The 72089-nt window shown below is 37.7% G+C and overlaps 3 protein-coding genes across 9 annotated transcripts; 1 reads left to right on the top strand and 2 right to left on the bottom strand.

Moving 5' to 3' along the window:
- Positions 1-28027: 28027 nt before the first annotated feature.
- Positions 28028-37926, bottom strand: LOC107820843 (OVARIAN TUMOR DOMAIN-containing deubiquitinating enzyme 4). Of its 3 annotated transcripts, XM_016647192.2 has the most exons (7): positions 37770-37907; positions 37611-37649; positions 32926-33464; positions 32607-32728; positions 32094-32134; positions 31708-31806; positions 28028-28608 (listed from the first exon to the last, which is right to left on the bottom strand). In XM_016647192.2, the coding sequence occupies exons 3-7, from the start codon at positions 33446-33448 to the stop codon at positions 28437-28439; spliced, it is 957 nt and encodes a 318-aa protein (XP_016502678.2). In that variant the 5' UTR covers positions 33449-33464; positions 37611-37649; positions 37770-37907; the 3' UTR covers positions 28028-28436. The 3 variants fall into 3 exon arrangements, with proteins under 3 accessions (XP_016502678.2, XP_016502677.2, XP_016502679.2); XM_016647191.2 differs by lacking the exon at positions 37611-37649 and having other exon boundaries at positions 37770-37926; XM_016647193.2 differs by lacking the exons at positions 37611-37649; positions 37770-37907 and adding an exon at positions 33568-33648.
- An 8139-nt stretch (positions 37927-46065) lies between these two features.
- On the bottom strand, positions 46066-52182 carry LOC107820841 (uncharacterized). Of its 5 annotated transcripts, none has more exons than XM_016647184.2 (13): positions 52062-52182; positions 51865-51972; positions 51026-51172; positions 50738-50854; positions 49899-50006; positions 49743-49805; positions 49536-49662; positions 49041-49123; positions 48330-48546; positions 47483-47607; positions 46909-46983; positions 46672-46792; positions 46066-46424 (listed from the first exon to the last, which is right to left on the bottom strand). In XM_016647184.2, the coding sequence occupies exons 1-13, from the start codon at positions 52149-52151 to the stop codon at positions 46321-46323; spliced, it is 1485 nt and encodes a 494-aa protein (XP_016502670.1). In that variant the 5' UTR covers positions 52152-52182; the 3' UTR covers positions 46066-46320. The 5 variants fall into 5 exon arrangements, 3 of the variants coding, with proteins under 3 accessions (XP_016502670.1, XP_016502673.1, XP_016502674.1); XR_001656000.2 differs by having other exon boundaries at positions 46332-46424; positions 46672-46715; positions 46811-46983; XR_012710251.1 differs by having other exon boundaries at positions 46409-46424; positions 46672-46779.
- Positions 52183-53025: 843 nt separating this feature from the next.
- LOC107820840 (protein cornichon homolog 1) lies at positions 53026-60268 on the top strand. The gene is made up of 4 exons (XM_016647183.2): positions 53026-53270; positions 53853-54034; positions 55585-55707; positions 59844-60268. The coding sequence occupies exons 1-4, from the start codon at positions 53196-53198 to the stop codon at positions 59926-59928; spliced, it is 465 nt and encodes a 154-aa protein (XP_016502669.1). The 5' UTR covers positions 53026-53195; the 3' UTR covers positions 59929-60268.
- The last annotated feature ends 11821 nt before the right edge of the window (positions 60269-72089 follow it).

Here is a 72089-nt window from a genome sequence, read left to right as displayed (position 1 = left end):
ACAATAAACTAATTCTGACAACAAGACTTGTTTAAATAAATTACACTAAAAAACATTTTCACAAAATTTTGGCAAAGTTCGCTATTTGGGCACTGTTTTTTTTTTCAGAATTATCTCTCTACACTGCTATTTTCTTTTTCTATTTTTCCGATATTCCAGTATCTTCAAAAGCCAGTCAGCATGCAAGTCTGTAGCAAATAAATGCGTAAAACAAACAGGATGCAGCAGGATGGTCTTTTTCATTTCAGGTCGCTTGTCCTAGACGGACCCAACCCCTGTGTTGAGTCCTCTAAGTCAAGTGCACATGATGCAAATAAGCTAGGGATCCGGAATGAGGTTCTGTTATACTAGGTTTATCCTAGGTGTTTGTTCTAGACCTGGCTTACCCGAGCGGACAACTCGAGCCGAGGATGGGAACTGCGTACCGGTAACCAAAAGATCATCCGGTTTTGCAACTCCTCCGAATCCTCGTTCTATTTTGGGATATGACACTAACAGAAAGAAGTCACGACCAGCGTGCACTCCTCAAGAAAGAGAAGAGAGGGATTTCGTAGCAGTTTATATATACAGTTCAGATAATATCAAAGCGGTAAAAGCAACATTTTAGCACATTAGGACAAAACATGTAATGAAATCAGATAATAAATAAAGGCAAATATAACAATTCATCTAAGCTCAAATTTTGAACCCTGAACCACCTGGTCGTGGGTTCGGTCCCCACCAGAGTCGCCAGAGCTGTCATACCTCCTTTTTCACCTACACCCTGGTGAAGGGACGTAAAGGGAGTTTTTCAAATTAAAGGACAATTGAAACGGGATGTTATTTAAAGGATTCAGAGTCGCCACTTGAGAGATTTGTGGTGTCCCAAGTCACCGGTTGAATCCTGAATCGAGGAAAAGAATGACTCTGTTTAATAGTCTGCGCACCAGAAATCCGGATAAGGAATTTTGTTAACCCGAAAGAAGGTGTTAGGCATTCCCGAGTTCCGTGGTTCTAGCACGGTCGCTCTACTGTCATATTCGGTTTAATTATCTGATTTTTATACAATTATGAACCTATGTGCAGATTTTAACTGTTCACCGCTTTTGTTATTATTTATTCAAAGAATTGCAACGTCGTGAGAATGCATCTCGAATTGCGCCACATAAATGTACCCACAAATTTTGATACGTTCCAACTTCGTTGAGATTTGGATTTGGGTCACATAAATGTGCACCCAAGTTTAGGAAGATAACATTATTAAATACGCGCCTAAAGACTAACGCGTTGTTATTTTGATAAAAAGCCGTAAAGTTCGCTATGCGGCCTGTCTCGAAATCTAAGCATTTGAAATAACTGTCCGTTGAGGGCCCCGCAGTTTGTGCATTTTATTTGGCGAGTCTTGTCTCCTTTTTATTAAAAAAAAATAAGCCTAAAGCAACTATAATTTGCTATTTTTATTGTCTCTAAAGTAAAAAGAAGTCCTAATTAATTAATATTATAAAAGCGGGCTTCGAGTTCAAGTTCGAGTCCAAACCGAAGGACGGACCTTTTAACTTGAACCCGCTACCTAACTCAAAGCCCCAAACTTATATTGTGTTAATTATATACTGAGACTTTTAAATCAGGCCCAAATTAAATGGGCCAACTAATTCTACTTGTGAACGAACAACAACAGCTGGGCCTTGAGGCAAGCCCAAAACCGAATGGGGCGGTCTAAGATGCGTAGGAGAGATCGAGGGATCGAGCCCCTGACGTCAAGCAGTTACTTATTCATTTGCATGTCATTAGGTAAGCATCCTGATTTTATAGTGAAAGCAGCACGTCGTTCTACTTGGAACAACTTGAACAAAATAACCACAACACTCTTTATATGCCAATTTTAACATGCCATGATGTAGTAAATAAACAGTCCTATTAACGAAGTAAAAACTGAAATTACTACTACTGAAATTACCAAAATGGACTACTTCCAAAAAAAATATAAGACTCAAGAATTAATCTAACTATCCTATTAACCTAACATAAAACTAAATACATCCACTACTTGAGATCATATGCTTATATACATTCAAGACATATCGAGTGATAATCTAGGTAATAAAGAAACAATTTCAGTTTATTTATACAGTCATGTCAAATATAACTGACAGCTGAACTTCCATTTCATCTCAACTTCAACTTCAAATGCGGGCTTACATCGACACAGGTTTTTAGAATGTGTACCTGGAAATGGAATACAATGGAGAAGAAGTAGGATATCAACAACAGTCATACAAACAGCAGTTGCAACAGCCGTGCAACAACAAATAACCAGTAGTTATAAACAACTCTAAGTATAGAGCAGAAGTAAAAAAGAAGAAAGGTTCTAGCTATTTCAGATCCTAAGTGAGGCAATGAAAACAGTAGCTATTCTTTTCAACTCCCAAGCTCTCAAAAATTAATCCCCTTCTTCAGTCCTAATTTATAGCCATCCAGACCTTCCCTCTCTCTCAAACTTAACTGCCCGACCACCTTCCCCACTAAAAATCTGTCTCTTTTTTTTTCCACTTAAGACCCACTAAGGAAAGCTTTTCCTTATTTTCAGCCCTCATTCCCTCTTGTTCCCCATTACCTTATTAATTTAAGGACATTTAATACCCACTAACAAGTCACTAACATTAAAATATTAGCCTAACTGTTCCATTCCCAAATCACCCCTGAAACCCCTTAATATTACTGCCCCTAATACAATTATTCATCTGTATTAAAACCTTTTAACTCTAAAATCTGTTCAAACTAACAATGATTTAAAACTAAATCTAACTAACAGCTATAACCAATCCCCCTGACAACTAAATGACTAAGGTTGAGTTCCAATTGAAACTAATGAACTGAATTTAAATCACAACACAGAACTCAACAGAATCATTAAAACTGAAACTGAAAATTGAATCAAAATGAACATGAATGCAGGTTCATTGTCAGCCTATTGACAATGCCCTGAAGCTAAGTGTCCACAGATCAAGCACACACAACGACCATTCGACGAACTTATTGGTCTATAAACAAGAACAAATTAATCGACGAAAACTAATTAACCGATTGCCTACAACAATTGATAACAATCAATCTGAAAATAGATAATCAGGCAATTTCAAGTGGCATTGACAAGAACAGGGGTTTATAATAAAAAAACTAATCGACGAACTTATTCGAATCGATTACACAGCCTATAATTATACACAACAAAGAACAGAAACAAATTCGACCAAATAAAAAGGTCTGAGGGAGAAGAACAGAACAATCGACAGAAACTAAAAAATTAATATAACAATACTAAACAAATGAACAGACATTTAAAACATCAAAAATAGAATAAAAGAAAAAAAGGAAAAATACATTAAATGGAACAGAGAACAGACAGACTTGAATCGACTCGAACTTGAACTTTTGAGGTCAAACGGACCTTAATCGAGTGTTCTCAACTAAGAACACTTCGACTAAGGTCAGTTAAACACCCAAAACCTCTTAAACTTCGGATAGAAACCAGTTTTGGTTTTTCTAGGGTTCTTACGTTTCGATTTGGGGTTCGAGTGTTTCTAGCCAGAATCGAACCAAACCAATGGGGGTTTGGTCATGAGGGAAGTCAAGGGGTGCCAGGGTTTGAGTTCAGGGCGGATTGGGGTAGGTCCAGGTTTTGCTCGAATCTTCAAATGAAGATTCGAGAAGTTTGAAGATGATTCGAAACAAACGGGTACTGGATTTGGATTGGGGGTGGTTAGGAGGTTCAGGGGTGTTATTTTGGTGGCCGGCGGTGTCGTTGCCGCCGGGTTTCAGGTGAAGGAATGCCATGGCGGCTAGGGTTTGGAGGGAGGGGCTTCGTCTCTGAGAGACGATGATGAACATAGGTTTGGACTGGGGGGCTGGGTATGAGATTTCATTTATATAGTGGGGGGTGGTTTGATATTGGCCGTTCGATCAAGAGAGATCGAGGGTCCAGATCAGTTCACTTAACTCAAACGGTGTCATTTGGAGTAGTACTGGGGCGGTCCGGGTATTGGAGTGACGGGTCGGGGGTCGGGTTTGGTCAAAGCTTTGGACCGTTTGATCAGCTGAGATCAGCGGTCCAGATTGAAACGCCTGAGACGTCGTCGTTTGGTTGAGGCTGGAGACGGGTTGGATTGGGGCGGGTATTGGGCTGACTTGGGGTGACATTGGGCCTGGATTTTCCCTTTTAAAACTGGCCCAATCCGAAAATTTTTACCCCTCCTATCTTGTTTCCTCTTTTCCCTTTTACTTTCTTTTTAATTCCTAAAACCAAAATTCCTAAATTAATTTATAAAATCAAGCTTATTTAAAAAGAAATTAATTAATCCTTAACAATAATTAACACACAAAATCAAATATTGATTAAAATAAAATCACTCAATTAAACAATGAAATGACAAATCTACCAAAATTCATATTTTTGTGATTTTAATTCTTTAAAATAGGACATGGTTTAATTAATTCCAAAATGCATAATTAAATCCTAAATACACATGCAACACATATTTTTTTTTGTTTAAGGTAGAAACAAACATGCGCAGACAAAAAAAAATACAAATAAATTACTAACAACACAAAACCATTTTATTTTGAATTTTTGGGAGTAGTTCTCATAGGGCAAAAATCACGTGCTCACAGCTGCCCCTCTTTGTCCGAAAACACAAAGAGTTTTCGTGCAAAGATAAAGTGAGCGGATATGAGCGATTTTTGCCCGTTGGAATACTCCGTGTGAAGCAAGTTTTGAAAGATTTAACCGAACCTTTGCTTCAAAGGTTTCTTACATATCCCTGGCTAAAAGGGAATCAGGTTAATGTAGTTCGGGAAGTTTTGGTAGCTGTTACTACCCTGGGACTGCAGTGTTATTGTTACTGCTATTGCATGCTGTTACCACTACTTTTCGACCTCCTTATTACACCATTGCTAGAAAGAAAACAAAAGTTAGACTAAACTAATGATTACAGAATCTTATCTATCTTCGACTTGCTCTTGTAGTCTTCTTTCTGATTTCTGAAGTGGGATTCATGCTGGGGGTATTTTTGTTGTGACCCTCCACATTACTGACTTCAGACTTGATCTTGGAATGTATTCCTCTGTTCTGCAGGCGGGCTCCTGACTTTATCAACTTCAAATATAACAACCTCCGTTCTAACAGGCGGGCTCGTGACTCCTTCAACTTAAAATTTAACAACCTCTATTCTACAGGCGGGTTCCTGACTCCAACAACAACTTGAAAATAATTCAGCCTTCATGCTCCAGGCGGGCTCCTGACTTCATCAGCAACTTTGAAAATAAATCAGCCTCCATTCTCCAGGCGGGCTCCTGACTCCAAAAACAACTTAGAGATAATTTAGCCTCCATTCTTCAGGTGGGCTTCTAACTTCATCAACAACTTTAAAAATAAATCAGCCTCCATTCTCCAGGCGGGATCCTGACTCCAACAACAACTTAAAAATAATTCAGTCTCCATTCTCCAGGCGGGCTCCTGACTTCATCAGCAACTTTAAAAATAAATCAGCCTCCATTCTCCAGGCGGGCTCCTGACTCCAACAACAACTTTGAAAATAAATCAGCCTCCATTCTCCAGGCAGGCTCCTGACTCCAACAACAACTTAGAGATAATTCAGCCTCCATTCTCCAGGCGGGCTCCTAACTTCATCAGCAACTTTAAAAATAAATCAGCCTCCATTCTCCAGGCGGGCTCCTGACTCCAACAACAACTTAAAAATAATTCAGTCTCCATTCTCCAGGCGGGCTCCTAACTTTATCAGCAACTTTAAAAATAAATCAGCCTCCATTCTCCAGGAGGGCTCCTGACTCCAACAACAACTTTGAAAATAAATCAGCCTCCATTCTCCAGGCGGGCTCCTGGCTCCAACAACAACTTAGAGATAATTCAGCCTCCATTCTCCAGGCGGGCTCCTTACTTCAACAACTTCTTAAAATGTAGCACCTCCATTCTCCAGGCGGGCTCCTGACTTCAACAACTCCTTAAAAATACAACACCTCCATTCTCCAGGCGGGCTCCTGACTTCAACAACTCCTTAAAAATACAACACCTCCATTCTCTAGGCGGGCTCCTGACTTCGACAACTTCTTAAAAATACAACACCTCCATTCTCCAGGCGGGCTCTTGACTCCTTTAACTTGAATCATCTTCTTTCAACTACTTCCCTCAAAACTGGTGTCTTATTCCTCCGAAAACTGCTGGCGACAACACCGGTGTTTTATTCACAACTATGTTATTTTCCTTCTTCACAGACTACTTCCTTAAAAGTTGGTGCCTTCCTTCCACTTGGAACTACTTTCCTCAAGCTGGTGTTTTCACTTCTCTGAAACCTGCCGGGGATAACACTGTTGGGGAATTATCTTCCTTCTTTAAGACTAGTTATTTTCCTCCCTTTAACAATGGTAGGGATGATACTGATTCAAAGACCACTACCCTTAAAACTTGGGTTATCTAGCTTCTTCCAAGATTGCTTTATTTAAAACTTGTATTCGTTCTCCCGTAAATTGCGGGGAATTCCACTTCCTTCAAAACTTGTGTTATATTCCATCTTCCCCAAGTGGGTATCTGATTTCAAGAAAATTTTCGTAATGATAGAAAATTTTCTGCCGCATTTTGATAATCTTCTTTGTGGCCATGTCTTCCCGCTGTCAATAGCATTTCCTTTCCCTGCTTCAAATCAAAGAAAAAATTGTTAGTTTAAAACATGGTGAGTGGTCGTGCCACTCCTGTTGGGGATGGTTTTTCCCTTTTTCCTTTCCCTGCTTTGCATTTTATTACAAAGCTTGTTGGGGATGACATTATTTACTGGGGATGATATTCCTGCTGGGGATGGTTTTTCTTTTGTCTTCCTTCCCCGCTCTGTGTTGTCCGACCATCGCGGAACTTGGTTGATAATCTATCGGAGTTGTTCCTGTATCTCGCAAATCTGCTAGGGATCCTCTTGGAGTTTGATCCACAATTTTTCAACTGTTTTTTTTTTCCTGTTTTTCTCCAACTTCCCCTGGAAATTTGGTCCTCTTGGAATCTAGACCCATTCATCATTTGATCTTGCGACAAACTTCTTTTTGCTTTGTCGCCTTATCTTTGGCCTGTCCTATTCGCATTTTGCTTTGCACCATTTTGGCAACTGGTAGTAAGCTCTGAAAATCCTTTTCAAAAACAAACTGCTGGGGAGGTAAAGTCTTTAAACCAAGAAATGAAAAAGTGATGATTTCAAAAATAGAAAGAGAAGAAGTCTTTCTAAACAAATGCTGGAGAAAAAGAAAGAAAAGAACTTATCTAAATGAATACAACCGATCCCAACGATCATGTCGTGCATTCCAGATTATTCAACCCAGTTTATTTGTATCAATTAATCTTTCGGACGGCCTCATCTTGCTGGGGATAAACAAGCACTCAACTCTTTGCCAAATGGGGACCCTTTCCGCCAATCTTGCCTCGTCGCCTCATAGTTCCCTTCGAGGGGTTTTCACTAATAAGACTCTCTCATTTCTCTCAACTCCCGTCGTCTTATGGTGCCTGTGAAGGTTTTCACCGATAAGACTCTCTCATTTTATTTCTCTCAACTTCCGTCGCCTTATGGTGCTTGTGAAGGTTTTCACCGATAAGACTCTCTCATTTTATTTTATTTTTCAGCTGGGGATCGGAGTGTTACCGATATGACTCTCTCTGTCGGGGATTCTTTTGGCTATCAATTCATTTCCAACTTATGATCTTCTTCTCTGCTGGGGATCAGAGTGTTATTCCCGACTTCCGTTTGCCTGACTTGGCACTTCTCGGATACTGATCGGGAGGTCTTTTTGGACATTAATATGGGTTTTTGTGTATGGCTAAAAGGAAAAGGGGTATCAAAAGTTCAAAATAATTTTGATGGGTAAAATAGTACAACTCTTGGAATCAAACTTTCTTTCCAAAATTACAAACATAAACTTCTGCCCCAGCTTTTTTGCTTAGGGATTTTTTTTGTTACACTATGACCGAGCCGTGAGGCGCCTACGTATCCTTTTTTGAGGAATCAGGTCGAACGTAGTTCCCAATGCCTTTGTTTTTCTTGTGACTTTCTTTTGTCTTTATTTATAATTATTTTTCTCTTCTCTTTCTTTCATTTTCATTACTAATTCCAAAAGAGGGGTATGAAAGAAATAAATAAGGCTCAAAAGGGGAAGCAAAGGTTAAAGTGTTTGGATAGAATAAAGAATTACCCCCGTCATTACATTCTCCGATAAATGCCAAGTACAAACAACAACAATTACAATCAAAAGAAATCATACATAATATCTCTTAACTACGTCTGAATTGATAGTCGTGTCGACGCATTTCCCTTCGATATCTATTAAACATAAAGCGCCATTGGACAACACTTTGGTTACAATGAATGGCCCTTGCCAATTCGGGGTGAACTTGCCCTTTGCCTCAGCCCGATGTGGGAGGGTTCGTTTCAACACCTGCTGCCCCACTTCAAATTTTCTGGGGCGCACCTTCTTGTTGTAGGCTTTTGCCATTCTGCTTTGATACAGTTGGCCATGGCATACTGCTGCCAATCTTTTTTCATCAATCAAGCTCAACTGCTCCAATCGGGCTTTGAGCCATTCATCGTCATCAATCCCAACCTCAGCGACAATCCGAAGAGACGGGATTTCAACTTCTGCCGATATCACTGCTTCAGTTCCGTATACCAACAAATAAGGAGTTGCACCTACTAAAGTGCGAACAGTAGTGCGATATCCCAACAATGCAAATGGTAGCTTTTCATGCCATTGTCTCGAACCTTCTACCATCTTCCGAAGTATCTTCTTTATGTTTTTGTTGGCTGCCTCAACCGCTCCATTCGCCTTGGGACGATATGGGGTGGAATTGTGGTGTGTAATCTTAAACTGCTGACATACCTCTTTCATCAAATTGTTGTTAAGATTAGCACCATTATCTGTGATGATCACCTTTGGGATTCCAAATCTACAGATGATATGGGAGTGAACAAAATCTATCACTGCCTTCTTGGTTACTGACTTGAAAGTTTTAGCTTCAACCCACTTAGTGAAATAATCGATGGTCACCAGAATGAACCTATGACCGTTGGTAGCTGCCGGCTCAATAGGTCCAATGACATCCATGCCCCAGGCAACAAATGGCCATGGTGCTGACATTGTATGCAATTCTGATGGTAGAGAATGAATCAGATATCCGTGTATCTGGCACTGATGACATTTGCGCACAAAACTGATACAATCTCGCTCCATGGTGAGCCAATAATAACCTGATCGGAGAATCTTCTTCGCCAACACATATCCGCTCATGTGTGGCCCACAAACTCCAGCATGTACCTCTGTCATAACTGTCGTGGCTTGACTAGCATCTATACATCTCAGCAATCCCAAATCTGGGGTTCTTTTGTACAACACTCCTCCACTGAGGAAAAATCCATTTGCCAATCGCCGAATGGATCTCTTTTGATCTTCGGTGGCCTGCTCCGAGTATATCCCCATCCTGAGGTATTCCTTGACATCATAAAACCATGGTTCGCCATCCATTTCTTCCTCTACCATGTTGCAATAAGCATGCTGATCACGAACCTGAATATGCAATGGGTCAACATGAATTTTGTCTGGGTGGTGCAACATCGATGCTAAAGTGGCCAAAGTATCGACAACCTCATTATGAACTCTTGGGATGTGTCTGAACTCCACTGATCGAAATTGTTTACTCAGATCAAGCAAGCATTGTCGATATGGTATGAGCTTCAAATCCCTTGTTTACCATTCACCCTGAATCTGATGCACTAGGAGGTCCGAGTCTCCCAAGACCAAGACTTCCTGGACATCCATGTCTGCAGTTAACCGTAAGCCCAAAATGCATGCCTCATATTCAGCCATGTTATTGGTACAATAGAAACGTAGTTGTGCCGTAATAGGATAATAATGTCCTGTTTCAGAAATAAGTACCACTCCTATTCCAACTCCTTTCGTGTTTGCGGCTCCATCAAAGAAGAGCTTCCAACCTGGTTCCTTAGATAATTCCAACTCATCTACACGCATTACTTCTTTATCAGGAAAATACGTCCTTAAGGGCTCGTATTCTTCATCAATAGGATTCTCGGCCAAGTGATCAGCCAATGCATGGGCCTTCATGGCCGTCCTCGTCACATAGATGATGTCGAATTCTGTGAGTAATATCTGTCATTTTGCCTATCTCCCTGTGGGCATAGGCTTCTGGAAAATATACTTCAGTGGATCCAAGCGTGAAGTGAGATAAGTAGTATATGATGACAGATAATGCTTCAATTTCTGGGCCACCCAAGTTAGGGCGCAACATGTCTTCTCGAGTTGAGTGTACTTAACCTCATAGCCTGTAAACTTCTTGCTGAGATAATAGATGGCTTGCTCCTTCCTTCCTGTAATGTCGTGTTGCCCTAATACGCAGCCAAACGAATTCTCCAGGACTGTTAGATAAAGAATTAATGGTTTTCCCGGATCAGGTGGAACAACACAGATGGATTTGATAAGTATCCCTTGATTTGGTCAAATGCTTCCTGACATTCTGCCGTCCATTCTACTGCAGCATCTTTCTTCAATAGCCGAAAAATGGGTTCACAAGTTGCTGTGAGTTGAGAAATAAACCTGTTGATATAATTCAACCTCCCCAACAGACTCATTAGTTCTGTCTTGTTCTTCGGTGGTGGTAAATCTTGGATGGATTTGATCTTTGATGAGTCCAACTCAATGCCTCGCGTACTGACGATGCATCCCAACAACTTTCCAGATGGAACACCAAATGCACATTTGGTTGGGTTGAGCTTAATATCGTACCTTCGAAGTCTTCGGAAAAAATTCCTTAGGTCTGCTACGTGGTCTTCCTGATGCTTGGATTTTATGATCACATCGTCCATGTATACCTCAATCTCTTTGTGTATCATGTCATGAAACACAGTAGTCATTACTCTCATGTACGTTGCCCCAGCATTCTTCAAACTAAATGGCATTACCCGGTAGCAATAAGTCACTCACCGCGTAATGAAAGTCGTCTTTTTCGCGTCTTCTTCATCCATCAGAATCTGATGATACCCAACATAGCAGTCCACAAAGGACCCGATCTCACGTCCGGCACAATTATCGATCAAGAAATGGATGTTGGGTAATGAAAAGTTATCCTTTGGGCTTGCCCTATTCAAATTGCGGTAATCGACACACACCCTAATCTTCCCATCTTTCTTCGGCACGGGCACCACATTAGCCAACCAATTAGGATATCGAGTGACCCGAATAACCTTCGCTTGCAGCTGCTTGGTTACTTCCTCTTTAATCTTCACACTCATGTCTGTTTTGAACTTCCTCAATTTCTTCTTGACGGGAGGGCATGCCGGGTCAGTGGGCAATTTATGAACCACTAAATCGGTGCTTAACCCCGGCATTCATCGTACGACCATGCAAAAACATCTTTGAACTCAATAAGTTCTTTTATTAGTTCTTCCCTGATATTTGGTGCAATGTGGATGCTTATTTTAGTTTCCCGGATATCATCTGCATCCCCTAAATTGATGGCTTCTGTGTCATTTAAGTTGGGTTTGGGTTTTTCTTCGAAGTGAATTAACTTCTTACTAATTTCTTCGAAGGTTTCATCCTCATCATCATATTCTGATTCGTAACCACAATCTACTTCTTGAACTATCATTTCGGGATCAGATTGATTTTTAAGACTAGGCTGAGGATTCCTTATGCACGCCATGTCATTAAGACCAGTATAAAGAGAACTGTATAGAAAAAGAAAAGAAGAAAACAAAATTAAAAAAAATAAAATAAGGAATGAAGAAGAAACTTTTCATTTTATTAAATTACGGGATAACAAGGTTTCACACTTTGATGAACACAATAAAAATAAAAATAAAATCTGGATTACAACCCTAGAATAATCCAAAAACAAGAAAGAAAAATCAGAGCCCACTACCAAGACTCCCTCCGAATAGGAACAAGAGTAACTGTCCAGTTGTTGACATTGGCCCTAGGCCCCACAAACTGTATGTCTGCCTTACTGGAACCTTCTCCAGCTTCTATCATGTTGGAATCAGCGAACAACCTTTCAAAGCCCTCATTCAAATCTCCATCTGGCCCGATCAGTGGTCCGAGAACTTTCGGGACCGATAACGTTCTGAAACCTGCTCTGACAAATGATCTGGATAGGCGCGGGATTGGCTTGGGAAGGACCCAAACTCTTTTCTTCAACTTGCGGGCCCGCTTTACATCCGCTGCGGTAGGCTTGAATCCTAGCCCAAAAGTATCCAGGTTCTTGGGCAAGGAAACTGGCTGGACAATACCCTGCAGATCAACCCCCAAACCTTTTCCTGGTACAAACCCGCTATTTAACATTTCCGAGGCTATCATGAAGGTCGCAGCTGCGATTCTGGGAAGTGGAAGGCCCCCGCCCTCAGGAATTTTGTCTACTGAGACTGCGTCAAAAACCTGATAAACCTATGGGCCCTTGTCATCGTCGGTTTCTATGAAGGGCACAATGGCATCACTAACGGCGCATGTACCGTCATCCTCGTGTACCACAATCTCTTGTCTATCCCACTCAAATTTGACCATCTGATGCAGTATAGAAGGCACTGCTTTGGCTGCGTGGATCCAAGGTCGCCCCAACAGAAGATTATACGACACCGCTACGTCTATCACTTGAAATTCCATGGTGAACTCGACCGGACCAATTGTCAATTCCAGTATGATATCACCCACTGTGTCAGTACCACCCCCATCAAAACCTTGGATGCAGACGTTGTTCTTGTGAATCCTATCATCATCAACTTTCAGTTTGTTCAGAGTGGCCAAAGGACAAATATTGGCACTAGACCCATTATCAATCAGTACTCGAGTGACCACCGAGTCTTCGTATTTCGCAGTCAAATAGAGTGCTTTGTTGTGTTCTGTACCTTCTATTGGCAACTCATCGTCAGAAAATGTCACTCGGTTTACCTCGAAGATTTTGTGCGCTATTTTCTCCAAATGGTTCACTAAGAGCTTGTCCGGAACATGGGCTTCGTTCAGAATCTTCATTAATACCCGACAATGATCGCTTGAATGGATCAATAAGGATAGCAACGAAATCTGGGCCGGGGTCTTCCTCAACTGCTCTAGAATGGAGTAGTCATGTGCCTTCATCTTCTTCAAAAACTCCTCTGCTTCTTCCTCCGTCACTGGCTTCTTTATTGTTATAGGATTGGCCCTTCTCAATTCTGCGGGAACAAAACACCCTCCCGAACGAGTTAACCCCTGGGCCTCGCATACTTCTTCCACAACCTCTTTCCCCTTGTGCATCACTGTCACTTGACTGTAGCTCCAGGGCACAGTGTTCTCACTTGTTATCGGCAACTGCATTACTGGCATGATAACAAGTGGTTATACGCGGGCCCCCTTCACAACCAACACTGGTGTGCTTGGTACTCCTGGTTGCACTAACTTGACCGGCTCTGGCTTCTTCCCCATTACCACAACTGGCTTGTCATCTACCCTTCCCAACTGTACCACTGCCTTTCCACTGGTTGGTTTTTCATTTGGACTGGCACGAATCATCATTACCATTTTTGAGGGTTTCTTGGGCTCCCCTCCTTCGTGCATTAGTTCGATCATGTGAGCCTCATGGTGCACCGGCAACGGGTTCTCATTGATGTTGGGTGCCTCTGGTACCTGAACCTCGATCATATTTGTGTCAATAAGATCTTGTACGACAATCTTCAACTTCCAACACTTATCAGTATCATGCATGGGAGCCCCCGAACAATATTCACAGCTTACCGAGTGGTCCAGATTTTTTGGAAGGGGATTTGGCAATTTGGGCTCAACAGGACTCAATAGGCCTAATTGCCTCAATTTGTGGAACAGAGTAGTATAGGTTTCTCCCAGCAGAGTGAATGTTCTCTGCCTGTGCACCCTTTCATTCCTGAAAGCCTGATTTCCGCGAAAGCCTGGCCCTGAAGGATTACTGTAGGACCTTGGTGGTGGATATGCGCTTTGCGGAGGTGGGTATGTGTTTTGTGGAGGTGGATATGTATTTTGGGGAAACGGCGCACGCCATTGTGGGTGATCCGGAGGCTGGGTGTAAGTTTGTGCATGATGGACGGAGAAATATGGCTCTTATGGTGGATAATAGGGTTGTGGGGGGTCGTATGGAGTATGTGGGTAATTTGGGTGATGCGGTCTGGGTTGGTAGTGAGGGGAAGGACCTCTGGATCTGGACCAAGTACCTGCTTCGACTGTTGCGACCTCCTCTCTCTTCTTTTTCCCGAGCGCACCTCCCGTGCCGCTTTGGATAGCCTGAGTTGTGGCCTTGATTGCCGAATAGCTCATTATCTTGTTGGACCTGAGTCCCTCTTCAACCAAACTGCCCATTTTTACTACTTTGTTGAAAGATTTACCAACTGATGTCACCAGGTGACCAAAGTAAATTGGCTCCAAAGTTTGTAAGAAGTAGTCCACCATTTCACCTTCTCTCATTGGTGGATCGACTCTTGCTGCTTGTTCTCTCCAACGGAATCCGAATTCCCTGAAGCTCTCTCCAGGCTTTTTCTCAAGTTTCAACAGTGTGAGATGGTCAGGGATGATCTCAAGGTTATACTGGAAGTGACCTGCAAATGCTTGTGCTAGATCGTCCCAGGTATACCACCTGCTAGGATCCTGCCTCGTGTACCATTCCAGTGCGGACCCGCTTAAACTTTGACCAAAATAAGCTATCAACAGCTCATCCTTTCCACCTGCCCCTCTCATCTTACTACAGAAACCTCGTAGATGTGCCATGGGATCACCATGTCCCTCATATAGATCAAACTTTGGCATCTTAAAACCTGCCGGCAATTGAACATCGGGGAAGGGACACAGATCTTTGTAGGCCACACTAACTTGGCTGCCCAATCCATGCATATTCCTGAAGGATTTCTCCAGGCTTTTCACTTTACGAAGCACTTCGTCCTGCTCCGGATTCTTAGCCGGCCTATCAGTTTCTGCCGGGAGCTGAAGGTGAGGGGTGTAAGTGTATGGCTCGGGTGCTTTGAAGGTGAGTTCGGGAGGATAGTATTGGTTGTCTTGAACCTGAAACACCAGTTCATCGGATAATTTTTGCAATGGGGCGGGTGGAGGTGCCACGAAGACAGGAACAGTTGGTGGAGGAGGGTTTTGTTTGGGTGGTGGAGATTGGGGATTATAGGAAGTTTCCTCCTGATAGTATTGGGCAATAGGGAAGCTCGTTGATGGACCAATGGGAGGGTGTTCCGGAGTCCAAGCCGGTGAGAGAGTAGGAGTAGGGGGAGGTATTGGTGATGTTTGTCCCCTAGCCCAGGCTAGGTGCATCCCAGCTATCTCTTGTTTCAACCTGTCTACTTCCTCCTTCATAATTTGCATCTCCGTTTTTTCCTCCTCAACACTTTTGTCCGAACCAGACATACTTTTCGGAATGGGCCTTTTAGATCTTTTGTGGTAATGGTAATCTGCCAGAACGTTCTAACGAGCTAACTGTTTCAAAATCTCTGGAACAACAACAAACTTGTTAGCATTAGAGTTTAACATATATTGCAATTCTACGTTGGGATGCAATGTTCCTAAGCAGTTTAACCATTTCTATCATGTCTTTGTTCTGACTGCATGCATCATTCCGACTTCTTTTAAGTACCTCCAAACTTTCCTTTTTAGTGGTGGTCGAATCTTATGTGGATTGCCTACGTATCATGTCCCCACATGAATCAGACCGAGCGTAGTTCTGCCACATAAATGCGAAAGCAAATTTTGGGAATTTTCCATTTTCTTTACTGAAACATTATAATACAAACTAAACATTTTTTGGAAAGGAGAACAAACCCAAAGTAAAACCAATTACGGACTAAAAAAACTACTGACACATTTTGATGCAAAAGAGAACATACAGACAGACAACAGACTCTAAAAACAAAAACATTGACTCGAACTATAATTACATTAAAGCTCCAAAGGTTGGTGCCCGCGAGGCATCGTTCGGCCTTGCCGCGGGCTTAGGTGCGAGATACCTTTCAAGTTGCTCCAGTTCGTATATTATCCGCTTGACAAAAATCATTACTGCTGACAAGAAGGTAGTGCAGGTCATGTCTTCACACAGTCGGCATCTCCTAATGATGGCATGGGCAATAGTCCCAATCTTGTTTCTGGTTCGACCTTTTTCTATGAGCAGGCGCCTTATTTGATCACTACGGCCCCCCAAAACCTGAGAATCCTGGAGATGCTGCCTCTGCAACTGCCGTATTTCATCTTCCATTCGAGCCAGTAAATTGTAACAGTGTCCACTTTTGATTTCATAAGCTTCAGCTTGCTTAGCTGCCTTGTCCTCAAGGGTGGTCATTTTTCCTTTTAGTTTGGCGATGGTTTTTTCGTATTCCTTCTTCACCTGTTGTAAGTACTGTGTGCACTCTTTTGTTCTTTTTGCCCATTGCGTCCGGAGCTATGCTATGGCACCCTCGGATTTCTTCAGGTCATCCCGATGCTCAATGATTTCCTTCTTTAGTCCGTTAATCAATCTTTCATCCGATCGACTCTTTTGCTGGTTGTCAGCATCTATCCTCATTTGTCGGATCTGAGACTTGAGAGCCTCATTTTCTTGGGCTAATTTGTTCTTCTCTCCTTCATCGGCAGCAACTTGCACCCTGTTCTCAAATTTCAGATCCTTAATTTGTTGTTTCAGCTTGCCTACTTCGGCCTGGTATTCGCTCTCTTTGGCCAACCAGTCCCACGGTTCTTGTGACGCCTCGACGAACTCTTGAATGTGAGGTTTTTTGGTTGGCCGTTCTAGCTCGTCTCTTACAATGTCTCTCTTCTTGTACCAGGCGATATAAGCAGGTGAGACTTCGCCTCTGGATAGGTCGTACACTCGAGTGTTTACCGTTAAGTATTGGCATTCATTCCATATAGAACGAGCGGTTTCTTCATGAAATTGGCCATTGGTGCTAACCTCGATTGCATAAACACTGAGATCTTCGTCTGGGTGTACCACCTGACACCTCCCTAACTGTCTCATCACCCGGCAAGGTGCATAAGACTGAATGCCTCGGAGTCCCATTAAGAGGAAGTAAGGACCCGTGGCGGGCATGTACACAATTTCTTTAACAGGAAGCCGACCCAATGTCCACCCTATTTATGCTGCGGTGATGGCGCGAAGGCAAGATACCCAGTCTTCAGACCCTTCTGGCAATTTGAGCCCTGAAACCCTCGTGTTATATCCTTCAATGCAACCTTCATTTGTAGATCTATAGCTCATATAGTGAGGATGATGACACAAGTGCTCGATCATCCACATTTGCAATAACAAATTGCATCCTTCAAAAAAATCTGCCTCGGCTTTACAGGCTGTGAGAGCTCGGTATATCTCGGACACTATCATAGGGGCAAGCGTGCTTTTGTTGTTGGTAATTAGGACCTTGACGACTCTAGTCACCTTCAAATCAATATTTTTATCTTTCCGAGGAAACACCACAATGCCCAAGAATGCTACCATGAAGGAGAACCGCTTATGTTCATCCCACTTTGTCCGATTCCCTCTGCTGCAAACACCACTTTCCGGATCGTCGAACCCTCCTATATGCCCATACCTCTGGTATATGAACTGCAGAGTAGAAAAACCTCTATCCAACTCAGAGTACGGGACTCCCTTGCTTATCTTCAGTAGATCCATGAACTTGTGTGAATTGACGGCTCTTGGAGCAATCAGATATTTGTGCCTTAGCCCCTCAGTAATGTCCATATAACCTGCTATCTCTTCTAAAGTTGGGGTGAGTTCAAAATCTGAGAAGTGGAATACATTGTGGGTCGGGTCCCAAAATGTAACCAAAGCCTTTATGATATCACATTTGGGTCTGACGTTCAACAAACTTGTGAGACCTCCCAGATGTAGTTTGATCTTATCTCGCTCTGACTTTTCCAAATCCTCCCACCACAAGCGCAACTCCAAAGGGATCTTGCTCCTAACTGTTACCGGCAAACTTGGACCCGGGCTCTTTCTGTATGTTTGATTGGGGTGATTAACACTCATTCAACTCAAAGAAAGAATAAACTAAAATTGACACACATTTAAATAAAACTCCGGTCTTGTCAATAAGGCCTTTCAGCACTTCGATGAAGATTTAAAGGCTGTGTTTTATCAACCGGACAAAACCTTGAAAATGACCAAAAGTGGCTATTTTCGCAAAAACAGCCTTCCGGCGTCTTTTTAGGGACATTCGGCTATTTTTACAAGAATGGAATCACCCGACTTATTTATGACGAAAGATTAAAAATTTTGACATTTTTTTTTGGCTATATTTGCAAAAAAGGGAAGTTGGACCCGATGAGGGCTGCCTACGTATCTCACATCCTGTGAGAATCAAACCGGCGTAGTTAGGGCAACGACAATAAACTAATTCTAACAACAAGACTTGTTTAAATAAATTACACTAAAAAACATTTTCACAAAATTTTGGCAGAGTTCGCTATTTGGGCACTGTTTTTTTTTTCAGAATTATCTCTCTACACTGCTATTTTCTTTTTCTCTTTTTTCGATATTCCAGTATTTTCAGAAGCCGATCAGCATGCAAGTCTGCAGCAAATAAATGCGTAAAACAAACAGGATGCAGCAGGATGGTCTTTTTCATTTTAGGTCGCTTGTCCTAGACAGACCCAACCCCTGTGTTGAGTCCCCTAAGTCAAGCGCACATGATGCAAATAAGCGTTCCTACTAGGGATCCGGCATGAGGTTCTATTATACTAGGTTTATCTTGGGTGTTTGTTCTAGACCTGGCTTACTCAAGCGGACAACTCGAGCCGAGGATGGGAACTGCGTACCGGTAACCAAAAGATCATCCGGTTTTACAACTCCTCCGAATCCTCGTTCTATTTTGGGATATGACACTAACAGAAAGAAGTCACGACCAGCGTGCACTCCTCAAGAGAGAGAAGAGAGGGATTTCGTAGTAGTTTATATGTACAGTTCAGATAATATCAAAGCGGTAAAAGCAAAATTTTAGCACATTAAGACGAAACATGTAATAAAATCAGATAATAATAAATAAAGCCAAATATAATAATTCATCTAAGCTCAAATTCTGAACCCTGAACCACCTGGTCGTGGGTTCGGTCCCCAGCAGAGTCGCCAGAGCTGTCACACCTCCTTTTTCACCTACACCCCGGTGAAGGGACGTAAAGGGAGTTTTTTCAATTAAAGGACAATCGAAACGGGATTTTATTTAAAGGATTCAAAGTCGCCACTTGGGAGATTTATGGTGTCCCAAGTCACCGGTTGAATCCTGAATCGAGGAAAAGAATGACTCTATTCAACAGTCTGCGCACCAGAAATCCGGATAAGGAATTTTGTTAACCCGGGAGAAGGTGTTAGGCATTCCCGAGTTCCGTGGTTCTAGCACGGTCGCTTTACTGTCATATTCGGCTTAATTATCTGATTTTTATACAATTATGAACCTATGTGCAAATTTTAACTGTTCACCGCTTTTGTTATTATTTATTCAAAGAATTGCAACGTCGTGAGAATGCATCTCGAATTGCGCCACATAAATGTATCCGCAATTTTCGATACGTTCCAACTTCTTTGAGATTTATTTGGGTCACATAAATGTGCACCCGAGTTTAGGAAGATAACATTATTAAATACGCGCCTAAAGACTAACGCGTTGTTATTTTGAGAAAAAGCCGTAAAGTTCGCTATGCGGCCTGTCTCGAAATCTAAGCATTTGAAATAACTGTCCGTTGAGGACCCCGCAGTTTGTGCGCTTTATTTGGCGAGGCTCGTCTCCTTTTTTATTAAAAAAAATAAGCCTAAAGCAACTATAATTTGCTATTTTTATTGTCTCTAAAGTAAAAAAAAGTCCTAATTAATTAATATTATAAATGCGGGCTTCGAGTTCAAGTTCGAGTCCAAACCGAAGGACGGACCTTTTAATTTGAACTCGCTACCTAACTCAAAGCCCCAAACTTATATTGTGTTAATTATATACTGAGACTTTTAAATCAGGCCCAAATTAAATGGGCCAACTAATTCTACTTGTGAACGAACAACAACATATGGGCCTTCAGGCAAGCCCAAAACCGAATGGGGCGATCTAAGCTGCGTAGGAGAGATCGAGGGATCGAGCCCCTGACGTCAAGCATTTACTTATTCATTTGCATGTCATTAGGTAAGCATCCTGATTTTATAGTGAAAGCAGCACGTCGTTCTACTTGGAACAACTTGAACAAAATAACCACAACACTCTTTATGGGCCAATTTTAACATGCCATGATGTAGTAAATAAACAGTCATACTAACGAAGTAAAAACTGAAATTACTACTACTGAAATTACCAAAATGGACTATTTCCAAAAAAAATATAAGACTCACGAATTAATCTAACTATCCTATTAACCTAACATAAAACTAAATACATCCACTACTCGAGATCATATGCTTATATACATTCAAGACATATCGAGTGATAATCTAGGTAATAAAGAAACAATTTCAGTTTATTTATACAGTCATGTCAAATATAACTGACAGCTGAATTTCCATTTCATCTCAACTTCAACTTCAAATGCGGGCTTACATCGACACAGGTTTTTAGAATGTGAACCTGGAAATGGAATACAATGGAGAAGAAGTAGGAGATCAGCAGCAGTAATACAAACAGCAGTTGCAACAGCCGTGCAACAACAAATAACCAGTAGTTATAAACAACTCTAAGTATAGAGCAGAAGTAAAAAAGAAGAAAGGTTCTAGCTATTTCAGATCCTAAGTGAGGCAATGAAAACAGTAGCTATTCTTTTCAACTCCCAAGCTCTCAAAAATTAATCCCCCTCTTCAGTCCTCATTTCTGCCCTCTTATACAGACCTGCCCTCTCTTTCAAACTTACTGCCCGACCCCCTTCCCCACTAAAAATCTGCCTTTTTTTCCACTTAAGACCCACTAAGGAAAGCTTTTCCTTATTTTCAGCCCCTCATTCCCTCTTGTTCCCCATTACCTTATTAATTTAAGGACATTTAATACCCACTAACAAGTCACTAACATTAAAATATTAGCCTAACTGTTCCATTCCCAAATCACCCCTGAAACCCCTTAATATTACTGCCCCTATTACAATTATATCTGTATTAAAACCTTTTAACTCTAAAATCTGTTCAAACTAATAATGATTTAAAACTAAATCTGACTAACAGCTATAACCAATCCTCCTGACAACTAAATGACTAAGGTTGAGTTCCAATTGAAAATAATGAACTGAATTTAAATCACAACACAAAACTCAACAGAATCATTAAAACTGAAATTGAAAATTGAATCAAAATGAACATGAATGCAGGTTCATTGTCAGCCTATTGACAATGCCCTGAAGCTAAGTGTCCACAGATCAAGCACACACAACGACCATTTGACGAACTTATTGGTCTATAAACAAGAATGAATTAATCGACGAAAACTAATTAACCGATTGCCTACAACAATTGATAACAATCAATCTGAAAATAGATAATCAGGCAATTTCAAGCGACATTGACAAGAACAGGGGTTTATAATAAAACAACTAATCGACGAACTTATTCTAATCGATTACACAGCCTATAATTATACACAACAAAGAACAGAAACAAATTCGACCAAATAAAAAGGTCTGAGGGAGAAGAACAGAACAATCGACAGAAACTGAAAAATTAATATAACAATACTAAACAAATGAACAGACATTTAAAACATCAAAAATAGAATAAAAGAAAAAAAGGAAAAATACCTTAAATGGAACAGAGAACAGACGGACTTGAATCGACTCGAACTTGAACTTTTGAGGTCAAACGGACCTTAATCGAGTGTTCTCAACTGAGAACACTTCGACTAAGGTCAGTAAACACCCAAAACCTCTTAAACTTCGGACAGAAACCAGTTTTGGTTCTTCTAGGGTTCTTACGTTTCGATTTGGGGTTCGAGTGTTTCTAGCCAGATTCGAACCAAACCAACGAGGGTTTGGTCATGAGGGAAGTCAAGGGGTGCCAGGGTGTGAGTTCAGGGCGGATTGGGGTAGGTCCAGGTTTTGCTCGAATCTTCAAATGAAGATTCGAGAAGTTTGAGGATGATTCGAAGCAAACGGGTACTAGATTTGGATTGGGGGTGGTTAGGAGGTTCAGGGGTGTTATTTTGGTGGCCGGCGGCGTCGTTGCCGCCAGGTTTCAGATGAAGGAATGCCATGGCGGCTAGGGTTTGGGGGGAAGGGCTTCGTCTTTGAGAGACGATGATGAACAGGGGTTTGGACTGGGGGGCTGGGTATGAGGTTTCATTTATATAGTGGGGGATGGTTTGATCTTGGCGTTCAATCAAGAGAGATCGAGGGTCCAGATCAGTTCACTTAACTCAAACAGTGTCGTTTGGAGTAGTACTGGGGCGGTCCGGGTATTGGAGTGACGGGTCGGGGGTCGGGTTTGGTCAAAGCTTTGGGACCGTTTGATCAGCTGAGATCAACGGTCCAGATTGAAACGCCTGAGACGACGTCGTTTGGTTGAGGCTGGAGACGGGTTGGATTGGGTCGGGTATTGGGCTGACTTGGGGTGACATTGGGCCTGGATTTTTCCTTTTAAAACTGGCCCAATCCGAAAATTTTTACCCCTCCTATCTTGTTTCCTCTTTTCCCTTTTACTTTCTTTTTAATTCCTAAAACCAGAATTCCTAAATTAATTTATAAAATCAAGCTTATTTAAAAATAAATTAATTAATCCTTAACAATAATTAACACACAAAATCAAATATTGATTAAAATAAAATCACGCAATTAAACAATGAAATGACAAAGCTACCAAAATTCATATTTTTGTGATTTTCATTCTTTAAAATAGGACATGGTTTAATTAATTCCAAAATGCGTAATTAAATCCTAAATGCACATGCAACACATATTTTTTTTTTGTTTAAGGTAGAAATAAACATGCGCAGACAAAAAAAAATACAAATAAATCACTAACAACACAAAACTATTTTATTTTGAATTTTTGGGAGTAGTTCTCATAGGACAAAAATCACGTGCTCACAATAGATATCCTTTCTGATTTTTTGTATATCCCATATGCACTGCAACTCTTGTTCTAGACAGCATTTTGTTGGTTTCTTGCACATGTTTAGCATATAATAGGCATCGTATGATCCTCAGGTGTTGAATAGATAGTTTTCTTCTGTAAAATTTCTCAAATAGAGACATGTGTTGTAGTATTGAGCCAGGCATTCTATTTATTATATGAACAGCTGCAAGTACACACATTCCACAGAATCTATTTGGTATGGAGCCTTGAAATATGGTGGCTCTAGTAATTTCCAAAATGTGTCCATGCTTTCTTTCTGCAACCACATTCTGTTGTGGGGTATAAACACATGTTTTTGGATGAATGATTCCAAGTTTGCTGAAAAATTCACTACAGACAGAATTGACAAACTCTGTACCATTATCTATTCTGATGACTTTAATTGTTCTATCAAATTGTGTTTTAATAAGCTGAACAAACTGCTGAATGAGAACACACACATCAGAATTTAAGGCAAACAGATAGAGACAAGTCATTCTTGAATGATCATATACTATAGTCAAGAAATATCTATATCCATCAAAGGTAAAAAAAAACTTGTCCCATACATCCATATGAATTAATCCAAAACAGTTGGTAGTTCTAATATTGCTGGTAGGAAATGGAAGCCTAGTTTGTTTTGCACATGGACAGACTTTGTAGTTAGCTAACCTATCAGTTGTAACTTCTTGAGAAACAGGTAGGATTTTCTTCATTACAGAAACAGAAACATGTCCTAGTCGACAATGCCATAGTTGTATATCAACTTCTTTATTGTTGACTCTACGGTCTGTATCTTGAACTGTTAAACCTGTACTTTTATTGTTTCCTTTGTATCAGTCACAAACAGATATAATCCATCTTTTTCTCTACTAATTCCCTTCACTTTCCCACTCAAGAGATCTTGAAAACACAAAATTCAGGAAAGAAAGCAACCATCCAGTTTAGTTCTTTAGTCAGTTTTGACACAAATAAAAGATTGTACTTATACTGTGGTAGATGAAATACATTGGTAATAGTATCCTTGTTAAATAGATTACTTGTTCCCACATGTGTAACTAAAGACACATCACCATTAGGTAGAAATATTTTTGTAGGTATTTCAGACTTGATCACAGTATCATTATTTAAATAGATCAAATTTGACACCATATGGTTGATTGCACCTGTATCAACAATCCATTCCGGAAGACTCTTGGTAGCAATACAATCATTATGCTTACTTGTTGTATTAGCTGAGTAGGTTGAAGTTGCTTCTTCTTTGTTAATCATTTGAAGGTGTTGATTGTATTGTTCTTTGGTGAACAAAGTAGGAACAGTATTGGCATTCTGCCTATTGAAAGAGTCTGACTTGTGCTACACATCAGAGTAGTCCAATCTTGGTTTGGTTGGTTGAAAGTTGACTTGTGTAAATTCATTGTAACCATCACTCTAATTGGTCTGAGAAGTGCAACTATCTATTTGCATATTATAAGCAGCTGGTCGCCCAAACTTCCTTTTCTTGAAGTTAGGAGGGTATCCTACCACTTTATAGCAGGTTTCTTTAGTATGTCCCTTGAGTTTGCACACTTCACATTCTAAGTTGTAGTTCTTCTTGAACTTGTAGTTCTGATTACTACCACCATTTCTGGTTAACATAGCAGCCTCATAGTTTCCTAGCATAACTGCATGATTAGCACCTAGAATACCAGTCACATTCTTGACTGATTTTTGGCCTTCATCACTTAGAACCATAGAGTAGGCTTGGTTTACAGAAGGCATAGGACTCATGAGTAGAATTTGGTTTCTAGCTTGGGTATATGAATCACTAAGCCCCATTAAAAACTGAAACAACTTCAGCTTCTGCAAATGCAGTTTAATCTTTTGATTTTTCATAGTTGCAACTCGGCGCAAGAACTAATGCCTCAAACTCTTCTAATAAATCCTTCAGTTTTGAAAAATAACTAGACACAGAAGCAGTTCCTTGAGTTAAAGTAGCAATTTCTTTATGAACATTGAAGGTTCTTGAACCATCAATTTTTTTAAATCATTCATATAACTCTTCCCAAACAGTTTGTGCATTAGTAGCATACATAATGTCTCCTAGAAGTCCTTTTGCTACTGAACTCATTATCCAAGAAAAAACTATGGCATTAACCCTTTCCCAGTGGTACCCCATAGCTTCAAGGAAATACTCTTTTTTATAAGAACCATCAATAAGTCCTAGCTTGTTTCTTTCTAATAGAGAAAGCCTCATTGATCGAAATCAGATAGAGTAGTTTTCGATACATGTAAGTTGAAATGTGATAATCTGAATATTACTAACATCTGATGGATAAAGAAATAGAGGATGATTGTAGTCGATTCCAAGAGAAACTTGACTGCTTCCTCTACCAGACGCAACAACATTTGTAACACCTTCTTGATCTCCATTGATACTCATCTCTATTTCTTTGATTTGAATGAACTTTGTTTTTTAGAAATTTTATGCGGAATTGAATCGATCTTCAAACTCTATGGCTTGACTACTCTGGTACCATGAACTAATTTAGATTCATAATGTAAACTCTTAGAAGAATAGATATACAGAATGAAGGTCGAGATAGAAGGCATAAATGAAGAAGAAGAGAAGAGAGAATCAGATAATCTTGAGAGAAGAGATAGTGTGTATTATTTTCATTCTTTCTTACTTACAAATGTGCTGATCATCAACATATATGCATGAGCAATTACCCCTGTAGAAAGACCTTCTTCTAACTCTCTAACTATCATAGGATATGTAAGATAACTAACTTCCTAATTTTTTATACAAGTTCTTTTATGTACAGTTCAGTCCCTAACTTCCATATAGCGCAGCTTCAGTCTTCAATAAAAGAGTTTTATTGTTGCTATTCAAGACTAATGACATTTGCACAATTTCAAGGAATTACTTTTGGCAATAGCAATCTGAAGCAAGAAGGTGCTCTTACAGACTCAAACTGCTGAGAGAAAGAATCATATCTCGACAAAGAAGTTGCTTAGTTTTTTAGTTGTTAGGTTGAGTCTCTATTCTGAATTGTAACATATTTGCTTTTAAAGAAGTGCAATCACAGGTTAGCATAAACTTTCGAGGTTTTTTTTTTCACTTTCTAGACTAGAGTTAGTTTAGAAAGGAGTACTAGAGTTAGTTACAATTGAGTTAATTGTAGGGGCGGGTAACTAGAGTTAGTTCCCTTGGTTATATAGTTGGAACCTAAAACTACTCTTTAAAATTAGTGAAGTTTTGAGGCAAATCCTACGAGGGTATGTCATGTTTTTTACTCCCTTGAGCAAAAGAAAATTTCACATAAAATTGTTGTGGTCTAAATTCCGCACTAGATGTTTGTGTCTGGTCCATCTTCTTAAACCGAGGGTCTATTGGAAATAGTCTCTCTATTCCCCAGAGTAAGGGTAAGGTCTGCGTACACACTATCAAAGTCTTCGTACACACTATCCTCCCCAGACTCCACTTGTAGAATTTCACTGGGTGATGGTTGTTATTGTTGTTGTTATTTGTGTCTGAATTTGGCAGGTCAAAGAACTAGTTTTTGTATTCGCGAAAATCAGTTAAGACACAATGCACCTTTTTGTGTTACGGTGCAACCTTAGAATAACACAATTAACATGTTTGCATAATTGTTGTTTTCAAAAGATTTTGTTAGTTCCCAAAAGAGTTTCTCTAATAAAAGTCTTTCACTCTTTACTAGTATTGGCCAATCTATTGGGTCATCTATCCGCTATTGCACTTCTTAGTTCTCGCTCCTTTTGTTTGGGAAATGCATCCACAACCCTTATTAAATTATCTCATATATAAGTGTAATAATTAGTTCAATCCGTCCAAATTTGAGTTACTTTTGTTGGAAATAAATTTAAATCATGGATTAGGCAGACAACACAGATTTTCTATTAGGTCTAAAGTTGTATGTCATTTGCTTACTGCTAAGTGCTTACATATTCACTACTTCAGAGCTGTTATCAACATTGTAAGCTGAGCATTAAAAAGTTTGAGTCAATTCACTGACAGAAAAATTTCAGGATAAGATGTAAACCAATATATGGTGCATAATGAAAGGAAAAAACCTCTGTATCTGATTTCATTCTTTAAACTCGGAGCGAATTCGAATTGAATTTTAAATACTGAATAATTAAACCGAAATAATAGTAACTAATACTATAAAACTATCTAAAGTGTTGACTTGAAACTCCAAACTATATGGAAAATTTGATGAATAGTGTGCAAAATGGAAGAAATAGACAAAGAGTATATGACATTGGAAATGCTAGTTGAGGGAATGGTGGATGAAATGATGACAAGTTTTGAAAGATACTTCTAAAGTGGATGACATCCCCAAGCAAAAAGGACATAAGCAAAGTAAAAGTGCACTTTTTATCCACCATTGTGGTCCATACTTATTAGAATTACTATTTCCTTTTCTCATCATATGGATTTTTAGGACCATTTCTCTTTTTCCATTCCACAATGATGTAAAAAGAGGAATGCCTTTCATAATTGAATCGCAAAGGAGACATTGTTTGGTAAAAGAATAAAATGCATGAAATTTAGAAGGTAAAATAAAATGGTGGGAATGGGAAATTCCACTCTGTATATTTGTCCAAAAGTAGTTTGTTAACCTCTTTCCTGAGCCGGGGCCCGATAATCTATTAGAAACAATCTCTTTATTCTCACAAAGCATGGGTAAAATCTACGTACACACTACCCTCCCCAAACCCCACGGTGTGGGATAATACTGAGTATGTTATTGTTGTTTTTTAAATGGAAAAAAATAAGGCAAAAAAAAAAAAAAAATACAATGACATTAAACGCCAATAAATATTTTTGAGTAGAATTTCCATTTTCAGCTTGCATTCTTATTCCTTTCTGTAGTACTCATTAAATTAGAACTTGAGCTCCAACTTGAGAAAAATGAGGAGGAACATACAAATAGCCCAATATTTGAAAGTTAATAACCAATACTTTTATTGGATCGAACAAGCAAATGAAATTCTGCTTTTCGGGGAGCTCAGTCTGAACTGTCTCGTAAGTCGTAAACACAAGGTAAAACCATATTTAGCAACATCAAGAGCTCAAATTACTGCTATCCAAAGAAAAAGAAAAGGGCACAATATCTTGCAATCATTATCAAACAAGTACGTAATTTAGAACTCAACTTAACAGATCAGGGAAGAGGATAGATAGTAAAGATACATGTTTCATCAGGGGCAGAACCAAGAATCTCCTTGAGAGCACATATTCAGAAGCCATCTCCTTGACTATTCGACGTTACTTGTTAGATTCTAAACAGCAACACCTGTGCATTGTCTCTTCTCCTCTATGATAAACCTTTTATAATCAAAATGCAGTTTAAAGTTTTGATCTTGGACCTTTCTTCCCAGGAATGTGCAATGCATCATAATGACCGAACCCGTGATACAGAACCTTAATAGGATTGTCCTTGCCATATTCTTCCCCGTATTCAGCAATAGAAATCAGGCCACATGCGTCTTGGTCATACATGTAAACAGTAATTGGCATCCTGCAGATGTCAAGAGTACAATCTTGTAAGTAGTGCATAATGAACCTGTTTCACTCTTTTATAATCCACACCATTTAGCCACAAAAATTAGTAAATCCAAGAAGACGACATTTATTCCGCTAAAAGAGAAATACTTATCCGGAGTAATATGAAAACACTAACGAGATTGAGAACATTAACAAATAGACAGAAATACTAATACTCGAGCTCTTTTTGTGTTTGTCCAGCTCAGCAAAATTCCTACAGTTTCCACGCTTCATTTCATATATTGTCTTAGTTAGTGCTCCTCTAGTTCCTACTTTCAGCTCATTTCTCAGTCACTAGTTTAAATGCATCCAACAACAGCAGCTCAATGAACTTTTAACTATGCTCTAACACTTCTTCTAGTTAGAGAGCAACAAAAAGTACATTTCCAAATAGAAATTTAATACACTGACCTCTCAAGTATCTCTTACTTGTATGAACTTGTTATGGTCATTTGGTTGCACGTGAATGTTTCTTGTTGAACGAGTTTTTTGGAAACAAGAGGAGTTGGAAAATAGTGCTTATGCTATCAAGTGATACATCACCTAAATTCAAATATGAACTCTTGTAGTACAAATCTGGACATGACTCCTGAAGCAAATTTGTAGTCCTTGAAGCTTGGTTTCCAACATTTCAAATGGTTTTTCATTTGGAGAAAAAGTAATGACCATTTTACTGAAGTCACAGAGGATACCAGCAGCCAGCGCCGTGCACTGAAGATGGATCACTAACTAGTGGACTGTACACGGGAGTAATCTTGGGAGAGTTTGAACGTCCCCCCCCCCCCCCCCCTCAAGTGCCTCGCACTGGACTCAGCAAACAAGCCAGTGCAGCAACCACAGAGAGTGAAACATTGGAGAATTTCTTAATAATTTCACGCAGTTTTGTGCCACAACTAGGGGTGGCAAATGGGCGGGTTGGGCTGAATTTGGGCGGGTCAAGATGGGTTAGGTCAATAAATGGGTCATTGCCCAACCCAGCCCAAAGTGTATTTGGGCTAAGATGGGCTGGGTCAAGATGGGCTAAACAGTGGGTCATAACCCAACCCGCCCAACTTGACCCATGTTTTAGAACCATGCTCATCTTGCATAAAAAAAGCCTTTTACCTTAAAATGTGTAAGTCGAAAAAAAAATTGGGGGTGGGGATGGGGGTGGGGGTGGAGCGGGTGGGTGATGCAGAAAAACAAAAAAACAGAAAATAGAAAATTTAAAATTAAAAAAACGTAATTTTTTTTTTGAAACTTTTTTTTTTGTATTTGGACTGCTTAATGGGTCAGAATGGGCTATACAATATAATGGGTTAACTTGGGCTCAACCCAAATTGACCCATGAGCTAAAATGTTTGTAACCCAACCCATTAATCTTTGGACGGGTTGGACGGGTTAGATGGGTTTGAGCTCAAATTGCCACCCCTAGCCACAACTGTATAAACCTCGGTCCTAATCCATGCATACACATAGTAGAACGTGGTTTAGCAACTAAAAGGGGGTAGGAAAAGGATTTGAAGGGATTCATCTCCAAACAAGAATTTTCAAAGCCAAACGTAAGATGGAACCTAAGCCTAGATTTTAACAAGAACTCAACATGAGTATTGAATTTTTTTTTTATAAGTACCATGAGTATTGAATTGTAGTTACACAGGCTGACTTAAAGGTTGAGTTAAGGTTACAATGATTGGATTTTCACACTTTGTAAAGAAGTTATGGATTAGTTGACCTATAAATTTGATGATAACTGGAATTATGATAAGATTGCAAAACTCTTGCTACGGATAGAACTCTGACAACTAGTATGAGGAAATTGATTTAGTTTAGTTGGGTAATGTGAACGGGCAACATATATAACTAAATATGGTTAGAATGATGCTATTTCACAAAAGCTTTACACTAGATCTATATTACATGATTATAGATGAAAACTTAAAGATTACTGAATTAATTAGAGATAAGTCCAGCAGAGACTTGGAACTGAGGTAAGTAATAGCTCTACCTATAATTAGTTTCTTTGAAATTTCATGAATTTCATTAAGTTGATAACGTTTTATTAAAATATGGTTAAATTAAATGATTTGATAAAGATAGTATGTGTAGACAAGCCTACAATACTATATGCATATCATCTGTTTTGATAGAATGCTTCTTGCAAAGTACTGAATGTTCAAGACGGTCTTAAAATGTGTATTAGTGCATAAGTAACTCGCATCATATGAGCATGTATTGAACTTATTCTTGTAAAGCTTTAAAACATGTTTGACTTATACTTACATGTATTTACACAAATGCTACTTCAAGTAGGTGCGCATAACCTAAAAGAAATTGCTTTAAGAAAGCCAGAAAGGCTTCGGGCGAAAACCAAAGAGATAGAGAAGTGTATAAGTTCGGATTGCATTATCTTTTAGGTTTAGTGGATACAATAGCCCTTCCTCATCAGGTTAGCAAAGCATGTACTCCCATAGTTATAAAAGAAGCAGAAGGAAATACTTTGAGATAAAGAGAATCTCGAGAAAAGAAAAGTACTATTTCGATATGACTCAAGTTTGTGATCATACTCTGATGTAAAAGTTATACGTTTGAGCAGAATCTACAAAATGATACTTTAACATATACGATACACAATTTATTGAGCAAGTATGAACATTGTTCAGAGTTCCTTATTATGTATTTGATAGAATACACTATTTTAAATGCATCGTTTGTCCCTAGTGGTTGTAAGGTTACTATTTACAGAGTCGGTGGATACACCCCTTCCATTTACGTCTTCACATATCCAGATGCAGAGTTGAGTCAGAAGGGCTGAGTACCACTGTTGGCACTTGAGCTACTTGAGCTACTTGGTGCTCCACATATTGTTTATCTATTATGTCATGCTGATTTCCTTTTGTTTAGAACTTCATATTTGTTGGTTCAATATTAGAGTTTGCTCCATGTAATCCATGACAGGTTCTGAATTGAGTAGTGTATTAGATTTACAAATGCTAAGATTGAAGCATCTACTATAAAATATACAAACACATTGCAGACATGAAAGCTCACAGATACAAGAGCACACTACAAAAGCAGCAGAAATCTAACTCACTGGAGAACATGAGAAGCCATCAAGAGTTCTGGTTCACCTCCCCACACATGAGACTTCCTTATCCGGGCAACATATGTGTCAAAATCACCTTCGATGAACCTGGATGGATATCAAACCATCAATCATATGTCTACAACCCAAAAATTAGAGCAATGAGGCTCTTCACCGCACCTGCCCAGCTATTCTCCCTACTAAAAAAAATAACAAAAGGAATAAAAGATGAAGTGCATGTTGACGAAAGTATCTGAAAACCAGAAACAACTACATATCATTCTCCCCTCATTCTTCAGAGTAGAATTCCATGATTTTTACTGTTTAATAGCAACTTACCTACATCAGAATTCGTCAGAACTAAGAACTTAAACTTGCATATGCTTTAGACTTACCATTCTGTCTCTTCTCGTCTCTTTATAAATTCATCTGCCACCTAATAGATAAAATGAACTAGAGTAAGCAGAAATTGCAGCAATTTTTGCTTCCAAACAATATGAATTTGTAAATGCCCCCCTTATTTTGTTCTCTCTCCTAAGCTAATTTTCATTTTTCTGCTTTTGTATACTTTTCATTTCCTGTTTGCAGGGGTTGGGTTACCAGTGCTCTAAAAGCAAATCTTAACTGACAACCAAGATCTCACAGAAGGTATGACATCAGAAGAACAGAAAAACATTAGACACTCCAAATAGCCAGGAATTAAGACGCGTTTGCAGAAACAACAGTTGAACAAGATTACAGTGATCACTTCAACCCTTTCGAACTTTATCACTTTAAATTTTCAGTCTTTAATAGTCTGCAAAGTGTCAGCACATTGTCTAAAGTGTTATCATTTCACGCTTCAGCCAATAAACAGGGAGCTGCAAGTTTGTTAAGAACACATCATAGAAGAAACTAGGCAAACATACACTGGCCCGCAATTCATCCGCCAATTGCCTCTGTAGGTTCTCATCAGGAGGGGGCTTCCCTGACCTTAAACAAGCACCATGAGCAACAGAACGAAATAAACATCTTCCATCTCCAGGTATACCTGCATGAAATGAAGCAGTCTTTTCCATCAAAATAACTTCAATACTACTACGAGTTAATTTTGCCATTTTAGGCAAGGGCCTTGAATTCCAATATTACTGCATGTACAATGCTTCCACATAATCAACAAGTGTCCTGGTAGTATATCAACCAAACTTGGAAAGAACAGAAAATAAAAGTCTAGAATGCACCACTCACCAATTACGGAGTAGTCAGTATAGACCTTCTTTCCATGTGAATAGCCAGTGGTTGAGGAAGCACAGTTATTTCCCCTATTTTCTGCTGATGATTCCGCATGTACCGGTTCTGAGGCTGAGTAGCAGACCAACAAGCCAATAAATAAGCCAGCAGATGTATGATGTCTCTGTCCAGAAATATGCCCAAGTTTTCGTTTGTTTTTTGGAATCTTTGACTGAGTGGGCACGGAAAGCCTCATATTCACATTTTGGGACCGAAGAGAAATATCACAGCACGCCTTCCAGGTATATCTGGGATTAACTGCAGTTTTAAGTGTTAACGAGTGGCAACTGCTCTTCAGCTTGGAGATACTAGACCCAACACATCTTTTATGGGATCCCTCAAAGTTAATTGAAGATGAGAAACAATTTGACTTGGCCGTAGAAATAGTAGAGTAATGGAGTTTTGTAGGCTTGGTTGAGATACAAAAACGCAAAGAGTTGGCTGGTGCTTGCAAAACTATATTACAGAAGCGACTTGTCATTTGTCTTCTCGCATATCTGCTCAGGAAACACAAGTTTATCATATAAGTACTGATGTAAGAACTGACCATTGTTCTAGAACAGCAGCAAGAAAGCAAAGGACTATAAAACCTAAACTCACAATTGTTTTATATAAAGTCAACCAGGATAATGTGTCACTTGGATTTACTGGTATCAATTGGCTCTAGTGCAGCTGCATATTCTTCAAGCAATTGAAACCAGATTTATATACCCATATATTAGTTAATTAAGCTTAATGTCTTATTTGTCTAAATCTCCACATATTTCTTAGAGATGAATAAGATGATAGGCAAAGTAAGAAGCAAAGACTGCAACAGTTTGGATGCCATAAAGTGAAAGCCTACAGACTGCTCAGAAGACAAATATCAACATGGAACTTTGCTCATACAAACACCAGTACCGTACAGTTTATTCCAGTATGAAAGCTCTTCCAAGACATTATATTTTCTTATATATGAACAGAGACATTTCACTTAGAAGCGTAAAATATATTCCATATAGCCTTTTTGACAAACATATGTTGCAGTTTTCTCGATCAAGTGATTCAAGTGGTTATTATGCATTATTGGGATATTCAATGTCATTTTTAGGACGAAAAGGATGCCTGAGGAGTGGAGATGGAGTACGATGATCCCATTATATAAGAACAATGGTGATATCCAAAATTGCAATAACTATCAAGGAATCAAGCTACTGAGTCATCCTATGAAAGTATGGGAGAGGGTGGTGGAGCGGAGGGTGAGGAAGATTGTGAACAGAGACATTTCACTTAGAAGCGTAAAATATATTCCATATAGCCTTTTTGACAAACATATGTTGCAGTTTTCTCGATCAAGTGATTCAAGTGGTTATTATGCATTATTGGGATATTCAATGTCATTTTTAGGACGAAAAGGATGCCTGAGGAGTGGAGATGGAGTACGATGATCCCATTATATAAGAACAATGGTGATATCCAAAATTGCAATAACTATCAAGGAATCAAGCTACTGAGTCATCCTATGAAAGTATGGGAGAGGGTGGTGGAGCGGAGGGTGAGGAAGATTGTGTCTATCTCAAAGAACCAATTCGGATTTATGCCGGGGCGCTCAACTACAGAAGCCACTCACCTTGTTAGGAGGTTGATGGAGCAGTATAGGGAGAGAAAGAGGTATTTGCATATGGTGTTCAACTTAGAGAAGGCTTACGATAAAGTGCCGAGAGGGGTGTTGTGGAGATGTTTGGAGGTTAGCGGCGTTTCTGTTGCATGCATTAGGGCTATTCAAGACATGTACGATGAAGCTAAGACTCGGCCCTCGGGAGAACAGTGGGAGGGGACTCCGAACACTTCCCGGTTGTGATGGGGTTGCATTAGGGGTCAGCCCTTAGCCCATTTCCGTTTGCCCTGGCAATCGATGCGCTGACGCAACGCATTCAAGGGGAGGTACCATGGTGCATGTTAATTGCAGATGATATTGTACTGATTGATGAGACGCGATGCGGTGTTAACAAGAGGTTAGAGGTTTGGAGGCAGATCCTGGAGTCTAATGGTTTCAAGTTGAGCAGGACCAAAATAGAATACTTGGAGTGCAAGCTCAGTAGCGCGACTCAGGTAGTGGACGAAGACGTGCGGCTTGATTCACAGGTCATTCCTAGGAGAGAAAGTTTTAAGTACATTGGGTCTGTTATACAAGGGAATGGAGAGATCGACGAGGATGTCATACATTGTATTGGGGCGAGATGGATGAAATGAAGGCTTGCTTCCAATATTCTGTGTGATAAAGAATGTGCCATCAAAACTTAAAGGTAAGTTCTATAGAGCAGTGGTAAGACCGACTATACTATATGGGGCGGAGTGCTTGCCAGTCAAGAACTCCCATGTTCAGAAGATGAAGGTGGCGAAAATGAGGATGTAGAGATGGATGTGTGGGCATACCAGGTTGGATAGAATTAGAAATGAAGTTATCCGGGATAAGGTTGGCGTGGCCCCTGCGGAGGATAAGATGCAGGAGGCGAGACTTAGATGGTTCGGGCATTAAAAGAGGAGAGTCTCTGATGCTCCGGTGAGGAGGTGTGAGAGGCTGCCATTGGAGGGCCAACGGAGAGGTAGAGGCAGGCCAAAGAAGTATTGGGGTGTGGTGATTAGGCAAGATATGGCGTTGCTCCAGCTGACTGAGAGGACATGACCATAGATAGGACGGTGTGGAGGTTGAGAATAAAGGTAGAGGGTTAGGTAGCCGAGTGTTGTCTTTGTTTGTCACGGTAGTTTAGTTACATCTCTTAGTGTCCTTCGGGTACTACTTTTTATCCCTAAATTGCTGATATTACTTATTGCTGCCTTGTTTCGATTTTCTATTTGCATTACTTAGTGTTAGTTTTCTATTTTCGCTTTGGTTGTCAGATTAGTTTGCTTGTTATTACCCCGTCCCTTTTTCCGCCCTGAGCCGAGGGTCTTCCGGAAACAGCCTCTCTACCTTTTTAAAGGTAGGGTAAAGTCTGCGTACACTCTACCCTCCCCATACCCCACTTGTGGGACTACACTCGGTTTTTTGTTGTTGTTGTTGGTTAGTCTTTTCTTGTAGGCGCCTTACATGCAAAAAATGCACCATGTATCAGGAAAAAAAAAAAGACTTATCAACTGAAGAGCAAGGAGCATATCAATATGCCACATGAATTTCGGAACGCAACAACCAATATCAACCATATAAATCTTGTTATCCCCTATAAACTGACAGAATTGAGTCAATAATGCACAATATCTCATACAGTACTTTTTATTATAAAAGAAATAATCATCATTGCCTTCGTATGGTACTTCATTCTTTCTCGAAAGGGAAAAGTTAGTGAAGTGGTTCAAAATCATATGGTACTTCATTCAAAATGAGCAAGCTGTCTCTTAAGCCAAATATTAACACTCATTTTGAAGTAACGGAAACCAACAGAAAGGAGGATCCAAAGTATCAGCCTTATTGGGTAGAATGCCTTCCGTTGTGGGTTATCAACCCACCCTAAGTACCGAAATGGGTTCTTTACAAGAAAAAATTACTTCTACCAAAAAAGGGTCCATAACCTCTATTCAAGCAGTTATGTAGATTTTTGAAAAATCATGCAAATGATCCTTCAAGCATTGATCAAAATGATAACCACGTCGTAACTATCTAGTGATAGCAGCTATCACATTTCCATTTCAAGTTCATGTTTGATAACACAAACAATTATGGAAATTATGAAAGTGCCAAAACCATTTCATGGGACGATCCTTAAAGCACCAACAATGCCAGAGAAAAGCACATACTCTAGGAAATAAAGGATGTGGAAACAAATGATAGGTGTAACTGACTGGCTGCCCAAAACCTCGATACTAATGCAGGAGCTAAATCGACATTTCATGAACTATATATGGTCTCAACATGACATTTTCCAATGTGAATCCTTCTATCTCCTTATCAATGGTTAATTAGTAGAAACATCAAAGATCTCACAAAATAACTCCTTATATCCTATACGTATGACACATTTGATTGGCACGGAGTTCTTAAGATATTAGTTTAACTTTTGTATTATATAGGTTTGGAAGAAAGTATTAAGAAGTTCTTTAAGAGTTAGTTTGTTCAAGAAAATTTCACATTAAGGTTAAATGTGAAAATACTTAAACTTTGTGAAAGTTGTCATTTATCAACAAAAAGAGACTTGTGAATTTGTATAGTTTTATAGTATTAATATTTTGCCAAACATTCTAGGATGCTTAAAATGGAAATTATTTGGAGATAAAGAGACATCAATACACAAGTAACTATAAGATAAAAAAAAGGATTTAAATTATATATATTGACATTATAATGATTTTCTTACACCATCATTATAATTTAACTTGATATAACATGTTATTTATTTATTTTAGGTAACCATTAATGTTAATAAATAGAGTTAGCTGTAATTACCTTTTTAGTGACCTCATTATGTAAATATTTTTTACAACGCCCGTGGATAGAACTTAAAACAGAAGGATAAATAGCTATGGTAAACTAAGTATATTAAAGAATGCTGATTTTGAAAAGAATAAAAATAAGAACAGTATAAATCCAAACTAAAACCATCCACAGAAAATGAAGGATGAACATACAGTAAATGACTATAAAACAAGGATTAGGGCTAGAAACCTACAGAAGAGCGATGTCAAATATATATCAATTGAATGGTCGCCTGAACGCAAAAATCAAGATAGACAAGAAAATTCAGAATTTAGAAAGTCTACATAGAAGCAAATTGAAGCAAAGTAAAATTGAAAGCAAAGAATGTAAGAGTAGTGAAGAAAAGAATAACCTTTGAATTCTGATAAATGTTGAAGAAGAATAAAATACAAATGGTAAATTGTCCCCGAGCAACCAGTTTAAGCACCACTTTTAGGTGCCAACCGTTTGCGTCAGAAGCTTCTACTAAATTCGTGTTAGCTGGAAGAACGTTGCTTTATCCAACGGAAATCTAAGTGGAATGTACTTAAAAAAAAAAAAAAAAAAAAAAGTTGAACGACACAATTATCCACTAAAACAAAAAAATTATCCTTGACAATTTATTTACTTTTCTATCCATCAAATTAATTACTTTTCTTACCCATAATAGCTTTTGTGGCTATTTTCTTCTTTTTTCTCTTTTTTTTTTTTTACTGCTTCTTTTCTTTCTTTTTCCTTTCCTTTTTTCTCGTCTTCTTTTTTTTTTCTACTTTTCTGTTCATTTATTTTTTTCCCAAATTATATTATTGTTATTATTATTTTGACCATAATTTAATTCACACTCAACTTTGGCTCCTTCCTTATTTTTTTATTTTCTTGTTTTCCTTTTATTTTGTTTATTTATTGTTCCTTTTCTAATTTCATTTAACTTCTTTTTTTCTGTTATTTTATTTTTCTCTTCATAGTCTAATTTTATTGACTTTTTTTGCTCTTTTGTATTATTCTTCTTTTTTTGTTACATTCTTCCTTTTTTTATTATTTTGTAATCCAATTATTAGAACAACTTATAAAGAATTGAAAAAAACATGAAATCTCTGCTGAGAAGTTGAAAAAGAACTCAATGAGAATTTCAAAGAGGACCAAATTGTAATAGTATACTGTTATATTATATAGTATACCGTAACAATATACCATTGGAATAAAATGTATACCAAATGATATATAGTATATCATTCTGGTATGCCAGTATAAATTCTTCTTCTCCAGTTCAACTCAGATTTAACCCAAAAGCAGTCTAAACATGATTTAGTGATAATAAGTAGCGAAAATACAACCCGACACAGCCCTAATCGGGGTGTCACAAGTCACGAGCATCTACTAGGGTATAAATACAACTGAAAATCTGAAGTGTACAAATACAGACTAATGAAATGAAGAGAGAGAAAAGCAGTGTTGCGAACGCCGACAGCTACCTTGCTAAACTCCGATGACTCTGCCTCCGATCAACCAAAACCCACTACCGGGTGTATAAATACTTGAATCTGCACACAAGGTGTAGGGAGTAAAGTGAGTACTCCAACTCAGTGAGTAATAATCATAACTAAAGCCTGAATGGTAAGAAATCACGTAAAGCATATCAAGATGTTGTATAGAAGCAGTTCAGAAACCAGTAAGAAAGCAGTGAAGCTGTAAAAATCTTTTAAAACATCTTAGCTCAGTTTAAACTTCTTTGAAAATGATTTTTTCAACAGTTACACAAATGAATGCAAAACAGTTAGTGCAGATAAGCACAGAAATCCGCCCCTCGGCCACAAATACCATAGTTTATATGGTAAATGACAGGTAAATATGAAAGATAAACACATAAAGGTTCGCCCCTCGGGCACGATGTTAACAACTCCGCCCTTCGGGCCATATCTCAGAACAATACCAGCCCCTCGGGCAATCACATAGAACGGTACCAGCCCCTCGGGCAACCACATAGAACAATACCAGCCATTCGGGCTATCACATAGAACAATATCAGCCCCTCGGGCTATATCTCACATCACAATGGGTACCCGCGCTCACTGGAGGTGTACAGACTTCGGGGAGGGCCCTTACGGCCCAAGTGCAATATCAAGCCACCTCGTGGCATCATAAACAGGCTCTCGGCCTCATATCAATATAGCCACCTCGTGGCGCACAATCTCAGGCCCTCGACCTCATTATCATAATCAGTATCTCACTGTTGCGGCGTGCAGCCCGACCCAAAAGTATCTTCACAATACAGACCCTCGGCCTTACTCAGTCAAAAATCACATAAGCCACTCGGGCAATAGTAAAACATAACACTCAGCCCAAAATATTATTTAAAATATTATTTCAAGTGTTAAAGCAGAATAAACATGGCTGAGTTTTGAAAATTGTGGAAAATAACATGATTGAGTTCAAGTATAAAGTCAAAACAATGAGGAAATATCAACAAAAAACCCCGAATGGTTCAAATAGTTGGCACTAGGCCCAAATATGACTTTCAGCCCAAATAATGATGATAGCAAATAGTTTTCAATCAAATACGTGGTAAAATCATCAATCGAAAAGGACCAAGTCGCAATCCCCAATAGTTCACGACCCCACGCTTGTCATCAAGCGTGTGTCTCACCTCAATATAGCACAACGATGTGCAATCCGGGGTTTCAAACCCTTAGGACATCATTTACAATCATTACTCACCTCTAACTAGCTAAATCTCTAGCTCGCGACGCCTTTGCCCCTCAAATTGGCCTCCACACGCGTCGAATCTATCCAAAATCAGAACGTGGACGTCAAAATATGCTAAGGGAACAAAGCCCAAGCAAAAACAATCAAAATATGACACAATTCCCGAAATTACCAAAACCCGAGCCCCGGGGCCACGTCTCGGAATCGGGTAAAATTTACATTTTCAGAATCCTCATACCCTCACGAGTCTAACCATACCAAAATTATCCAATTCCGGTACCATTTGGTCCTTCAAATCATCATTTTATATTTTTGGAAGATTTCACAAATTTTCTTCCCAAATTCCATCCCAAATCACGAATTAAATGATGAGTTCAATGATAGATTCATGTACTCTAGCCAAATCTGAGTTAGAATCACTTACCCCGATGAATTTTTTGAAAAACTTTTGAAAAATCGCCAAAATCCGAGATCTCTAGGTCAAAATATTAAATAAAATCCAAAACCTCGTATTTATAGAGTACCCCGCGAATTTCCACATCTGTGGACTGCACAAAAACGACCGCGGTCCGTACAAAACCAGTGCGGTCCACACAAAAATAACTGCGGTCGCACAAGTTTTTATCTGCAGTGACAAGCTTTAGTAATTTGGCCATAACTTTTGATATAGATGTCCAACTTGCGATATCTTTACCTTTCTAGAAACTAAACACGAAGGACTACAACTTTTGTTTTTGAATTATCTCAAAATTCCTTGTAGATCAAAAGATATGAGCTTCCGAAGTAAGACCAGTGAAATGTTCCCCACCGCCGACGCACTGCATTTTGTGCGGTCCGCACAACACCTACCGCAGATGCACTTCATTTTGTGCGGACCGCGCTGGTGGGTTCTGAGGCCTGCAACCCTTCTGGACCTGCTACAACTATGATTTTCGGCCTAAAATATCCCGGAACCTACCTGGAACTTCAAACCAATTGTACCAACACATCTCATGACATCGTTCACACTTGTTCAAAACTTCGGAATGCTCATAACAACATCAAATCACCAATTTAACATATGATTCAAGCCTAAGAACTCCAAGAACTCTTAAATTATGCTTTCGATCAAAAAGTCTATCAAATCTCGTCCGAATTACCTGAAATTTTTCACACACATCCCAAATAACACAACGGACCTACTCTCATTTCTGGAATTCCATTCCGACCCGATATCAAAATCTCACCTATCAACCGGAAAACGCCGAAATCTCAATTTTGCCAATTCAAGCCTAACCTTCCACGGACTTCTAAAATGCATTCCGATCACGCTCCTAAGTCCCAAATCATCTAACGGAGCTAACCAAGCCATAAAAATTCCAATCCGAGATCAAATACACACAAGTCAAATCTTGGTCAAACGTTTTAAATTTTAAGCTTTCAACTGAGACTGTTCTTCCAAATTCATTATGATTAACCTGAAACTCAATACCAACGATTTACATAAGTCATAATACACCACATGGGGCAAGTCATGCCCGAAAACTGGCGAGCGAAGTACAAATGCTCAAAACGACCGGTCGGGTCATTACATCCCCCCACTTAAACACATGTTCGTCCTCGAACGTGCCCAGAGTTGTTCCAGAAGCCAATCAATTGCTGAATAACTTTACCATGCATATACCCGGGGGTGATCCCATGTCACCATATCTCACAAAGGTTCGATAACACAATGCAACTAAAAATCACAATCCAACCTAGCCCATAAATCTTAGAACCCCATTTCCACTTCCGAAATCATCCACAAGATCAGAATCTCACATCTATATTCAGAATAAACCCGGACCAGCTGTAATAACCCATACTTGCAACCTCAGGTGCAATTACATGATAAACCACGTAAATCAAACGTTCGTAGCGATAACTTCTATTCACAGCAGCTGCCCACAACAACCGAATACCGGTAGAAAACCTCTTATCAACTAATGTCTCATTCCAACACTTTCATATACTGCCAACGATAAATGAAACACGCAATAAACCATAACCATTTTTCAAATCAACCATTCATGAAGCCACTTCTCCTTTGGCAAATACCATAGCAAATTTCCGAGTCGAACCTCGATATTATCCTTCTAACATGCTGGAATCGAATCCGTTCGTATTCATTAATGATCCCAACGATCTCCTCTAATCCAACACACCACTTTGGTGACATGATACATCAATATAGGCCTAAGTCACAACTTGCATAATATGTGCATCAATAAGCAACAGTCCGGACATACTCAAATCATAAAAATGACTCAAATAAAAGAGTTGTACCTCAAGCTCACCAGTACCACCACAACACAAGGCTGAGAACTCGTCTCACATCATAGGAACAGAACACACGAATCTAACATGTAGGGTCATACCTCCACATATATTCGCTGCAATGTGCGACCTTATCCAAACACTGCTCCATATGAAATACCTCAAGTCACTCTGCTCGAAATTAACGACCACGCGCAATTGATGTCTAGAATAAAAGTAAATCATCATAACCACGGTAAAGCAAGTACATAACACCGCACAACCCGAAAGGGCATAACAAATGCGCCATCCGCCAAGTAATATCCAATACTCCTCCCGCTCGAATCCTGCTGAGAGACCCCAATAACACCGCACCACATGTGCCGATAACCACATACGGTAGAAAGTTAACTTTACCGATTTTCTATAGTTTAGTGACTTTCTAAGTAATGAATAAATATTCTTTTATTTGATTACTTGTATTATTCTAAATCACTAAGAAAAATTAGATGGAAAATATAGGAAAATATCAGCATCACCTCAAGGCCATATGGTATTTATCCAAAACTATATCCAAAGTCATTATCAGTAGTTTGATTTTTCCTCTTAAAACAGGTTGGTACGGATATTTAATTTGATTCCACGAGGAAAACAAAGAAACAAACATCTTTTATGATAGAACAATGACTCCTCTTGTTTTGTAATTAAAAGCTTCTCGTAATTTGGTTAAAACAAGAGAAATTTAGTCCCAATAGAAAAATGTTTTTTTAGTCCTAATATAAAAATTACATTTATACCTATTATTAAGTTGCCAGATGGAAGGAAATTAACTTTAAAGGGCGAAAAAGTCAATCAACTTTTAATGGATATTTTTATCCTTCAATATTTAGTCTTTTAATATTCATGCTTTTATAATAATATAAATTATTGTAGAAAACTATTAAATGTACTGCTAAATTATATTATAGTAGTAAATTGTATAATATATCAATATATTTTGATAGTATATTGTATACTGTAACGATATATTTTGATAGTATATTGTGTTTCTTCTTCAGATTAAAAAGCTTCAAGCTCAACAATTGAAGGTCTTCAAAATTTTAATTCCAATAATCAACTTAAATGAGCTCCAAAGGCAACCAAATTTCAGTATAAACTTTTCAAAAGTACTATAGACAATATTTTGTAACACTCACTTTGAATCAAATAACAAAATCTTCAGGTTGATAATTCACATTAAAGAGTTTCAAGCTCAATAATGGTAGGTCTTCAAACACATAAAAATCATATCTGGACTTTTGTCAAAAAGACTTTAACAACATCCATTTCACATACCACTTAAAACAACAAAAAATTTATCTTTGTCCCTTAATCGAGAACCGCCGTTGCTCCGCCAATCTTTTATATACATTACAAAAAAATGACGAGCTACAGTGAATATATAATATTGCTAGAGAGAACTATAAAAGAAACAACCCAATATGAGGTTCCTTTGCAACAACTCATAGGAAAGGAACTTTCTTGCTATAACTTAAAACAATATGACCCCTTAGATTTGAAATCTAGCAGTGCACCCCATACCTAAAAGGTCTGCTACCTCTTTAATTAATTTCGGATCAACTAATATGATTAGAGTCTTGATTAAAACACCCACATGAATGTTTAAATGGAGAATTATTGAAAGGGGGAGAAGCTTAGGAGTTATTGGCTAGCGAATAAACAAGAAGAATTCTGGTGGAGATGTCTTTTAGGCAGAGGGGGTGAGCGAGTAATTAATTTTGGTGGAGTATGCATATTTTTGTAACTCTTTTGAGAATTGGTAAATACGATAATTAGTTTGGGCTGAATAGGCAATTTGCATTGTTTTCCCAACTCAAAACTAATAGGCCCAAAAGGCCCGTTGCTTTATCCAATGGAAATCTTTCGGGAATGTACCAAAAAATACATTATTTACTAATAACTAGCTATTTTAGTCATGCTATTAAAAATAGCCAAAAAATGACCAATGGTATACCATATTCAAAAAACATAGGCAAAAAAAGTTTTTTTTTTTCAATGGATATTATTGTCATTCGTTGAAAACATAAATGAGGCAATATACAAAATTTGACGAAGTTTGAGGTGAGTTAGACTAGTTTGGAGTCAAAGTTGATTACCAATAATATACAATATTAAAAAATTAAGTTTTTTTCTTCTTCAATAGATATGGCTGGAATTCGTTGAAAACATACAGATGAGGCAATATAAAAAATTTGAGCAAGATTGGAGGTGATTTTGACTGGTTTTGTATCAAAATTCCTAGTTAAAATCGAGAATAAAAAATTCTTCTGCGACACATGTATCAAACATGTATCTCACACTATTATACATGAATATACACGTGATACACATATTATACATGTGTAATACACAATTGATACCTAGTGTGATACTGTGATACACATAGCATCTTTTTTCATGTTCATCTTATAGTTCAAATTTTCAATTCAAATCACCTCAAAACTCCGTCAAATCATCCAAAACTGAGTTTCAAACTCCCTAAGATATACCCAATCTATTCCAACTACATCCACTCAAAAGAAAGCAAAAAATTGACTTTTTTGGCTACAAATAGCTAATTGGCTATTATTGATAACATTTGGCTAATATTAATAATATTTTATGAATTTGCCAATTTTTGTACTAATATGAAATTTTCCCAAAAAGAAAAATAGTCTACTTAATAATCTAATTCCTTTAAAAGGAAAGGAGAAGGGATTGAGTCTGCCAAATCGAAATAGCCCAAAACTCAAAAATTTCGATTGTTAATAAGAAAATTTACGTGGCATAGCAAAATCTAAGAGCTATTAATGGATCATAGATCTTTTAATTTAATTATTTATCATAGCTACAATGAATTTTTAATTTACTTATCATAACTAATACCAAGTACACAGAGTTATTTCACTGTATAATCTTTTCTCTCAACCCTCTTTCTCTCTTGTCTGTCAACTCTCTCTCCTTTTCCCTCTATCTTCTCCCTAGCCAGCAGAGAAGTCACCGCCAGCCGTCTTCTTTGGCGGAGTTCTGTGGAGCCCAACTAAACAGCGGCCTCTTTCTCTCTTCCCCACACATCACCACCCTCCACTATACCCCCTTCATCGCGAATCAACCTTAAACACCGTCACCACCCATCGTCAGATCTAGATCTGAAATCACGAAGTTGCGACCAATCCATTACCGGCGACAAAAACAATGGAGGAGGAAGATCGAAGGCGTCACCGGATTTGGATCTAATGGAGATGCCGAAATCCATGGCTTCTTCTCTGAGTGTATTCATCGACCTGAGACTTATTCCTCCACCATTACTTTTCACGCCGGAAAAAGAAGCCGCCTCTTTCTTCTCCACTCAAATACACACGAAAAAAATAATAATAAAAAAATACACTCAAATACAGCGAATTGTCCAATACACTCAAATATAGCGAATTGTCCAAAACTAGCTGTGAAATATAAATATATAAAATGTAGCTACGGATTGTTAAAAGCTCCTTGAAAGATAGTCATTTCTAAAAGTTCCCCTTGTTAATACCCCTGTTTATTGAAACTACCAATGTTAATTTGATTATTATAACTTCTCCGTCCCTAAACGACAATATAACGACCAAAGAATTATATTTCGAATTGCAATATCATAACTTCACAACATAATGTATAGCTTGTAACAAAGACTCCTCAAGATTAATCCACAAGGAAATTCTCATGTTTCATACAACTCCATAGCATTTAATTAATTATCTCAAAATCCCCTTACTGCCTTGGAAAATTACATCTCAAAGAATTCAGGCCAAATAGCGAATAAAAGGAAGAGTGAATCTAGGATTATGTACATAAATTGCCAAAATTCCCAGGTTAAAAGCATTACAAGGCGAGAATCGTCCATCTCCAATGAACTTGAGACGAGATGGTCACTCTAATGAGATAGCAAACTCCTGAAAGGTCCTTCCTCGGTGTTCAAAATTTCTGAACTCGTCAAAGCTAGCACAACCAGGACTCAGTACAATGGCATCCCCTACAATCGTAATAGAGATCAATATGAAGTTGATCTCAAGCTGAGACTGCTACTTGCATACTTGATTTCACAACATTAGTTACTCAACCATTAAAAGTAAGGTCCACTATTCTCTAATTCAGGCCTCAAATATATGGTCTTCTACAACTCCCTTAGTTAGTAACTGAATTCATTCTCAGTTATCAATGCAATGACAAGGTAGATCATGACAACCTAAACAAGAGCTTTTGCGAAGTAAGAGACAAACCACGTTGTGCTATACTCCTTGCCAAGCTCACAGCATTCTTGAGACTTTTAGCATTCAAACATGGGATTGTAAGACCGTTAGCACAGAGTGTCTTCTGAATCATTGCTCCTGAAAATCCAAACTGTAGAATAATACATACCCGGGTCAAAATTTTCAAAAGCAAAAAGTTAATAGTGATGCCTTGAAGCACAAAGCATCCGCTGATTTCATCCCGAAGCTACAACAACTGTCACATACAGTGATTACAGCCCTATGGTGTTGAAGAGGTTCTACCAGCTGCTCAAATCCATTAGAAGCTTTTGTCTTCACCTCCTAAAGAAAAAATGCGAAAAAAATAAAAAATTACATTTTAAGAAAATCTTTGGGCATAGTGCATGGGCGAGAGAAGGCATGATTTTTATTTATTTATTAAAAAAGATTATTGTGCAGCACTTTGAGTATATACAGGACATTTTTCTAATTTTCTTTTGGTAGAGGGGAGGTGGGGAAATGGATGTTTATCTGAAAATTTGGCATTTTGATTTCCTATTGCTTATTTCATATGTTTCGCGTGGAGCATAAGGTTCTTAAAGCATTCCAGATGACTAAGAGGTGATTTTACCACATCCGAATCCAAATATTTTATGAATTTTCCGGTTTTAGAACTATCAAGCATCTTCTAATCTGATCTCTAATCAAGCAAGAGCATCTTGGAATCATGCTACAAGCTCTTGATAGCCCCGAAACAACTCAATTCTGTGAAGATTGAGACGGGGACAAAGCCAAACACGATAAGTTAGATTAACATTAATGAACCAGTAAGAATTTTAACCTTTGCAAGACCACCAAGTAGAAGCACCGATTTCTGTTCAAAGCCAATCAATCCAGAATATGTTGCTTCAACATTTGTTGCCTTGCTGTCATCAACCCAAGTTATTTCATCGTTGTCAACACGAACTGCAAAAGAAAATACCATTAAGCATCCACCGGAAGTATTAAATATTACGGAAAAGAGTTAAATCCAGAGGAAGAAAATTTAGGGAAAAGATTCTTTAGCAGAAAGATATACATTTTCCCACATGATAATGCATGTTTTATCTTAATGTTGTGTCTAGAATTGATCTGTTGGAGAAAGAAATGAGTTTCAACCTGTCACGATCACATGCTCCATGAATTTGTACTTGCATTAGACATTCCAGTCAGATATTTGCATAATAAAGTTGTGCGAGGATTTAGTTACTTATCTAGACGTAGATTAGCAGCTAGGATTATTTGAGCACGAACTTCAGAAATAAAAACTAAATAAAATGCAAATCAACAAAGAAATGCAGTACAAGATTCCCAGCCATTTACGAAGTCTTTTCTATTTCCCTTTAAAGGGTAATACTGTAGGCCCTTTGATACTCCTTTTGATATCGTATAGAGTTTCATTCCAAATGGGTAACACACATAATACTCGAGCATTGCACCTGTATAAAATCAATACCCAACCCAAGAGAAGGAAAAGTCGATTGTGTTCTTTTTATCATGTTCCTTCAGCAAATGAATGCTTACATTGACTTACTTTTCATATTGTAAAATGTTAACAAGATTTTCTCTCTGAGAAATATGAAAGACAAAGGATATAAATATAGTAATTAACCAAAATTATTAGTATAAAGGAAGTCCTTTCAACTCACCAACTTGCATTCGATGAGGCAGAGTTCGCAATTTGGAAATTGTTGAACTTAAAGCGTTAGCATCAATCTCAATATCCAACCCAATAACTGATAATGCAGCCACTGCAGCATTAGTGTAATTGTGATTCCCAACTGCCTTCAGCTCACCTAATTTTAGTTGTGAAATACATCTTATTGTAGGAAGCTTTAAGTCAGCAATCTTGGCCTCCACATCAACCTTCCAGTTACAGGTAAAATTTAAGATACTTCGTTACCAAAGACCACCAACAAAATTCTAAGAGGATAGGACAAGTGAAAATATTCGTCTCAGTTCGATCCTTTCAGGATGAAAGCACAAGAAATACTGATATTTCCTTTGTTCTTTATGATTGCTTTAAGCTGTTTCCTATGAACCAGTTGGAGAAAATAAAATAACTCATAACATCATGGATAACGAAATTACTAGAAATACCTTTTTTTTTTCCAACTTATTGCATTGTCATACATTCTCCCCAACAATTTTTTAATGGAATGTGGACAGCAGAATTTATCCCATTGGCACGGAATCAACAAACAATGTCATCCATATTTGGTATGGGAAATATTTGCTTTCTGAAGGACCTTAAGATGCATGGTTAAATCGACCAGCCCACTCTCTTCACACAAGTGACAATGCATGACTCAATTCTTTGATTTCTTGATCTTTAGGTATTAAGAAATAAAGCATCTTACACTGACACCAGGGCGAGCTCCAATCCAAGCAAGATTAACGCCATTTGCATGATCCATAATTGCTTCATCAAGATACTGGTTTCCTGAATAGATGTGAGGATGTTAGGAAAGCGAGGATATGAGATGGACACCAGTGAACTAATAATGATCTTTGATTTAGAAAAAAAATTGAGGCTCAACATCACAGGCATCACACTATTGACCCCAATAGGTCATTTTGTTCTTTTACCAGCTATTTTCATTCATCTTTTAAAAGACCGATATCATCATTGTTGTTTCAAACCTTTATATTTCTTTATCCATTAAAAAGTGGACGATTTCCAATACTTGCATATTTGGGTTCCTTAGCCAAAGCAAACATAAATTATAATGGTCATTTGAGACAAGCAAGCCAACATATTGGGTAACAATAGCTTTAGACAAGTCAAATATGAATGATACAATGTGCCCCATGTGTTTCCTCTTGATGAGAAATGCCAAAATTTAATCACTTACCAAGAGGAAGGATACCAATTTTCTGTCCTCTCATGTGCGAAAAAATTCGGCACTTGGTTGCAGCATAGTTCCTCATAGTTTGGTGCCTTTCGAGATGATCAGGAGTAAGATTAAGGATCACAGCAACCTAGACATGTTCTTATAATTAGAATAACACGAATATGTTTTTAGATGCACTAGTTATCAAAAAACGGACAGCCAACTTACTGAAGGACAGAAGTATTTGGGTGGGATTTCTAACTGATAACTACTGACCTCCACAACAGCAACCTGAAAATAAGAATATGAACAAAATTTATCAAGTATGAAAATCTCATACGCATAAATTAGGGGCTTGAATAAGTACAGGAAGGTCATACTTGCCTGTAAAGGTCTTTGGTGAGACCAAGTTAAGCACTGAAAAGCAGCTTCTGAAAGTGGAACTCCAAGGTTACCGCCAACGAATGTCTCGAAACCCAAACAGTTAAGCATCTACCTTCAGAATAGCACAGAGAATGATGTTTAGTAAAAGCAACATAAACTCAACATGTATGATCTCTGTAAATTGTGAAGAAAAGTTAACACTCCATATGATACTGAAACTCTTATCCAACTATCAATAACATGCCTCAAAACTAAACGACTTGCTCTACCTCTGGTTCTTGTGCTTTCAGTAAACCTATGATATGCAACAACTTACAAGAGACTTGAAAAATTTACAGAAAAATCCAGATTTTGACAAATATATACTAGATTATTAACATATTTGCAAAGATAAAACAAAGAAAAAGTCGATTATAGGGTGTGTTTGGTATGACACAAGTCATTTTCCAGAAAAACATTTTCTGCTGTTTGATTGCCAAAAAAAAAAGATTTCTTCCAGGGAAAAATGACTTTCCTCACTTTTGGGCGATAGTTATTTTCCATCATAAATTATCTCCACTCTTAACTTCATGTCACTGCTCCAACCACTAACTAGAAATTATGATTTTTTTTAATAATAACTAGAAATTATTATTAATCTTCTATACTCAAAAATATCATCAAAACACTCTGATTTTCTAATATTATTATTAATCTTTAATATACATTTTCTCCAAAAAATACTTTTCACTTACTAACCAAACACTGAAATTCAAGAAAATATATTCCATGGAATACATTTTCCAAACACACTCAAGAGAAGACAAAAAGCAAAAAATTTGAGCAAATAAATGAATAACCTGTCCTGCAAATGTGGCAACAGTAGATTTTCCATTAGTTCCTGTCACAGCTAAAATCTTAGTACAACTGGGAATAACTTGCGCAGCAAAATCCAACTCGGAGAGTACTTGCTTCCCCTAATTTTGAAAAAGACAATTAAAAGATTGGGTAATGGAAAAAGGCTGCAAGAATCAGGCTATGATCCTGCAATATTCACATGATTCCACTTCTTTTTCTATGTGTACATAACAAAAATTGTATATCAAATTGGACAAATCACCCCCCAAACTCGGACTAATTATGCTTACCGAACATAACATGGAGAAAAGTCCATACTTTTCCAGCGGAACTCCAGGAGAAACAACTACTATATCTGCCTCTTTCAGAATCTCATTATCAAAATTACCAAAAACTGTCTTCAAATCAGCATTATGCTCATCCAAGCAGACATTTTGCTGCATACAACCAAGGACATCTTTTTACTAACACTAAAATCAACAAAATGAGTCACTGAATATTATCCTGAAAACATATACTCCCTCTGTCCTATTTTATGTAGCACACTTTTTCTTTTTAGCCTGTCCCAAAAAATGACATCTTTCTATTATTAGAAAGAATTTAACTTTAAACGTTTTGCCCTTAGGGGTCGTTTGGTATGATGGATAAGCAAAAACAATGCTGGAATAAAAATTTAGCAACGCCTTATCCCTTGTTTGATTACTAATCCTGGGATAAGTTATCCCAGGACTAGAAATAGTATCGAGATAATTTATACCTGTCAGAGGGTGAAATAGTAATCCTAGGATAAGTTATCTCGGGATAAAGTAGTAAAATTGACAATGCCAGGATTAATACAATATACCAAATAGTCAATAAGAAATAATCCCAGTATAACTAATCCCAACATAATAATCTCAGTATAACTAATCCAACATAACTAATCTTAGTATAACTAATCCCATTATAACTTGTCTTCAAACCAAACGACCCCTTAATGTGATGATTTATAGTCAAACAAATGTTTTTGACTTGTTTTTAACGACAAGTTTCTTAAGTAGTTCTTCCTTTCTTAAACTCCGTGCTTAGTCAAATACCGTCGCATAAAATGGGACGGAAGGGAGTATCAACCATAAATTGTTAATTGTACCTTAAAGATTGGTCTCAAATTCTCATTTTGATCAATGGCCAAAACTGAAGCACCCCTAGCAAGAGCAAGCTTAGTAGCAGCTGTTCCTGATTTTCCAAGACCAACTATCTGTAATCAAACCAACAATGGAAACCCTTTTCAACATTTATAAAGATTTTAACCAAAAACTAAAATGGTCTTATTTCTAAATTACTTACAGCAACTGTTTGACCTTTAAGGTCTTGTTTAGGAAAGCAAGATTGAATATTTGTATGTGAGACAGCATTCTTGGCGAGTTTGAAGCTCATTCTTTGGTGCTCAGTGCTAATATTGAAGCTTTTTTAAGCTATTATTATTTTGAACTCTTGAGTGGGATTTTAACGGTTCCATACTTCTGTGGGCCGGGTCGATAAATTTGGGCACAACCAACTCGTTACGATTAATTATCATTAATTAGTATAATTTAATATAAATACTAAACGTGAGATTTTTTTTTTAAAATTATCTACACACAAAATGAACTACGCACAATTGGTTTAAATCTGAAAATATAAACTTGACTGGAGCCTTTTTTTTGTTTGTTTTCTGTTTTGGACTTATAATTAATAACTAAACTAGTTTAATTAGTAGAAGTTCACCACTTAACTAATTCAAATTAGTTATATTAATGAACTAAGCACATTATAGTTGATTATCAAATAAAACCTTGTCTAACTAACAAATAGCCTCCTCGTTAATTTTCAACATTAATTTGTCTTCTATTACTCCTACACTAATAAATTTAGATGCAGTTGATTTTCGGCATCAATTTTTTCTTCTTCTTTTTTGGTACAATAAAAAATAAGGAGAAATTAAAAAATAACCAGATTTACAAGTGATCATTCAAAAATAATCACGTTTAAAAAGTAATCGAAATTTAGTCACTTTTTATGTAAAGATAAATCTAAACGAAAACGTTGTTCAAAATCCGGAAAAATACTTCAGTATATTATGCTAAAACTTTTCTTATTATAGCAAAATAGTGGTTATTTTTTAACGATGTTGTAAACGCAGACTATTTTTGAATAAAAAACTATCTAGGCTATTTTTACTAAAAAGTACTGGACAAAACTTCCTAAACTACATGTCTCATTTGTTCCATCAACTCTCTGTAAAAGGCCAAATACACCCCCTGAATACTTTTTTCTTTTGCGTGGGGCTGTTCCTCCCAAGAAAACACCAGCCATCATACTAAAACTTGCTGGGGTTTTCTTCTAAACAATCATCACCATTTTTTCAGATTTGCTTGTTCTTCCTCTGCATGTGAAAAAACAAAAAAACCAAACAGAAGAAAGCGAAAACACAAAAAAAAAATGGCTTGGGAACCCATTCTTTGGCTGATATTTTTAGTCATTAATATTTCCCTCATCTCATTAATCATCTATCAGGTACCCTTTCTGCCCTTTACTGCGTTCGGCTTTTATTCTTTGTTTCTCCTTCATAAGGTTTTTGAAAGATAAATGGAAATTTAATTTAAATGTTTATTTCACAAATTCTATTTGGGAAAGTTATATTTTTTCCCACGAATTTAATGGTTATTTTTGTATAACAAAGTATTGTTAGTGATTAGTGCGTAGTTAATTAATTATTGTTATATATATATATATATATATATATATATATATATATATATATATATATATATATTTGTATTTATTGTATGTTATTTCTAGGAGTCATCTTTTGAAAAAGTTCCAACTAATATGTTCATCTTATCATCAAAAAAGAATCTTTTTATACTTGTGTTGAAGTTGATCACTAAAAGTTTTAAGTTTTAAGTTTTTCTTGTATACTTTTCTGGGTCTATGGCCAAAAAAAAAAAATAACAATAATTTTCTGCTGTCTGAATGTTTTTGCAGTTATGAAGGTTCTTATCAGTTATTTACTTTATTTCAAGTACCACTAAATTGTTCTTTTTGGGCACATTATGTTATTCTTGAGTCTGAAGTTGTTTATTTGGATTTTTGTAGATTGTGTGTTTAACAGATTTGGAAGCTGATTATATGAACCCTTACGAGTCTTCATCTCGTATCAACTCTGTGGTCCTTAAAGAGTATATTTTACATGGTGTATTTTGCATCCTATTCCTTATCACAGGGCATTGGTTTATCTTCCTGCTAATGCTTCTTCCTGCTTACTATAATGCCAGAAAGTAAGTTTCTTTTCTTAAATGGGAGATACTTATGGCTCACCTTAAAAAATGTCGGTGTTTGTTAATCTTCTGATTGCTTGTTCTGCTGTTTTGTTTTGTCAAAGTATTGTGGAGAATTTAGTGTCTGTGTAAGTATGCGGCCTCATTGCTTACTGATGCTGCTATGCAGCCCACTGCTTTGATCTTATTTTATTCTGTCGCTATTACTTTCTGAAATTAGTGAAGGAGCTTGGTAGATTATCAACCTGATGCTATTGCTTAAGTTATAAAGTGTACATTTACATCTTATGTATGATAAATAAATCTCTTATTGATATGTCCTTTCAATATGTTAAAGAGATACCACTTAAGGTCTTTTTGGAGTTGTGGAGTTTGCAACTATGCCTATAACTGGTGGTAATTCAGTTTACTGTAAAACACCATTCTAACAGATGTACGCGCTAGGAATATATATGTTCTAGATAGACAGATATTATATGTGATAAGGAGGAGTACGAGCTGCTTCTCAGTCAATGGTTAAGCTCAGACGTTGATAGACCAGTTGCCAAATTCTATGTTTATACTTCCAAATATGTTATGATTGAGCTGTTCATAACCACATCTCAAGAAACTTTTGCATGATCTAAAATCTGCTAAACGTAGTATAAGAAAAAATAAGAGCGTTATTCTATTATAGTAGATACATGTGCAATGATTTCTAAATTGAACAAAAAACTAAGAGGAAATTGATGACATTCAGTGGCACAAAAAGCTTAGAAGTCTGTCTATTATCAACCACAAAAATTCATGGCGGTGGAATGAATAAGGTTCATGGAGATTTTAAGCAAAAGTAGACTGGTATAGAAAGTTATTGACATCGAAAGATGGAGAGAGCTTTTGAATAGTAAAAGAAGTTAAGAGGACAATTAGCAAAATCTCATATAAAGCATAACGACTTGTACTAAAAGTTAGGGATGCTAGAAATGGAGAAAGAACTTTATAAACTAAGCTAACATGATTGTGAGAGAACGATTTCCTTTCTCAAAACAAAGAGAAGGTAAATACTTCCAACAAATTGTGACAGGAGAGAGTGAAACAAAAGAGAGATAGCGCTGCTGCTATTCTGATCAATTGCTCAACACAAATAATGAGGATAACTACAGATCTTCATACATCTGTGAGAGACTTGAACCTTAGCTCCTGAGTTTCTTCCTCTTCTACCAACCTTGAACTCTTGACCTAGTGAGGTGGAGTAAACTCCCTCAACCACGATGACAAGAATGGGCGATGAGACATAAACCTTAGCTGCACTCATAGAGTTAGGTATACTAAGATGAGAGAGTGTGAGAATTAGAAGAGTATGTGGTCCATATGATATCTTTATAGTGGTTTTCTTACAGTTAATATTCGTTTGTGTGTCTGCTGCTGTGTCGATGTAGCTTGACTCTTTTACATATTTACATGACACTGACACAAAGGGTTCTAGATACAATTTAAAATCTATGTTCTGAGATGCTTTCTTAGATTGCTTTGTTTAAATCTTAACTAAGGGAGGTGTTATTGCATTGCAGATTCTTAAACCGGCAGCATCTTATTGACGTGACTGAAGTTTTTAGGTTCATCGAGTCTGAGAAGAAGAATCGGATATTCAAGCTGGGTTTCTACTTGGTCCTCTTTGTTCTAGTGCTTGTCAGGTTTTATTATGACTCTTGACCCTATTATTTTCCTTCTTCTACTCATATCTTCTCTCAAGATATGCTAATACATAGATTGATTTCTGTTTCTACTTAGAATATACAATGGAGGAACGCGTTCTACTTTGCTATCAGTTTTCCGGTCCAATGATGGAGATTTTGACATTCGCTCCTCAGTTCTTGAATTCTAGACAGTTTTTAGGTCTGATTAGGTGTCTCCTTTGATTTTGAAAAGTAGAATGTGTCCTTTTTTCTCATAATAAGACAGACAGGACTGCTTATGTGATAATGACTCCCTGTTCTTGTTTGCACTCCATTTTAGGTTTTCTGTTCCTTATGATTTTTACACTTTTAGTAATTACTGGGGTAAAATGATAGAATAAAGATTATAGAATAAGCTTGAGTCGGTCCAATGAGAATATCTTGCTTCTTATGCAGCTGTAGTTTGCTCAAAGTTTCTTCACATCTTGTGGAGCCTCTATCTAACCATCTGATAAGTCCAGTAATGATGTATTATAGTTAAACTCAGTTCCAATTTTAGGTCCAGAGAGAAAAGCTTTGGCCTTAGTACAATGTATTCCAGTTTCCATGGTATGAGCTTGACATTTTTTAATTCAAATTACAGCTAACTGATGACAAGGCTGTCCATCCGCACTACAGTAAATGGAATCTTGAATATTCACTTCAAGAGTTAAAGTGATCAACATTATCTTAAGAGCTACTAAAGAAAAGAATGGCGAGTGTTTGTGTGCTGCTGTAATTTGATTGGAAAAGTTGGTACTTGAAAATTGATGTTGAAATGTATATTACAGCTGCGGATAGCTAGAGCAATAAAATGGTAGACTAGCACTTTTGTGGAATAGTTACAAAATGATGTCACATGTTCAGTGAAGAAGCCATAATCATACAATCAGTGCAAAATGAAAAATATTGTAGGTTAGCCTGACTGGTATAGTGGTATTGTTTAGTTACCGAAAACTGCGATATTGGTCTGAAGTAAAATGTTAGCTAAAAAATGCTAGATTCTCTTAGCTTCGGGCTGCTCGAAGATGTGATAGAGCCACATGTAAGAATTGTAAGGTTATACTGCGAGAAATACTAACTTTTACCCACCATAGACTAGTAGTCTTAGATGTGAAGAGGAAGAGTGATGCATTTAAGGAGAGGACATACAAGATATCGAGAATTAAGGGCTGGGTACTAAATGGCACAAACCAAGTAGCTTTTAAGGACAAATTACAGAAGGGGAAGGGGCATGGGATGCAGGAGATGCAGATACCGAATGGAAGGAAATGTGAAGTAGCACTAAGAAAGTAGCAAGTGAAGTTCTAGGAGTGTCTAAAGGTCTAGGGACTCGACCAAAAGATTTGTGGTGGTGTAATGAGGAAGTGTAAAAAGTTGTTAAGACCGAGAGGAAGCTACCAAAATCATAAGGAAGAGAAGCATTTGAGGAAGAAAAGAGAGCTAAGAGAGAAGCCAAGAAAGTAAACAGTAGAGCTAGAGGGAAAGCTCTAGATGGTTCGTACCCAAAGTTAGGGATACAAGAAGGAGAAAACGAAAATGTATAAACTAGCAAAACTATGAGAGAAGAGGGGTAAAGATGTGAACTAGGTTAAGTGCATTAAAGATGAGTCCCAGCTAGTCTTACAGGACATAGTGAGATCAAAAAGAGATGAAGAGCCTATTTTGATCATTGTCCAACTCACGCTACAAGGATAACTTTGCAGATCATCATACTTCCCTGCTAGACAACAACTGTAACTACACTCGTAGGATTAGATTCATAGAAATAAGGGATTCCATGAAACATGTGGAAGTTAGAAAAACTTGTGGACCAGATGGTGTCCCTATAGAGGTCTGGAAGTGCCTCATAGAGGCTGGAGTAGAATGGATTCTCATGCTATTCAATGCTGTATTGATGAGTGTAAGATGCCAACCTGGTGGAGGAAGAGTACTTCGATTCTCATATACAAGAACGAAGGAGACATTAAAGTTGTGCTAACTATCAGGACATTAACTTTTCATCCATACGATAAAACTATGCGAAAGAGTAATAAAGCGGAGACTTAGATCCACTACAAGGGTGATAGAGAACCAATTTGAATTTATGCCTGGTAGGTCTACAAACAGGCCATATTTTACTAAGAAGGTTGATGAAAATTTGTAGGTCAAAAAAAGACCTACATGTGATATTTATTGACTTAGAGAAAGCAGATAATAGAGCGCCATGAAGTGTCCTTTGGTGGGTATTGGGAAACAAAAGAATTCATGTCAAATATATAAATGTCATAACTCATAAAGGATATGCACGAAGGAGTTGTCACAAGTGTGAGACCAGTGGTAGGAGACACGGAGTTGTTCCCCATCACCGTGAGTTCGCATCATGGCTCTATGCTAAGCCCATACCTGGTTGCCCTTGTCATGGATGACCTAACCAGCAATATGCAGGATGAGGTTATTATGATGCATGCTCTTTCCCGACAATATTTCTTATCAGGATAAGTTGGAGTAAGACAGAATACATGCACTACAAGTTTAGCCAACGAGATAGGATTGAAGTTTGGGTGAGATTAGATGGAATTGAGATACTTAAATATAGACATCTTAGATAGATATCTAGTTCAAGGAGAATGGAATGGTAGTGAAGATATTGTTTCTACTTTACCTTGTATAAAAACAAAGATAAATGAAGATGTTACACATAGGATTTAAAATAGGATATGGAAGAGTGCCACAAGAGTGTAATGTGATAGGAAGATACCTAGTAAAGTGAAAGACAAGTTTTATAGAATGAAAGACAAGTTTTATAGAATGATGGTAAGGTAAGCAATGTTGTATGGGAGTGAATGTGAGGCCTCTAAAGCCCAACATATCCACAAGATGAGTGTCGCATAGATGAATGTTAAGATGGATGTGTAGTCACACAAAGACAAAATTAGATAAGATCAGAAATGATCACATTTGTTAGAAGGTACAAATAGCGCATATGGAGGAGAAAATGAGCGAATGTTGCTCGAGATGATCTTGCCATGTGTTAAGTGGGTCTCTTGATGCTTTGGTTCTTAGATGTGCAAAAATGATGATTTAAGATGTTGAAAAAGGTTAGACCTAAAATCACATGGAAAGAAGTTATCTCAAAAGATTTAGAATATCTTGGAATCCAGACAGATCTTGCAATAGATAGAAAACGAAGGAAGTTAAATATTTGCATAGGTGATACCAGCTAGAAGATTAGTACTTACTGGAAGACTCTTAGTATATTAGAGATATAATCACTAGTATATTTAGGGAATTCCTAGGAAAAATAATCCTTAAATATGGTGTATTGAAATATTATGGTCTAAGCTTTTTCAAAAAAAAAATATTATGGACTAAATAGAGCATTTATGATATTAGGGATCCATAAAATTGCAACTAGCTTGGGATTGAGGCATGGTATTTATAGCTCAATATATATAAATAGAGGGGGGAGGGGGGGGTTGAGATGGTTATGACAGTACATTTGGATCCCTGCTTATCCTTGTTCTGAACGCGAGTAATATAATTATAGGTAGAATAGTCGAAAACAAAATGGAAAATCAAAAGTTATATAGGAGGGAGGGAGGGAGGGAGAGCATCAAATAAAGAAATAATTTTTCTTGGTTCATATTTATTTGTTCGACTAAGAACTCATTCAGAGAAAGTAGGAACATTTTGCTTGTAGTTAGAGTTATTTGTCGAGTTGAAATCCCAGCTACAAAGGCTTTTCCGAATGCTTTTATGAAGCAAAGTATGAAGTCGCTATGACGTCATTGGTATTGTAAATTATGCATAGTAAAGTGCTAATTCATGCCTGCAGATTTTGCATCGTATCTCTGAGTAGAATAGATGACAGTTGTTTTATGAAAAGTTTTAGACATGGTTTCAAAGCACTAGATGATGTTCTCTTTCTGGAAAATCCTGTCAAGTATGGAAGGAGTAGACGTCATCTTAACAAAAAGTTTGATATACCCAGCTACCCCAAAAGGATGGGCATATTTAGTATTATAAAATACTGCATGCGGCATTTAGAAGCCTTCTATTCCTCTTCTGATATATTTTTGTCGACTATAACATACTACATGTCTTTTCTGATCAAAATGAATTCTTCCATGCAGTCTGGTCCTATCTTTTATCAACGCTCTAGTCGATGAAGATGATGCTATCGATTTCGGTTCCTTACCACTGCCCAGTTTCTTTTGAAGATATTTTCCACTTTTTGGTCAAGGAGATAGATAGCTGAGGTCTGATCAACCAATATAGTCCTGGGAAACGTCTACTTGAGTTCCGAGCTAACCTAGTTACTCTAATTTGTATCTGCTGGTTATTTTTCAAGAAATTTTTTGTTCAAACTGTATCAGGCTTGACTTTTGACAGTCTTTTCGACATTAGATTGTTCACTTGCTCTTTTGCGCTCAGTCTGGTGCACTTAGGCTTTTAGTTGAGTAACTCTGGCAGTTGAATAGCCATATGAGCTATATGTTACATATCTTATAAATGTCCTGTAGACTTTTCCTAATAGAAAGCCTCATTTTGTCTCCTACATTGGAGTTTTTTTTTTTTTTTTTTTTTTTGCTTCTAGTTGGCTTATTGGAAGCCTTTATGGTTATCCAATTACGAATGTGACACATTGACATTCAATTGTTAAAATGAAAGATAAAAATGATATTACTTAGTGAATAATAACAGTTAACAGGTCATTCTAACAGTTAACTTTAGAAATCTCGTCTTTGTTTCTCACGTATGAAGACGCTATTACATTTAAAAATAAATAAACAAAGCTGTATCTGAATCCCTTTAATATGTATCACGAATGATCCCTTTAAATTTATTGTGTGGTCCAGAAAATACTTTTTTTCCTGGCAAAATATAAAATCGTCTGGTCGGAAAATTAATTGCATTTCTTTAGCCAAAAAGTATATATATATATTTATAAATAAAAAATTAGTGTGGCGATTATTTTTTGGGCAGCTAAAAATATATATTTCTCCTTCCGGTGACCGATAAATTAGCGGGCCAACTTAATCTTGCATCTGTCTGATAAGTGATTATTAGGGAGACAAGGCTTTGACATTTCACGTACGACTGTTTCATGAGTTGCCTTTCTCTGTCTACATGAAAACTACACTATTGAGAGTTCGTTTGGTACCAGAAATAAGTAATAATTAATTTCGAGATTAAATTTGAAATGAGTTTATTCTACGTTTGATTGGGATAAAATCGTGATATAACTAATCTCGAGGTTAGTTATCCGGGATTATAGCATTTTTTTATCCTTATACGAGGTTGAGATAACTAGATAACTAATCCCGGAATAATTAATTATGTGATAACTTGTTTCCCAACCAAACGACCCTGACAGATTTAGTAGATCAGGCCAATTTAGATTAGCAAAAAGCGCAATGGAGACTTTTGCACTTTTTGCTGATTTTTTATCTTAGGCATCTATTACTTAGTGACTTTGATTAATTCGTTTTTGACTCTCGAAATTTGAACTGGTTCAATTGAGATAGAGCAAGTATTTATTTGGGCAAGTTACACATTTAGTCGATCAACCGAAAATAATTATATACGTTAGTCAAATATACAAAAAATATATATTAATTATGTATAAAATATGTATATTATGTGTTAATATACGAAAAATATATAATTTATCTGCTAGCACTTTTAGGAACGGCTATACAGTATAGTTTTCCCTATTTATTTTGTCATCTCTACTCAGTGTGAATAGACAAAAAATTCCTCATTCCAATCATCATTAATCTATATTGTTAACTGGCGTCCAGGCTTGTATGTTGGTTTTATTAGGGAATTTTTACCTCCTACGGCAAAGGTTAACACCTTATTTATTTTAAATAAATATCATTTAAAAAATTATATTCTATAGATACCTTTTAAGGTTTATAGCAAAATATTTAATTTTGGTTACTTCCTAGCCCTAAGCCACTAAATACGCTAATCAGTTACACTATTTTGTTTCTCTTTCTACTTTGATACATCCCATTCTCTTCCCCATCCCATTAAAATTTTCGATCTCCTCCTCCGAAATTGCTCCGGCTCCCACATCCGACGACTGCCAAGTCCACCGAAACTCTCCCATTTTGTCTTGCATACCGCCACATTGTAACCAAAATTTCTCAAATATGCCATTACATTCCTCTGGAGTATCGATTTATTCGATTTTGCACATGAAAACACTTCCAATGCCTTAGCAATACAAGACGCCAATACATTACGGTACAAATCGAGATCGCTTTGGCCATTGTTTTCAGGATAACCGAAAACGAGATCAGAAAAACTAGGAGAAGCGACATCATCATGATCGGCGTGAGCGCTGTGTTCGCTTTCACATCTGAAGTAACCGAGTTCATGTTTATCACAACTAGGAGAAGCAACATCATCATGATCGGCATGAGTGTTGTGTTCGCTTCCGCTACTGAAGTAACCGAGTTCATGTTTTTCTCATTTGTATTTCAATGTATCCAGCTGTATTCTATGTATTTCATTGTATTCACTGTCTCGCTATATGCCATGAATGTATTCATAAGTTTTTTTAATTAATATAATTTATATATTCAGATGTATTATATAATTTCTCTGAAGATTGCTATATTTTAAGGGTATTTTTCGGTTGATAATCTTTTTTATACAAGGAAATATAAAATTTGTGTGTTATAATTGAGTTTGTTGAGTTATATTAGGAGACTATTATGTTAATTGATTCACTTTCCCTTTTAAAAATAGTGTAATCTCCCATTTCACGCCGTGAATACAGTCGAATACAATAATCTGTCCAGCTGTAATCCCATGTTTCACTCCATGAATACAGTCAAATACACTCGAATACAACAACTGATTAGCTGGACTTCCCTGATTCACGCCTATTTTTGCTACTGTATTCATGAATATAATATCTTAAATACATCCAATACATCTCATAACCACATAAAAAGTATCTATAATCCGTAATATAACAAATGATATCTATAGATGGCTAATGACTATTAAAAGATAGTACTTTGTGAAAATTTTCCAATTAGCCCAAATGTTGAGCCCAGTAGGACAGGGCATTTTATCTAGGTAGGCCCAGCTGGCCCATGTCTTACAATTTTCTTTTCTAAAGAGAAATTATTAGATTGCTCATAATAAAGCATAGTGTTCAAAAGGAAAATTGAGAAGTCTGTCCATTTAATTTATTGCAGTTGGATTATTAAATTTGTACTATTTAATAAGTACTAGTCTTAGTTGATGTGTTAAAAAGATGAAAATTATGGACAACTTTGATATGCCGTCTATGTATTTGACAATTGAAACAGTGGGAATAGTAATTTTATTAAGATTCAGAAGATCATAAAAGAAAAGAAATCAAGGCAACTTTCATGAAATAAAAATTTATATAAAAAATTACATTAAAAATAAGTATAAAATTTGAAAAATAAATAAAAGAAAATTATAATATAATGGAGAGAAAATGACAGGTCATTCAGCGTGATAAAAAATTGTCGGGGTCTGGATTAGCATTCGGTCCCCACACTAACGCCCACCCGATTTCAGTGTATTACCATACGCCCTACTACCCCTCTCTCTTTGATGAGTCCAGGAACCAAGGTGTGATTCTTTTGGACTCAAGCAGTACAAATAAGTAAAAAAAATGAGCATCATTTTATATATAGTGCGGTTATTTATCGCGTTATACCTTAACGACACGTTTGTTCTTTAAGGTATGGCATGGTGAATAACCGCGCTATATTTAAATTCAAAAAGGACGGGAGGTATAACTATAGTATAGTGCCCTGTATACATGCACTATACCTATTTAAAAAAGCTGGTCATCACCTTCCCCGACGAGAAAATCAGTAGAGTCCCCCAAACCCCTATTCCAACGATTCCAACCCCCCCTCTCCCAATTTAAAGTAAAAAAACCCATTGAAGCCCACCCCTCCCATAAAAGTGTTTCTTCTCGGTATTGTAGCAAGCTAACACTAGATCTAAGGCGTTATCGCATAGTGGATTGCTCGTTTCGTGTAACGACTCGACCGGTCGTTCTGAGATCCGGCGCGTCATTCAGCAGTTTGAGGCCATGAGCGACTTCATCTCAGGTATATTGACTTGTGTGTATGGTCCGAATTAAAATTCAGGAAGTTTGGAGTCAAATCTAAATGGAAATTCTCATTTTGAAAGCTTAAAATTGAAGAAATGAACTAGGATTAGAATTTTGAGTAAACGACCTCGGAATTGGGATCTGAAAGTTCCAGCATGTTCGTATGATGATTTCGGACTTGGGCGTATGTCTCGGATTTGGTTTTGGGTAACCCGTGAGCATTTCAGCGTATATTGTGAAAGTTAGTACTTTAGAAGAATTTCATAAATTTGGGTTGGAAGGCATTTCAGTGTTATAGAAGTCCGTTTGGGATTCCGAGTCTGGGAATAGCTCCGTATGGTGATTCTGGAGTTGGGAGCGCGATCGGAAGTGAATTCGGATGTCCGGAGGTCATTTTGAAGTCATTTGGTTAAATATAGAAATTTGAAGTTTTTTGAGAAAATTCGACCGGAAGTGGAAATTTTGATATCGCGGTCAGAATGCTGTTCCGAAAGATGGGGCAAGTCCGTAATGTCGAATGTGACTTGTGTGCAAAATTTGAAGTCATTCCGGGATGATTTTGGTAAGGTTTGAGACACTTAGTCTCTTTTAAGGAAGCTTAAGTTGGAAAAGTCAACCGAATATTGACTTATGTGTTAGAGCGCTCGAAATGCGAATTTTATGGTTCGGATAGCTTTGTTAGGTGATTTGGGACTTAGGAGTGTGTCCGGAATATTTTTGTGATGACCGGTGTAGAATTAAGCTTGAATTGGCAAAGTTAGTATTTTGACGAATTCCGGTTGATAGGTGAGATTTTGATCCGAGGGTCGGAATGGAATTCCGAGAGTTGATGTAGCTTCGTTATGTCATTTTGGACTTGTCTGCAAAATTTGAGGTCATTCGGACGTGGTTTGGTTGGGTTTTTGATCAAAAATGGAATTTGGAAGTTCGTGAGATTCATAGGCTTGAATCCGATGATGATTTGATGTTTTGATGTTATTTTGGGTGTTTCGAAGGTTGGGACAAGTTTGAATGATATTGTGGGACATGTTGATATAATTGGTTAAGGTCCCGAGGGCCTCGGGTGGATTTCGGAAGGTTAACGGAATGAAATTCGGACCAAAAAGAAAAGAAAAAAAGCTGCAGAAATTTCTGCTGCAATTTTCTGCAGAAGGTCTTTGGACTGCAATCGTGGAGTGTACTTCGGAGGCATATATCTTTTGATCTACAAGGAATTTTGAGATGATTTAAAAACGAAAGTTGTACCCCTTCATATCTAGTTTCCAGAAAACTAAAGAAATCGTAATTTGGACATTTGTAGAGAAAGTTATGATTGATTAAAGATGACTGGTGGAGCAGTTTCTCCAGAAATTTTCTGATTTCATGGAGCCGATTTAGAAGCTCATATCTCGGGATATATAAAGAGTTATATGGTGTACAACCTATCAAATTAAAGATCTTTGAGTCTAGTTTCTAAATCTTCAAACCGTTTGTCATTTGGATATTTATACAAGACGTTATGGGTGTTTAAACAGAAGGTGTCCGACAAGGAACAATTTTAATAGGATGTACAACTTGTATTGCACAAGTGCAAGGTACAACTCGACGAAGCCCGGACAGATTCTTTTAAACACGGATTTGGCTTATTTCTTTCATTTCTTTCATTTGGCTTGGATTATTTTGGAGAGAATTTCAAGGGGGATTTCATCAAGCATCAAATGTGAGTTGTTTCTACTTATTTCCAAGTTAAATACATGGATTAGAGCTGAAAATTCAAGTAATTTATGGACAAAAATGGTGGTTTAGGACTTGAAACTTAAGAGAATTAAATGGTGATTTGAGGGGTCAAATGAATTCCGATTTTTATGAATTTGGTATGTATAGACTCGTGGCGAGATAACGGTCGTATTGATGTAAAAATTTCTGAATTTCGAGACGTGGGTCCGGGGCTCGGGTTTTGCTAATTTCGGGATTTTCGACATTTTTCGAGTCTTTTCGATTGGGTTATATTCCCTTAGCCTATTGTAACGTATTCATTGTGGTTTTGACTAGATTTGACGCGCGAAGAGGCCGATTCAAGAGGAAAGGGCATTGCGGACTAGTCTACGGCCGGTTAGAGGTGAGTAATAGATGTAAATGCTATTCTGAGGGTTTCAAACCCCGGACTTTCACATCATAACGCTATATTGAGGCGTGACACGCACTCCATGGCGAGTGCGGGGTCGGATACTATTGAAGATTGTGACTTGGTCCATCCCGTGTGATGTTTATACTATACTGGTGATTGATACACATACTTCATTGATATTACTGGGCTTGATGCCATGTTTGGGGCCTTGTGCCGATTTGTAAAATCCTTTGAGGATTGATATTACTGCTTAGCATGATTTGCATATCATTTAATTTCAGTCCAAAGTTTTAAATGTTGTTTTGCAAACTCAGCCATAATTCTAAGTGTTGAAAACTTAAATGATATTTTTAAATGTATTCCGGGCTGGGAACTTCTGTTTTGTAAATGCCCAAGGGGCTTATTATATTATTTTCTGGACTGATTATAAAGTGACTTGAAACAGTGGTAACAATGACACTGTGTGATATACTTGAAACAGTGGTAACAATGACACTGTGTGATATACTTGAAACAGTGGTAACAATGACACTGTGTGATATACTTGAAACAGTGGTAACAATGACACTGTGTGATATACTTGAAATAGTGGTAACAATGACACTGGATGATATACTTGAACAGTGGTAACAATGGCACTGTATGATATAAATTGGTCAGGTAACAATGGCTGACCGGTCAGGTAACAATGACTGACCAAGATATTGCGCTTGGGCTGTAGGAGCCCCTCCGGAGTCTGTACACACCCCCAGTGAGCGCCGTCGACGATAAATAAATATGGATGGCTCGGGCTGCACGCCGCAGTGGGTACTGGAATGTACCATCATATGCATTGCATTCATGTATTTGTATTTATACTAGTGTTTAGCTGCTCAGTTCCATATGTTGCTGTATATTTGGATTTTAGCTTACTTTGTGTATTTACTGGATTTTCTTATCTTCGGACTGTAGTTACTTTTATTACTCACTGAGTCGGAGTACTCACTTTACTCCCTGCACCTTGTGTGCAGATCCAGGGCAGTCTCAGGCTCAGTAGATCCAGTTGATCAGCAGATCCAGCCTCTGGGAGTATCGAGGTAGCTGCACGGCGTTCGCAACCATTGATCTTCTCCCTCCTATCCTATCTCTTTATTTCCGCATATCAGACTTTGGATATACCATGTATTAGGATAATATTCTGTATTCTAGAGGCTCAGATTCGTGACACCGGGTCCTAGTGAGATTATATTGTTTATTTTGTTAAAATCTTCAGTACTTTAATCTTGCTTAATTGATATTTTTTCCGCTATTTTTGATAAATTGGGTTAAGTGTTGAATAATGGTCGAGCTTGCCTAGTAGTGTGTTGGGCGCCATCACGACCGGGATTTGGGTCGTGACATTTCGGCCCCCAAATCATCAAATCTTCACCTTTCAAAAATTTTTAAATCGAGGTATGCCGACTTACTTTTTGTTAAAAACTCATGTATAAAAAATGCGTGTTCGTTATTTTTTACTCTGGTCTATGTTTTTTCGTGATTGTTTTGTGATTTAATTAATTTGTTATTTTTTATCCGAATTAGATTATTTTTTTGCTAAAAAATTAGTAAATATTAGAAATTATTATTTTATGAATAATTAATGTTATTAGTTGTTATAAAAAATGTTTATTAGTTATTTTTTACTGTGGTATATGTATTTTTGTGATTGTTATGATTAAATTAATTTATTATTTTTTATCCGGATTAGATTATTTATGTGCTAAAAATTAGTAAAATAGATAAATTATTATAATATAGTGTTATGTTGTGCCCGTAATTGTAATGTAGTGCTTGTAATTACTATGTAGTGCCCTTTAGTATTATGTTGTGCCTTTAGTTATAATGTAGTGCCCTTTAGTGTTATGTTGTGCCCGTAATTATAATATACTGCCCGTAATTGTCATGTAGTGCCCTTTAGCGTAGTAAAATTGATAATAAATTTTAGCTAATGGTAGTTGGCTTTATTCATAGTCATTTAGAGTAGTGTTACTTTAGCGAAAAAATATTGGAAACTAACATATGAAATATTAATATAGAAAATATTATCAACCTAAGTATCCGTTATATGAATAATTACTAAATTATCTTTGTAGTTATTAAATTAATCATTTAATTATCTGTTAACTCAAAAAATATCTAAAAAGATGATATTTCAAACACAAGCTAACATTTAAAATAAGAAACAAACATATAAAATAAGAAACAAACATAAAAAGTAATAAACTAACATATAAAATAATAAACAAATATATAAAATAATAAACTAACATGTAAAATAATATTATAAAAAATGTATCAACTTAAGTAATAATATGGTAAAAATATCGATTAAACATTAATATAAAAGATACTGCAATATATTTAAAGATGTTAAGCAATTAAAAAGAAAAATACTTTAATTAATATTGTTCAATTTACAGACCTCGTCATGGAGGTTCCCCCTCTGCATTCCAGAACTGCATCTCGAGAGCTACTGTCGCTACAGCGCAACCATAGGTCTTCATACATCTGGGATGGGCAGTGTCTGTCCCAGACATTCTGCCCCAGACGTATAGACGATATGTGGGAGTTTATTAGGGATTACTCACTCCATCCCCATATAGTTAGAGCCACTCCATCCCCATATAGTTAGACGCCTTTAAGATACGGGTATCTACAGGATCATAGAGATCAGCCGATTGCAGTTTGATTGGGCGTTGATCACGGGTATGATAGAGCGGTAACGATCGGAGACACACATGTTTCATCTACCCATCGGCGAGGCTACCATCACGCTTGAGGACGTGAAGGTTCTTTTCGGACTGCCGGTTGATGGATTACTTGTAACTTACCCGTATGCTCTTAAAGACTATAAGGGATTGCATTACCTGCATATGTTGCAGCAACTTACCGGTTTCCAGCCAGCGGAGGAGACTGCATTGAGTGGGGCCAGTCGATTGCAGCTGACGCTTGTCTGGCAGCATCTAGCGGTGATGGATGCGGATATTACGGATGATTCTCCTCCGGAGGATATCGAGCAACACACGAGATTATTGCTTCTACTGATGTTTGGTGGTGTACTGTCCCAAACACTTCAAAAAACCTAGTCAGTTTGAGATTTCTACATCATCTGGAGTGGCTAGATGATTTACCTAGTTACAATTGGGGTGCACCTGTTCTAGGTTACCTATATAGGCAGATGTGCCGGACGTGTATGGGCACCCAGAGAGACGTTTCCGGACTTTTACCTTTGCTGCAGGTGAAAACATAGTCAATTCTTTTCATGAATATAATAGACATAGTAAAAAATACCTTAAATTTTACGTTCACAATCAATATTAGGTTTAGGCATGAGAGCGGTTCCTGCAGTTCCAGCCACCTCTACCACCGTCACTCCGGATGCACCACCTCCACCATTTCTCCTTTTAGCTTGGAGGTGGGTTGATAGGCGAGGCTAAGGATGCGAGGTCGAGGCTCGACATCATCTCCCCTATTCAGCACTCAAATTAAAATGATTCCACTGAATGTGTCCATTTCAAAATTGTGGGTGCCAATTTATTACCCCACAATCCACATATTTGTTTTCAACTTTCTCGCACGCAACATCCAATTACAACCTTGAAGCCATCTACAATAAATAACCTTGTATACTTCCATAGATGACTCATGAATCACGATCCCACGACAATCTTTATGTTGTACATTTGCACCGCCCTACTTAGGCGTGCTTTATTAGCAAAAAGCATGCCCTTTGTCGCACCATTGCTCTAGATTCATCCCACATTACTGTCCGAATTTTGTCAAGATCCCTTGTGAGGGCATCCACATCCGGCACTCTTGGCAACTGAATCAAGGTAGGGAATCTCCCTTGAATGAAACAGCACATGGGTGTCACGATCCAAATCTCCTTTCGTAAGATGTCGTGACAACACCTAGTCTCTACGATTAGTTAATCCTAACAATTGTGGAATAACTGAAATAGTAACAGAAATTTAAAAACTAAACTTCAACAAATTACTATATAACTGAAAAATACCGCTCGACATGTACAAGTAAAACCAGTATTTCTGAGTATAGACAACTCCCCAAAGACCCGGTAGTTAAAAGTCACAAGCTCTAAGGAAATGTTCTATCTGTCTCTATACATCAGTATCTAGGAAAATAAGGAGGAAACAATATAAAAGAGATAAAGGGGGAATCTGAGGTTTGCGGCCGCTGGCAGATGTACCTTGAAGTCTCTGAAAGGCGCAACAAATAGTCTCGACTAATAGCGGAGCTGGTAGGAGGTATCTGGGTCTGTACACATAATATATGCAGAAGAGTAGCATGAGTACACCACAACGGTACCCAAAAAATGCCAAGCCTAACCTCGGTAGAGTAGTGCCGAGGTCAGATCAGGGCCCTATTGGAATATAATAATTTAAGGCAGCAAATATAGCAATGTAATAAAAGACTAGAAATTTAACAAGGAGAAGTTACAGAAAGATAACAACACAGCATATAGGGATAAACAACAGGGACGCTCCCGAGATATCGTCTCGTAGTCCCAAAAGTAAATGCTCAATAGGGGATCTCTCGAGGTACCGCCTCGTAGTCCCAAAAGTAAATATGCAATGGGGATCTTCCGAGGTATCGCCTCTTAGTCCCAAAAGTAAATATGCGATAGGGGATTTCCCGAGGTATCGCTTCGCAATCCCAAAAGTAAATATGCAACAGGAGATCTCCCGAGGTACCGCCTTGTATTCCCAAAAGTAAACACACAGTTCGAAATTGATGGAAACAACAATTATAGCAAAATATCCTACAATTTAAGACTAAATACAAGTCAAAGAAAAGCAGAAATCAACTAAGCATGATGTACAGATTTCAAACAAGCAATTAAGACACGTAGACATGCGATATTAGGCTAAAGAGGATAACTACACATGCTAGTTTAACTCAATTTAGATGTAACAGGTTACTGCTCAGTAAAAATTGGATTATATAATAATTAACCCGTGTACGCACTCATCACCTCGCGTACATGGTACTCACATATCACAAAATTATCACAACGGAACCAAATCCTAAGGGTATTTCTCTCATACAAGGTTAGGCAAGCCACTTACCTCGAACCAAGCTCAATCAATTAGTAAGAATGCCTTTTCCATGACTTTCTGACTCCGAATAGCCCAAATCTAGCCAAAAGTAATTACATACCATAAATATAACTATAAGAAACTAATATAATTAATAAATCAAGATTTTAACAATAAATTAGAAATTTGCCCCAAAAAATTGACCCGGGCCCACGTCTCAGAATCGGGTAAAAGTCACAAAATACGAACACCCATTCAACCATGAGTTCCCTCGTACCAAAATTACTCAAATCAGATACCAAAATCTCAATCAAAACCCAAAATTTCGGTTGAAGAACTTTCCAACTTTTTCCCCAATTTTCTCAACCCAAATCCTTAATTAAATGATGAAATTAGCGATAGATTAGTGGAATATAACCAAAAATAATTTAAGAATCATTACCCAATAGTTTCCTCTAAAAATCCCTTAAATTATCACCTCAATCTGAGCTCTCAAAGTCCCAAAGTGAAAATGAGATCAAACCCTCGTACTTTTCCTTTTTCTGCCCAGTGATCTCGCACCTGCAGACCCATAGTCGCAAATGCGACACCGCACCTGCGGAAATTTCCATCGCAGGTGCAAACTTGTCACGATCCAATTCCATTTTAGACCGTGATGACGCCCAACACCGTTGCTAGGCAAGCCAATAATGAACAATCTAGTGATTTCCCATTTTTATAAGTTTTTCAAGTAAATAGCTTTCCTTAATTTAAAAGATTTAGCGAATAATGGATTTAAAATAATCAAAAACGAAAGCAGCTAAATGCATTTATAACCATAGAAATACAACCCAAAATCATAAGTCTACTAGTGTGTGCGAAGACCCGGTGTCACAAGTGTATGAGCATTCTAGTAGAATATACAAAAGAATACTAGTCTACTGTCTGAAATGAATAAGATAGAAAGATATAACAAAAGGAAGACTTCGGCTGCTGCAGAACGGCTCAGAAGGGCAGCTCATCATATAGTCTCGTACTAGGAGTCAAACGTGTGTGTCGTACTGATAACCAGATGTACCTGCCTCAGATCCTGCACATT

This window comes from Nicotiana tabacum, chromosome 6 (genome assembly GCF_000715075.1).
Source record: "Nicotiana tabacum cultivar K326 chromosome 6, ASM71507v2, whole genome shotgun sequence".
Taxonomy (NCBI): domain Eukaryota; kingdom Viridiplantae; phylum Streptophyta; class Magnoliopsida; order Solanales; family Solanaceae; genus Nicotiana; species Nicotiana tabacum.
Note: the sequence above shows the minus strand (reverse complement) of the source record. Positions and strands in the feature narration are given on the sequence as shown.

Coding starts and splice junctions, on each gene's coding strand:
- LOC107820843 (XM_016647191.2), bottom strand. CDS start 33,448: ATGACAAGTCGCTTCTGTAATATAGTTTTGCAAGCACCAGCCAACTCT. Junction 32,729..32,925: donor TACTGACTACTCCGTAATTG/GTGAGTGGTGCA, acceptor CATTTCATGCAG/GTATACCTGGAGATGGAAGA. Junction 32,135..32,606: donor CGGATGAATTGCGGGCCAGT/GTATGTTTGCCT, acceptor TTTATCTATTAG/GTGGCAGATGAATTTATAAA.
- LOC107820841 (XM_016647184.2), bottom strand. CDS start 52,151: ATGAGCTTCAAACTCGCCAAGAATGCTGTCTCACATACAAATATTCAA. Junction 51,973..52,061: donor TTAAAGGTCAAACAGTTGCT/GTAAGTAATTTA, acceptor GTTTGATTACAG/ATAGTTGGTCTTGGAAAATC. Junction 49,663..49,742: donor CCAAATACTTCTGTCCTTCA/GTAAGTTGGCTG, acceptor GAACATGTCTAG/GTTGCTGTGATCCTTAATCT.
- LOC107820840 (XM_016647183.2), top strand. CDS start 53,196: ATGGCTTGGGAACCCATTCTTTGGCTGATATTTTTAGTCATTAATATT. Junction 54,035..55,584: donor GCTTACTATAATGCCAGAAA/GTAAGTTTCTTT, acceptor ATTGCATTGCAG/ATTCTTAAACCGGCAGCATC. Junction 55,708..59,843: donor TTTGTTCTAGTGCTTGTCAG/GTTTTATTATGA, acceptor TCTTCCATGCAG/TCTGGTCCTATCTTTTATCA.